We start from the raw sequence: 50,842 nt of genomic DNA on the forward strand, positions 1-50,842 counted from the left end.
CCCAACCAGTCCATGCCAAACTAAACTAGTCTCACCTGCCTGCTCCTGGCCCATATCCCTCCAAATCTTTCCTATTCATGAATTTATCCAAATATCTTTTAAATGCTGTAACTGTACCTGCATCCACCACTTCCTCAGGAAGTTTATTCCAGACAAGAACCACCCTCTGTGCAGAGGATTTGCCCCTCATGTCCTTTTTATTTTAGATCTTTCTCCTCTCTCTTTAAAAATGTGCCTCACAGTCTTGAAAATCCCCCACCCTAGGGAAAAGACCCCTACCATTAACTCTATCTTTACTGGATAAAACACACAAGAGAGAATGGGATTGAAGGATGCAGGATAGGGAGGGACATGTGTCAGGAGGCATGTGTGGAGGTGGAACACCAGCAGGGGGTGCGGGTGGGCCAAATGGCAGGAATGTGGAATCAAACCAGTGTAATTAAGGCAACATTGACACACCCATAAACTTCTGATAGTTTTCAATAAAGGGAGGTGTTTCAGAAATGAGTGCAGGAAATTGATAATGCCATCAGCAAGGGTGAGATTAGAGCCTGACTGAGTGTGTTAGCCGAAGCGATGGAGTCGAAGGTAAGCAATTTTTTTCTCAGGTTCTTCAGTAGAATTTAATATGTAGCCATTGAGAATAAGCTGAAATCCAACTTTCCAAACACTTCATCAACTCTGTTTATTTCTCACTTCCTGGCAAAAAGTTTATTTGTCAGTTGTGTGATTTATGACAGTACAGAGTCTTACTAAAGCTCACAAAGTGCTCTTTGAACAAAAGCCCCTTGCCATAAAGTGTCGGTGTGGTTGTAATAGCGTTGGGCTGGCAATTTGAGAACCACCGGGTAGTTATTTATTGGGAGATGGGTTTGAATCTCACCATTAACAGGTAGTTTGATGGTGACCCTCTAATGATATTTTAAAAATACACTTCTACACTGAAGGGGTAGAAAATCTGCTCTCCTTCCAGTCTGGTTGACACTTGACTCCAGTTGCCCCAGCAATGAGTTGATTCTTAACCAACAGATGCCAAGGCCACGAAAGCTCACCAGTTCAAGGGGATTTAGGGATGGCACTCACATGTCAGGGAACAATAAGGCCAGGCACAGCAAGATCCCATGAGCAATAATTATCACTCAATTAGTGATGCTGGCTAAGGGGTAAATCCTGGCAGCTGCACTTTTGGGGGTTCTTGTGGTAGTGCCCCTGCCTCTGAACCAGGTGACCCAGGTTCAAGTCCCACCTGCTCTGGGGCGTATAATCATATTTAAGTGCAATGATTGCGAAAATACCTCAAAGCGATGTCTGTGTTGAGCTTGCACATTCTCCCTGTGTCTGCGTGGGTTTCTTCTGGGTGCTCTGGTCTCCCCCCACAGTCCAAAGATGTGCAGGTCAGGGTGGATTGGCCGTGGGAAATTGCCCATAGTGTCCAGAGGTGTGTAGGTTAGGGTGGATTGGCCGTGGGAAAGTACCCATAGTTTTCAGGAGTGTGCAGGTTAGGATGGATTAGCCATGGGGAATTGCGCATAGTGTCCAGAGATGTGTCAGCTGGGTGGTTTGCCATGGGGAACGTAGGAGGGTGGGTCTGGATAGGATTCTCTTTGGAGGGTCTGTACCCACACTTAGGGATTCTATACTCTAATGCCTTCTTGTAAAACATTCAATACTTCAGCCCCAACCACTTTCAGTGGCAGAGACTTCCACAGGCTGTCCCACTCTCTGAGTGAAGACATTTCTCCTCAGCTCAGTCCCTAGCGGCCTACCCCATATCTTTCGACTGTCACCCCTGGTTCTGCCCTCTCCTGTGATCAGGAATGTCCTTACTGTATTTACCCTGTCTAGTCCTGTTAGAATTTTACAGGTTGCTATGAGACTCACCATCTCACCTCTTTCCCCATCCCCAAATTAATCTAAACTCCAGCAACTAAAATCACGAGATGAGACTAAAATGGTGTTTTCAGAACGGAGTTTGATTGCTACTCCCCATGAATTGGAACAGATTGGGACTGAAATCACCATGATTCCTGAGGTTATGACCTTTGGCCGGAAGAACAGAGGAAGCTGAATATTATTTAAATGAGGAAAGACTGCAAAGAAAAAGACCAAAGAACAGATGAATTTGGGATTCCCCATCCGTGAATCAGGGTTAGCATCCAAGTTCAGTGGGTTATAGGGAAGGCAGATGGAACGTTGGTCTTTATTTCAAACACCTGCAAATGTGTTGCTGGTCAAAGCACAGCAGGTTAGGCAGCATCTCAGGAATAGAGAATTCGACGTTTCGAGCATAAGCCCTTCATCAGGAATAAGAGATGAAGGGCTTATGCTCGAAACGTCGAATTCTCTATCCCTGAGATGCTGCCTAACCTGCTGTGCTTTGACCAGCAACACATTTGCAGCTGTGATCTCCAGCATCTGCAGACCTCATTTTTTACTCTTTATTTCAAACAGACTGGTGTACAATGGCAGAGAGCTATTGCGAAAACTGTAAGAGTCAGACCACCGCTAGAATACAGTGATTAGTTTTGGGGGACCTTTATTTAAAGAAAGACAGACTGTCATTGGTGGCAGTGCAGAGAAGGTTCACTCAGTGGATCCCTGGTACAGAGTCGTCTTAGGAGAGGTTGAGTAGGATGGATCTATACTTCGACTTGCACCTAGACCAGGTACAATGGGCTGCATCAGCTACTCCTGTTCAGCATTCTTATGTTTGCACCAGGGTTTAGAAGAATGAGAGAAGACTTTTTATTGAGATGTATAAGGACTAATACCACAGAGACCCAGGTAATGTTCTGGGACCCAAGTTTGAATCCTGCCTTGGCAGGTGGTGGAATTTGAATTCAAGGAATATCTGGTCAGATGAGTCTCATGATGACCATGAATTCAATGTTCCTTGTCAGGAAAATCCCACCTGCGTCTCTGATGTCCTTTAGAGAAACTGTCATCCTTACTTGGTGGACAAAGTTTAAAAATCGCACAACACCAGGTTATAGTCCAACAGGTGTATTTGGAAGCACTAGCTTTCGGAGCGACGCTCCTTCATCAGGTGGTTGTGCAGTAGCAGCGTTCCGAAAGCTAGTGCTTCCAAATAAACCTGTTGGACTATACCCTGGTCAAGATTAGTGGTGCTGGAAAAGCACAGCAGGTCAGGCAGTATTTGAGGAGCAGGAAAATCAACACTTCGGACCCAATATGTTGATTTTCCTGCTCTTCGGATGCTGCCTGACCTGCTGTGCTTTTCCAGCACCACTCTAATCTTGACTCTGATGTCCAGCATCTGCAGTCCTCCCTTTTGCCTAGTTGACTATAACCTGGTGTTCTGTGATTTTTAACTTTGTTCAATGCTGGCTCCTCCATCCTTATTTGATGTTATGGACCTTGGCCAGACCCTCAAAACATTTCAGGGTTAAAATGTTAGCCCAGACCCTAACATTTTAAACTTTATTTTAGGCAGTTGTACAGTGAATATTCCAGCAGTGATTCAGCTAGTCAAACCACTCCGCATTAAACAAAACTGAATTTATTTCAACACTATGGATGAAGCATATAAAAAAGAAAACAGAATTTAGAATAACTTAACTTATTTGATAACACAACCGACTCTCTCTCAATTTAGCGAAGGAACTGTTCCAATCCCGACAACATCCCATACACACACCCTTTGGCAAAAAGTAAATTCATACACAGGTTCTTCCACGCAGGACAGGTTCAGAGAGAAAGTCCAGGCAAGACCTCTGTTGAAGCATAGAAGCTCATTTTACTATAACTGCTTCTCTAGGGCACCAGAAGTTTTTATTTGACTGCTTGCTCAAACAGACCAAATTAGAAAAAAGCCACCTGAGCTGGGAAAACTGGCCGCTCCCCTCCCATTGTTCAAAGAAACCATTTCCAGACAATTCAGCACCTCTGCCTTTATGACCTCCCTTGGAAAAAATACCAAGGACAATATAACCTTGTTAAAGGGGCAGCGTTTTTTTTAGATTAGATTACTTACAGTGTGGAAACAGGCCCTTCGGCCCAACAAGTCCACACCGACCCGCCGAAACGAAACCCACCCATACCCCTACCCTTACATTTGCCCCTTACCATGGCCAATTCACCTGACCTGCACATCTTTGGATTGTGGGAGGAAACCGGAGTACCCGGAGGAAACCCACGCAGACACGGGGAGAATGTGCAAACTCCACACAGTCAGTTGCCTGAGGCGGGAATTGAACCCGGGTCTCTGGCGCTGTGAGGCAGCAGTGCTAACCACTGTGCCACCATGCCGCCACTGCCGGCCGCGTTGTCACACCTGTTCCGGCCTACATGTGACTCCAGACCCACAGTAATGTGGTTGACTCTTAATTGCCTTCTGGGCAGTTAGGGATGGGCGATGAATGTTGGCCTAGCCAGCAATGTTCTCCTCCAATGGATGAATAAAGAAAAATTAATTTAGGACATCAGGTCAGCACAGACAAGTTGGACCGAAGGGTCTGTTTCTGTGCTGTACAGATCAGTGATTGGTGTGGCAAAGCCAGAGACCATCAGGAGAACAGTGACTTTGCCAACCTGACTAAAGTTACGAGAGTCTCTCCACTCCCATTCCTGATGAAGGATTTTTTGCCCGGAATGTCGATTCTCCTGCTGCTCGGATGCTGCCTGACTGGCTGTGCTTTTCCAGCACCACTCTCTCGACTCTAATCTCCAGCATCTGCAATCCTCACTTTTTGCCTAAAATTACAAGAGACTTGAAGTATGATGGGAATGGGGCCGGATTAGGAACAGTACTGTTAGTGTTAAAGTATTTCTGTCATTTGTTTCTTAAAGTTGAGGCCAAGTTGTTTCCCTAGTGAATTGACGATTTCGGTATTGTGGGATATCTGCATGAATTCACTTCTAACCTATTGGTCAATGGGTCTGGTAGGATCTAAAGAGGTCAGACAACCACAGACAGGAGATGAATGAGAAACAGTCCTGGCACACACCATCAAAAACACTCTGTTATCAAACCTGATTATGTAATCCTCCCCTCTTTATCTTGGACAGAAACCAAAGATTGCTTCAAGAAATCTTCACATCGGATCTACAGCAGTGCCAAACTTTCAGAGGGAACTTTAATGACGTCGGCCAGATTCCTTGGAAAAGGAAGCTAGTCACATTTGGCTCTATTCCACCTGCCTTTGGTGTTAATAAAAATCCTTGACATGCTGCAAAGCCAGTCGGCATTCCTGCGGACGCAACGGAACGCTTTTGCCCAAAGAATACAGGGGACCCCCCAACATCCCAGGAGCTGTCCTTGCTATCGACACCACCCAGACGCATCAAGAAAGAAGACACGTTCAGCAAATGCAGGAAGCACTCCTGAGCTTGAGAGGAGACCGTACAAGGTAACTCCCAACCTGGGACTTGGTGACTCGCACTGAGGGATTTTCCTTTAGCAATCAGTTCAGGGATATTATCGTTGAAAATGTGCTGCTGGTTAAAGCACAGCAGGTCAGGCAGCATCCAAGGAATAGGAAATTCGACGTTTCGGGCGTAAGGGCTTAACCAGCAGCACATTTTCAACTGTGATCTCCAGCATCTGCAGACCTCATTTTTTACCCTCAGGGATATTACCACCCACCTCCCGGAACAGGTGGGACTTGAACCTGGTCTCCCAGGCTCTGAGGTAGGAGCACTGTCTCTGCACCACATGAGGCAGCCTTTGCTGCTTGTGGGTTTTTTTTTTACCAGAACAGTACTTCAAGTGTCAGGGCTCTTCATTAATCATGGAGAGGGGGTGGCCCACAACAGAGATTTTGAAATGGGGATCTGCTGACTTTAAATAAATTTAAACAGTAGATTCCAGAAGCCAGCAGTCTCTTTGCGGTGTAATATTTGATGTACGATGCAAGGAGCTTAACCCTGCCACACCCTCCTGGGGGTCACTTCGCGATGCCAGCAGCGTGGGTTCGAACCCCACACCACCTGAGGTTCTGCTGAAGAACTCCCCTTTCAAACTCTTCCCAGGGCACACTGACCCTCAGGTTAAACTCCCCACCGGCCGCCTCACTGTCTCTGATGACCGAGTGGGACTATTGCAGGGTTTTGCTTCGAACTGAGGTGGTAACCAGGGAGGCGTTAGGTGAACTTGATAAACCAATGGCCAGAGGCAGTATCAGCCTTTTCCCAGGGGCTAATGCTGTCACGTTTTGATTCAGAATTTCCGAGTTGGATTTCTCCACCCTGAGACTGAGTTGCCAGATTGTACACTGCGGGCCACATTCCACCACTTGGCTCAACCAAAGCCATAGAATCATAGGCTCTGTACAGTGTGGAAGCCAGCCATTCAGTCACACCAACTCTCTGAGGGACATCCCCACCGTGTCCCTTTAACCCTGCATTTCCCATGGCCAATCCATCCCAACCTGCATACCTTTGGACTGTGGGAGGAAACCCACACAGACACAGGGAGAATGTGCACAGACAGTTACCTGAGGCTGGAATCGAACCCAGGTCCCTGGTGCTGTGAGGCAGCAGTGCTAACCGCTGTGCCACCGTGCTGCCTGATCACACCGTGATCTGTTTAAAGAAGGAGAGAGAAATGTTTCCTTCATACACTGGTGGGCATTAACCCCTCAGAAAACGCACAAACCGATTCCCACCTGGCTACCACATTGCTGCTTGTGGGATCCTGCTGTGCACAAGTTGGCCACTGAGTTTCCCGCATGGCAACAGGGATGGCACTTTAGATGTGCGTCACTGGGATGTCCTGAGGTTGTGAAGGCACTATTTAAATGCACATGTCTGTTGTTGTCCTTTTTGGGAGATTGGTGCTGTTGGGAACAGAAGTTCTGCATCACTCTATCCACAAGCTCATTGTTAATTGGTTCAGGGCTCCATGCTGAGGTCACTTGTACAGAAATTGACAAAAGGGACTAGGTTGACAGGATGGATGTTTGTTTTAGTGGAATTAACAAGGCCAATCAGCCCAACTCTGGTGTACTAGCCCACATAATGATTTGGAGATGCCGGTGTTGGACTGGGGTGTACTAATTTAAAAATCACACAACAGCAAATTACAGTCCAACAGTTTTAATTGGAAGCACATTAGCTTTCGGAGCGACGTTCCTTCATCAGGTGGTTGTGTGGACTAATAAACCTGTTGGACTATAACCTGGTAGGAGAAAGTGAGGACTGCAGATCAGAGCTGAAAATGTGTTGCTGGAAAAGTGCAGCAGGTCAGGCAGCATCCACGGAGCAGGAGAATCGACGTTTTGGGCATGACCCCTTCTTCAGGAATGTTGGACTATAACCTGGTGTTGTGATTTTTAACTTCACCCATGTAAGAGTTGTATGTTTGTCCCATTTCTATTTTCAGATGCTCCAAATAGATTAGATTAGAATCCCTACAGTGTGGAAACAGGCCCTTCGGCCCATCAAGTCCACCAACACTCCAAACATTAACCCACCCAGACCCATTCCCCTACCCTATATTTACCCTGACTGATGCACCTAACCTACACATCCCTATGGATAATTTAGCATGGCCAATTCACCTAACCTGCACATCTTTTGACTGTGGGAGGAAACCGGAGCACCTGCAGGAAACCCACACAGACACGGGGAGAACGTGCAAACTCCACACAGTTGCCTGAGGCGGGAATTGAACCCGGGTCTCTGGTGCTGCTAACTACTGCTATTGTGCCACCCACTAATAGTTCAGCTCTTTCCTTTTTCAAGCTATTTGGGATTCTGATCCCAGTCTGACATTCTGCATCCAAAACAAAATTCTACTTATGCCTAAAAAGGAGTAACTTGTGCTTCCCCTCTCTTCAAAGTTTTGACAATTGGCTTCACTTCATGGGAACCACTCCTAAATTTCTGTGCAGTGGAAATTATCTTTCGCAATTGTTTTTTTTAATCAAAATATTTATTTAACTTTTGACAAATTTCCAACACTGGGAGGAATCATTTAAATTTACTTAGAAAAACAAATTCTGTTAACACAGCACCTTCACAGTAAGGCGATTTTCAAGGTCACGTGTAATGGAAATTTCATTTGACATCAAGTGCTATAGGGAGGCATTTGGAAAGATGATATTAGCTCAGCTTAGAAGTTCGGAATTAAGAAGGATATTAAAGAAGGAGAGATGGTCAGAGGGGTTTCTGGAGGGAATTCCAGAACTTGGGATCCATGCAGCTGAAGACATGGCTGCCATTGGTGGATCTGAGAATGCTCTTGAGGTCAGAATTGGATATTTATGGACCTGGAGGAGGTTAGAGATGAGGAGGGATGAGACTTGTGAATTTGAGGAATTTTTAAACCAGGAAGTGACTCCAATCAGTGTGTGCAGTGGGGTGATGGGCGAGTGCAGTTTAGCTACTAGTTCGGTTAAAAAGAGCAGAGCTTCCAATGAGCTGAGGTCAATGAAGGATGCAAGATGGAGGCCTTGAAATTGTCAAGCCTTGAGTCTAGAATGGTCTGTGTGGTGCTGGCTGATTTCAACTTGGGCACCTGATAGAGTTAGCTCTTACCAGGCATGTCGAGCAAATTAGGGGGATGACTGCAAAGTTTTTATTATTCATTCATGAGATGAGGGTGTCTCTGGTTAGGCCCAGGATTTATTACCCCATCCCTAATTGTCCAGGGGGCAGTTAAGGGTTGACCACATTGCTGTGGGTCTGGAGTCCTATGTAGGCCAGACCAGGTAAGGATGGCAGTTTCCTTCCCTAAAGGACATTAGTGACCCAGATGGGGTCTTTCAACAATCGATTCATGGTCATCATTAGACTTTTAATTCCTTATTTCTGTTGATTTCGAAATCTAGCCTTTGCTGTGGTGGGATTCTATACTCCACGGGACATTACCTGGGTCTCTAGATTAACAGTCCAGTGTCATGAGCATGAGGCCATCAGTCTCTCCATATAGTGGGAAGCCCCTTAGACTGTTGTTCATCACTGTCTAAACTTGTACCAACATAAGGGCTACAATGGGTTCTGAAGATATTGCTGATATACATGAAACTACTTCCTATGCAAGGGAAGGTTAGTTTAATAAGAATGTAACCATGGGTATGTTTGTGAAAATCTAGTCATAGGGCTGTCACTGGATAGTGATGATATCGGGTCAAATCCCATCACTGCAGCTGGTGAAACAGGAGTACAATTAACCAATCTGAAATCGAAGAGTTCATCTCCATAATGGTAACCACCAAATTGTTGGAATGTTTACGAATGTCTTTTAGGGATGGAAATCTGCCATCCTTACCCAGTCTGGCCTACATGTGTCTCCAGACCCACAGCAATGTGTTTAACTCTCAACTGCCCCCTGAAATAGACATTAGTAAACATTCCAGCAACTTGGTTACCATGATGGAGACTAACATTTCGATTTCAGGTTGGTTAATTTGTGTCATACAGCACAGAATTAGACCCTTCATCCAACTCGTCTGTGCTGTCCAGAGATCCCAATCTCCCCTCACCCCATTTGCCAGCATTCAGCCCATATCCCTCTAAATTCATCCTATTCATCACACCTCCCAGTTCCAGGACAACAGCACAGTGGTTAACACTGCTGCCTCGTAGACCAAGGACCTGGGTTTGATTCCAACTTTGGGTGACTGTCTGTGTGGAGTTTGCACATTCTCCCCATACCTGCGTGGGTTTCCTCCTACAGTTCAAAGATGTGCAGGTCAGGATGGATTGGCCATGCTAAATTCCCCATAATGTGCAGGCTAGGTGTGTTAGCCATGGTGAATGCAGGGGTTGGTGTGGGATGCTCTGTGGGATGCTCTGTGGAGAGTCAGAGCAGCCTTGGTGGGCTGAATGGCCTGTTTCTGCCCTTGCGGGATGGGTAATAAATGCTGACCTTGTCAGTGCCATCTGCTTATTGATGAAATAAATGCCCAGCGAATTCTCAGTATGGAATGTTAAAATTAAGAGGTGGGACTGTAGGTTTCCTGTGCTCTGTCTTTCAGAAGATGTTGACCATTGACCATATCAGACAGACATGCAGTGAGGAACATTCGGAGCCAACGTTTGTGTCGTCCACACTCACTGACCAATATCTCTGAAGGGAGCCCTGACATGAGTGTGTTTTACTGCTGCCTTGCATTGTGTGGCATGATGGGAGTGACCATTGGGAGTGGTAGCAATCTCTTTTTCATGGAGTTCGATGTGGATCTTTCAGCTTTGCAGCAGGCGATGGTAAGAACCAGAGCAATCGCTGATGGCCTGCATTTTGAGACAACGCTGAGTGATTTCATTCATTATTGACACAGTCATTCCCCTGGAAACTGCAAAGTTGACATCACTGGCCCTGATTTGAAGGGGGTTGGAGTATAAGAGTGGGGAAGTCTTACTGAAACTGTACAAGGTGCTGGTGAGATTACATCCAGAGCACCATGAGCAGTCTTGGCTTCCCAATATTTAAGGGGACTGGGCGGTAATACCACTGGATGGGTAAACTGAGGGTTCAAAGCCCACCCTGGCATCTGCTGGAAATTGAAATGTAGTTGTTTAAGTGCCTGGAATTATAAACCAGGCTGGGAGGGATGGTAATGGTATCATTGATGTAAAACCCAGGTAGGTCACTCATGTCCCTCAGGGAAGGGAATCTGCCATTATCATCCAGTCTGGCCCATAACTGACTCCATAAACTCATTTGAATATCTGAAGCCTCATTTCTGACCATGCTCCAGCTCCCACTTACCCATCATTTTCCCAGACGCCCCCCCCCCAGCCACATTGGCTCCTGATTCACCAATTCCCTGTTTATGGCATTTTCATTCCTCTGGTCAAAGCCTTGCATCACCCCACCCTTCCCTCTCTCTGTCACCCCCCTCCCTCTCTCTGTCACCCCCCTCCCTCTCTCTGTCACCCCCCTCTGGCCCCTACACCCAATAATGTCGGACCAACAGCATTTAAATGTTATAGGTCGAGCTGAGGCAGAAGTTTGATGCTAATCGAAAACCTTTGGATTCCAAATGCTCCAATGAGCTAGCCTTTTTGTTTTCCTCTGTTCAAAATGAACAGGAATGATATACAGGAACAGTTTCAGAATTCCTGACGGGGAGTTGAGATGAGCTCATTCTGGGATTAGAACAGTGATGTGATTGTTTTTGACTGGGGCAGTCTCGATGGGCTGATGGGTCTTTTTCTGTGTGATTGACCTTCCTTACACAGCATCTGCATTCACTTCCAGCTCAATGGAAAGAATGAAAGGCTGTTCCTGACTCTCTGCTGTGGCAATGATGGGGCGGACATCTCATAGAGGAATTAAAGAATTTCTTTCTTATAATAAGATTTAAAAGGTTGGATAGTAACATATCAAATATTAGCTGCTAAATAAAAAAACATTCAACATTCTATCTTCTAGGGGAATGAAGGTGACATGAAATTGTATTGTCCTGATTCCTACTATGTCAAAGTAAGTATTTGATGATCAGTTTTTATTTGTATCATTCCCCCTCCTTCTCTTGCCTGTTGTGTTTGTTAACTTCTCTACGTTATGAAGGTGAAGTGGAGGTCACCTTAGAACACACAACAGTACAGTAGGTGAACAGGCCCTTCAGCCAACCATGTTGTGCTGAGTGTGATACCAAGTTAAACTAACCCCTTCTGCCTGCCCTTGGTCCATATCCCTTCATTCCTTGCATAGCCATGTGCTCATCTTAAAGCCCCTGAAATGCCCCTATCATACCTGCCTCCACTACCACCCTAGGCAGCGTGTTCCATATTCCTACCACTCTGCGTAAAACACTTGCCCCTCACATCTCCTTTGAACTTGCCCCCTCTCACCTTAAATGCACACCCCTCTAGAATTAGACATTTCAACTCTGGGCAAAATGTTTCTGAGCATCAGCCCTCTCTTTGCATCTCATAATTTATATAAAGACTTCTGTCCAGTCTCCCCTCAGCCCCTGCCACTCCAGAGAAATCAATCTGAGTTTGTCTAGCCCGTCTTTGTAGCTCAGACCCTCTAATCCTGGAAAACCTCTAATGCACCCTCTCAAGTCTCCACCCACTTCCTGTAACATGGGCGACCAGAACTGAATGCCAAGGGAGGCCTAACCAAAGTCCTATGAAGGTTACAAAAGCTGCCTTTGTATCTACACATCCGAATCTGAACCACTGTCTTCTGCAAACCCCCTCTGCTCCCTATCCCATTCTAGACCAATACCTCCCAAATCCAACACAGACAGGCGTGAGGATGGTTGGACAAAATTCACCGAGTTTTTCACTAAGTGCAGAGCACGGATCATAATAAATAGTAACAGAAGGCAGTTTGACCCCTTGAGCCTGTTCTGGGTGAAACAGGGCACAGCGCTGTAACTACAGAGCCCAAGAGACACTTTCCAACAGGTTCTGAGAGGGAGACCGCCTGATAAATTTATCCTATTTTCCTGATTTACTCAGCACAGTTTTTAAAACTCATTTAGGGAACGTGGGTGTCTCCGGCTGGGCTCAGCGCGTGTTGCCCCGTTCCTAGTTGACCCTGGAGAAGGTGGGGGTGAGCTGCCATCTTGAACTGCTGCAGTCCACCTGCTGTGGGTTGGAGCACCAACAACAGCCAGTCAAAAGACCCTTGGATTTTGCTGAGGACGATGTCAGTCTTCATTGACTGGTGCATTCTCTATGGTAATACCCTGGGCGACCAGGATCCCATTGCCAACCAATCAGCACTTTCCTTTCATACCATCTAAATCTTGCTTTTCCCCTTTGAATTGCTATTCTTGTGAATGGTCCTGATAGGTGAACGATGAAAAGCTTCAACATGTCTTATTCTCAATAATACTCAAGATCTGTACCACTGAAGGGCTACACATTTTTCTATACATTTGTACCTTTTGAACTTTTCTCCTAACAACTTCAGTTTTGCTCAAATATGTATCTTTCCCTCCCATTTTTTTGTATCATGTTCTATCTAATCAATCTCATATTCATCATGTTCTGTTTTTTTTTAAAACCATTGTGTAAATATTAACACAATGTGTTTAGACCAAGGAGTCAGGTCAACTTGTTCATTTCAGTCATTTCCTGTTGTTTCACGTCTCCGCCTCCTTGTTTAAACAAAACATGGAATTTTCCTTAATCCTCTGCAAAGCTAAGAGAGCGTCCTGAAAATGTATCGCTGGAAAAGCGCAGCAGGTCAGGCAGCATCCAAGGCACAGGAGAATCGACGGTTCGGGCATAAGCTCTTTAGGAAGGTTCCTGAAGAAGGGCTTATGCCCGAAACATCGATTCTCCTGCTCCTTGGATGCTGTCTGACCTGCTGCGCTTTTCCAGCAACACATTTTCAGCTCTGATCTCCAGCATCTGCAGTCCTCACTTTCTCCTCTAAGAGAGCTTCCTCTCTGCCACAGGGATGTGGTGGGAATGTTGCTGTGCTAGTAATATTCCAGCTTCCCAAACTAATGCTCTGAGAGCATAGAGACAAAACACACCATCTCCGTTCAATGAGAGAATCTGGGATTAAAAGTTGATCTAACAAATAAGAGTTGGACTTGCATAATGAAAAGCAGGGCATTGGCTAGTGCTGATTTAGGTTAGAGCATGAGTAGGAAAGGTTTGGAGGGATATGGGCCAAGTGCAGGAAGGTGGGACTAGTTTAGTTCCGGATTATGGTCAGCATGGACTGGTTGGACCAAAAGGTCTGTTTCCGGGCTGGATGACTCTGAGGGCAGCACGGTGGCTCAGTGGTGAGCGCCAGGGACCCAGGTTCGATTCCAGCCTCGGGCAACTGTGTGTATGTGGAGTTTGCACATTCTCCCCATGACTGCGTGGGTTTCCTCCCACAGTCCAAACACGTGCTGGTTTGGGTAGAATGGCCCTGGGAAATTGTCCCATAGTGTTGGGGGATGTGTAGGTTGGTGGATGAGCTATGGGAAAGAGGGATAGGGTGAGTGGGATGCTCTTCAGAGGGTCAGTGTGGATTTGATTGGCTGAATGGCCTGTTACCGCACTGCATGATTCTATGACTCTCTATCCTTTAGGGAGAGAAATCTACCCATCCTTACCCTGTCAGGCCTACATGTGATTCCAGGCCTACATGTGATTCCAGGCCTACATGTGATTCCAGGCCTACATGTGATTCCAGACCTACAGCAGAGTGGCTGACTCTTAACTGCCTTATGAATTGGAGATGGGCAAAATTAACATCCTGCTCGCATTCCATGGTTTTAAAAAAAAAGCAGGAAGGCCCTCTGCTCACAGCGTTACCAGCTGTGTACTGCTGCTGCCCTTCATGTTGTCTGTCAGCTTATCTCAGACTTTATTCATGCAGCCACATAGAAACGGTGTGATGTTCATTTCACTGCAGACTTGCCAGAGAGAGGCAATAGAGTGTTTCAGAGAGGAACTAAACGTCTTGGATTTTGAATATGATGGAACTTTGAAGCAGGACGTCTCTGACATCATAGTCAGGTTAAAACGAGCTTTTGATTTCCAACTTTCCCATCTGGTAAGTTTGACCGTGAAGTCCTTCCTTGCTATACAGATGCTGAAACCTGCAGCCGACTGCGTGTTTATAAGTGATGATTGTGAACTATGGTAAAAATGAGTAATGTGTCATGACCCCCACTAGCAATCTAGTGTTGCCATCAAAGGCTTAGATTAGATTATGATTTGGAGATGCCGGTGTTGGACTGGGGTGTACAAAGTTTAAAAATCACACAACACCAGGTTATAGTCCAACAGGTTTAATTGGAAGCAATAGCTTTCAGAGCACCACTCCTTCATCAAGTGATTGTGGAGGACACAATTGTAAGGCACAGAATTTATCGCAAAAATATACAGTGTGATGTAACTGAAATTATACATTGCAAAATACCTCGGTTGTCTGTTGAGTCTCTTATCTGTTCGAATACCATGATAGTGTCACATTGTCTAGCTAACATCAATTGTTACCACTAACCTGAAAATGCAACTTTTAAAAAATGTTTTGTGATTTACACATGAAAGAACTATCATGGTATTCAAACAGATGAGAGACTCAACAAACAATCAAGATATTTTTCAATGTATAATTTCAGTTACATCACACTGTAAACTTTTGCTATTAATTCTGAGCCTTAGAACTGTGTCCTCCACTATCACCTGATGAAGGAGCGTCGCTCCGAAAGCTAGTGCTTCCAATTAAACCTGTTGGATTATAACCTGGTGTGGTGATTTTTAACTCTTAGATTAGATTCCCTGCAGTGTAGAAACAGGCTGTTCGGCCCAACTAAGTCCACACCAACCCTCTGAAGAGTAACCTGCCCAGACCTATTCCCCATATTTACCCCTGACTAATGCACCTAACTCAATGGGCAATTTAGCATGGCCAATTCACCTGACCTGCACATCTCTGAGAGGAAACTGGAGCACCCAGAGGAAACCCACACAGACTATGTGCAAACTCCACACAGATAGTCACCCGAGGCTGGAATCGACCCCAAGTCCCTGGTGCTGTGAGGCAGCAGTGCTAACCACTGAGTCAGCGTGTCGCGTCCTTTCTCTTTTGATGTCAATAAATCAACAGAGCACAGCTTTGTTTAGCCTTCTCAATGGCCCCCTTCGCACTGTAAAACCTACAAGCAATTTCCAAGGTGTTATCCCATTTATGAATGTTCCATTCTGTTTGACAGCCCTGAGTCCCCTCCTCATGATCCCAGTACAGATCTGATCAGAATCCATAAGCACGACTTAAAGAAATCTCTTGGCAAATCCCACCTCAGAGGCATAGAGTGATGTGGAGATGTTGGTGTTGGACTTGATGGAACAAAGTGGGAAGTCACACCATACCAAGTTATGGTTCAACAGATTTATTTGAAATCCAAGCTTTCGGAGTGTGTGGCTTCTGACTACATAGGGTCATAGAGATGTACAGCATGGAAACTGACCCTTTGGTCCAACTCATCCCATGCTAACCAGATATCCTAAATTAATCTAGTTCCGTTTGTCAACACCCGGTCCATATCCCTCTAAAGTCTAAACCCTTCCTATTCATATACCCACCCAGATGCCTTTTAAATGTTGTAATTGTACCAGCCTCCACCCCTTCCTCTAAGAGAAAGTGAGGACTGCAGATGCTGGAGATCAGAGCTGAAAATGTGTTGCTGGAAAAGTGCAGCAGGTCAGGCAGCATCCAAGGAGCAGGAGAATCGACGTTTCGGGCATAAGCCCTTCTTCAGGAATTCCTGAAGGGCTCATGCCCGAAATGTCGATTCTCCTCCTTGGATGCTGCCTGACCTGCTGCACTTTTCCAGCAACACATTTTCAGCTCTGCCACTTCCTCTGGCAGCTCATTCCATTCCATACCAAACCACCCACTGCATGGAAAAAGTTGCCCCTCAGGCCCTTTTTTTTTATATCTTTCCCCTTTCACCCTAAACCTTTGCCCTCTAGTTCTGGACTGCCCCCACCCCAAGGAAAAGACCTTGTCTGTTCATCCTATCGATGCCCCTCATGATTTTGAGGTCACCCCTCAGCCTCCGATGCTCCAGGGAAAACAGCCCCAGCCTGTTCAGCCTCTCCTGATAGCTCAAATCCTCTAACCCTGACAACATCATGGTAAATCTTTTCTGAAATATTTCAAGTTTAGTTATGTCCTTTGGAGAGGGAAATTTGACGTCCTTACTGATTCAGGTCCACACTTAGTTCCAGGGTAGTTAGGGATGGGCAATAAATGCTGACCTTGCCCAGTAATACCCCTTGTCCAGTGGAAAAACACAGGGTGTACTGAAAATGAGGAACTCAGATTGGTTAAGGTAAGCGATCGAGGGGGAAGGTCGGATGGTGTCTGGTGATGAGAAGCTGGGGATGGAGTATTCCCATTCATTGGGGTTGGTCTGTGATAACCCTAAGCACTTGATGTAACCTCCGACATGTCTGAATGAATATTCAGCATAATCTGAGTTGGACTGTCCTCTCGCAGAACGTTTCCAAAAGCTGCCAACACTGTGAGCAATTTGAAGAGAAACCTGTGACAGAGTTTCTAAAAGGTATGAAGAACCTTATGCAGTTTCACAACAAAAGATTATTGACGTCACCACAGTGAATGACATTCCGAAGATACCTCGCCAGCCGGAAAGGACTGTGGGATATGGTGAAAGGCACTGTGGAAATGGAACTCCTTTTTGCCCACGTTATCTCTGAATGGATTTATGGATGATGGGCTTCCTGAAGACAATGGAGGGAAAGAACATTCTGGAAAGGAGATGCTGTTGTTGCTGACAGCAGGTCTGGCATGTGAATATTGAGTAAGTGTGAACTTTCTTTGATTTTTGATCTATTGTTGTCATGTGGATCTGAGTACAGTGAGAAGTTTTGTTTAGTGAGCAGTTATAGAGATGTACAGCACAGAAACAGTCCCTTCAGTCCAACCTGTCCATGCTGACCTGATATCCCAACCCAATCTAGTCCCACCTGCTAGCACCCGGCCCATATCCCTCCAAACCCTTCCTATTCATATATCCATCCAGATGACTTTTAAATGTTGTAATTGTACGAGCCTCCAGCACATCCTCTGGCAGCTCATTCCATACACAAACCACCCTCTGAGTGAAAATGTTGCCCCTTAGGTCTCTTTTATATCTTTCCCCTCTCACTCTAAACCTATGCCCTCTAGTTCTGGACTCCCCACCTCAGAGAAAAGACTTTGCCTATTTATCCTATGCATGTCCCTCATGATTTTATAAACCTCCAGAAGGTCACCCCTCCACCTCCGCTCCAGGGAAAACAGCCCCAGCCTGTTCAGCCTCTCCCTACAGCTCAAACCCTCCAACCCTGGCAACATCCTGTAAATCTCTTCTGAACCCTTTCAAGTTTCACAACACCTTTCCAATAGGAAGAAGACCAGAATCGCACGCAATATTCCAACAGTGGCCTAATCAATGTCCTGTACGGCCACAACATGACCTCCCAACTCCTGTACTCAATACTCTGACCAATAAAGGAAAGCATACCAAATGCTGCCTTCACTATCCTATGTACCTGAGGAGGTATGAACTTGCATTTCAAGGTCTCTTTGTTCAACAACACTCCCTAGGACCTTACCATTAAGTATATAAGTTCTGCTAAGATTTGCTTTCCCAAAATGCAGCATCTAACATTTATCTAAATTAAACTCCATCCGCCACGTCTCAGTCCATTGGCCCATCTGATCATGATCCAATTGTAATCTGAGGTAACCTTCTTTGCTGTCCACTACTCCCCCAATTTTGGTGTCATCAGCAAACTTACTCACTTCTTATGCTTGCATCCAAATCATTTATATAAAAATGACAAAAAGTAGTGGACCCAGCACAGTTCCTTGTGGCACTCCATTGGTCACAGGCCTTCAGTCTGAAAAACAACCCTCCAGTACCACCTTCTGTCTTCTACCTTTGAGCCAGTTCTGTAGTCCAGGCAGATCAAACCATGCAAGAACATACAGATCACAGGATGTTTAGACAGAGTGAGGCATACAGGGTTACACAGGAGGTGCACAAAAGGAAGATGAACATCAGATTTGAGAGCTCCATTCAGCAGTCTAATAGCAGCAGGGAAGAAGCTGTTCTTGAATCTGTTGGTGTGTGTGTGTGTGTAGATGGGAGAGACTATAACAGGGGTGGGAGGGGGTCTTTAGTGTTGGCTGCCTTCCCGAGAGGCACTGGGAAGTGTAGATGGAGTCAGTTTGTGAGACTCCATGGGAGGTTGGTTTGTGTGATGGGTAGATTAGGTTAGGATATCTAGTCGGCATGGACGGGTTGGACTGAAGGGTCTGTTTCCATGTTGTACATCTCTGACTCTGACTGTATGGCTGGCTGTGTTCACTCTGTAGTTTCTTTATGGTCCTGGGCAGAGCAGTTGCCAAAGCACACTATGATGAACCTGGATGGAACACTTTCTTTGGTGCATGTGTAAAAGTTGGTTCTAATGTAAATTGGAGTTACTATTTCTTGTAGATCTATGCCCCACGTCCTGTGAATTGCATTTCATACTTTAGATGTAACGGTTACTAACACCTCCAGGACAAATCTTATTAAGAAGCCAAGCTCTGCACGGTGGCATGATAGTTGTATAACTGGACTAATGATCCCAAGTTCAAAACCCACCTTAGCAGCTGAGGACATTTTAAATTCATTTAATTAAATCCACCCGTGAAACAAAATAAGCTCAGGTTAGCAACAATTGGCCACAAAAATACTGAATGCTGACTTAAGACCCACCTGGTTCACTTTAGGGAGGGAAATCTCTCCACTTTGACTCTACATGTGACTCTAAACCCTGTTGACTCTGAGCTGTGCTCTGAATTCAATGAGAACACCTTCCCAGTTGTATTTGCAAAGGTGAGACAGCAGCAGGTTAGAATAGAATCCCTACAGTGTGGAAGCAGGCCATTCAGCCCATCAGGTGCACGCAGACCATCCAAAGAGCATCTTACCCACACCCATCCCCTACCCTTAACCTAGAACCCTGCATTTCCCATGGCCAATCCACCCTAACCTGCCCATCTCTTGGATTGAGGGATGGAAACTGGAGCACCCAGAGGAAACCCACACAGACACAGGGGAACGTGGAAACTCCACACAGACAGTAACCTGAGGCTGGAATCAAACCTGGGCCCTAGCGCTATGAGGCAGCAGTGCTAACCAATGAGCCACCCTGCCACCCCATGAGTAGCAGGGCTTGTTTTGTTGGTGCTGGGCTTGCCAAAACCCGGGACATCTGGAATATTGGGGGCGACGGGGGAGATACAGCGCAAGACGGGTCATCATTTTGAGAAGATGTGGTGGGGAGAGACTGGGTGGGGTCGCCATCTTGAGCAGGTCGGGTGGGGGAGGGGAGGCGACATGGTGGGGTCGCCATCTTGAGGAAGTTGGGTGGGGAGACATTGAGTGGGGTTGCCATTTACAGAAAGGTTTGGGGTGGTGAACCATAGTGGCTCTCTCCCATTTTTGTGCAGGTCACTAATATGGGGCCACCATCTCCTCACGTCGTCATCAGGTTCAGCACGGTCAATAAATGGTGGTCTTGCCAAAGAAGCTTAAAGCGCGTGAACAAATAGGAGGAAGAGGCAGGAGTCTGCTGGGCAGGCAGATCCATTGAGATCATGGTAGATTGTCTCCCTGAGCACACATTTCCACCTTCAGCCTTTGATTCCCTGAAGAGCTGCCCTGAATGTTGTTAACTGTCTAACCTCACTGCAAGCAGAATGCTAACCTGCTCTGGGAGTCAAAATCAAACCCTTTAACAACTGGCAGAAGGTGATGGGGAAGATAATTGCCTTCTGCATCAGTGAACACATCCTGTCATCCAACACCCTTCCTGCACATATTGTAAAGCTGAAGTCAGGTGGTGAAATATTTTTGATATATTTGACGTGGCTGCAGTTTGGGTTTTGGTACAGAGCTCCTGCGAAGTTAATACAAAGGTCATCGTCTTAAACAAGGTGACAATGGAGTTGGGGGGAAAGCCCTCCCTGAGTGTGCGAGCTGTGTGCATTCCGACAGTAGGGAATGTCAGCATCACAACTGGCAAGAGTTATGATAAAAAACGCAATTAAAATTTGTAGCCTCAGGAACGGTGGCTCAGTGGTTAGCACTGCTGCCTCACACCTTTGGGTGACTCTGTGTAGAGTCCCCCGTGTCTGCGTGGGTTTCCTCCAGGTGCTCCGGTTTCCTCCAACAGTCCAAAGATTTGCAGCTTAGGGTGGATTGGCCGTGGGAAATGCTGGGTTGCAGGGATAGTGTGGGGGCATGTGTCTGGTTGGGATGCTCCTCAGAGGGTGGGTGTGGGCTGAATGAGTCAAAAAGTGTGGTGCTGGAAAAACACAATCGGTCAGGCAGCATCCGAAGGGCAGGGATTTGAGGATTTGAACATAAGCTCTTCATCAGGAATATTACTTATGCCTGAAACATTGACTCTCCTACTCGGATGCTGCCTGACCGGCTGCGCTTTCCCAGCACACTCTAATATTGAATCCGATCTCCAGCATCTGCAGTACATTTTTTTTTCTCCCCTTTTGTTGGGACGAATGACCTATCCCCACACTGTAGGGGTTCTGTGGATGAGTCAAAGGAGTAAGGGAAGGCTATTGAGCACCAATCAATTTGTATTCTTTTATTAAATCACTTATCCCAGCTCCAAAATCTTTTCTCCCCCCATGACTTGCAAATATCTGTCCCGTGCAACGAATGTTTTCTGTGAGCGTTCCATGTTTCCAACATGTGTGAAGATTGTTTTTTTTCTCCTTGTGGGAACAAATTGCTGCAGATGTTGGAATCTGGGCTGAGAGGAGTAAATGCTGGAGATCACAGTGGGTCAGGCAGCGTCCGCGGAGAGAGAGCAAACTAACACCTGGAATCTAGAAGACTCTTCAGAGCTGAAGTGAAGTATGGAGGGGGCTGGATTAATCCCATACTGGTGGCGGTTGAGAAAGAGTGTTGATAGTTCAGATTAATTGATGGAATGTGAGAATGGCAGAACAATGGTGGCGAAAGTGAGGACTGCAGATGTTGGAGATCAGAGTTAGTGGTGCTGGAAAAGCACAGCAGGTCAGGCAGCATCCAGGGAGCAGGAAAATTGATGTTTCGGGCAAAAGCCCTTCAACAACAGTGTGTCTAACTGCCCAAGTGGAAAGAATAGTCAGTCCCGCTTGAGGGTGGAGGGGAGAGAGGATATGGTGACAGAGAATGTGACAAGTAAAGTTTTTTTGCCTTGGCTTTGATTTTATTTGTCCCCAAGCTGAATTTTCTTCACCAAACTTCTCCTCTGAATGGAGGAGCAATTATAAATCGCTCCTACTTTTTACAGAGAAGGAATTGCCTTTTGATATTCCCTCCTGAAGACTTTGACATGTCAGTAATAAAGTCAGTGTGTGTTCAGTGGGAACATGCCAGTATCTTGGAATACTGCCTGGTTTTATCCCAGTCTCGCTAGCTGGCTAATGATTTTATTTTCTCTGCTACGTTATCTGTGCAATAGAATCTTGGTGATCAGGATTCGGGGTAGCTCACCGTTTCACACTGCTGCCTCACAGCGCGAGGGACCCAAGTTCGATTCCAGCCTCTAGCGACTGTGTGTGTGGAGTTTCCCCATGTCGGTGTGGGTTTCCTCTGGATGCTCCGGTTTCCTCCCACAATCCACAGGTTGATTAGAATCCCTACAGTGTGGAAACAGGCCTTTCAGCCCAACAAGTCCATACCAACCCTCTGAAGAGTAACCCACCCTGACTAACGCACCTAACTCCACGGGCAATTGTGGGGAAACCCACCCAGACACTGTGCAAACTCCACACAGACAATTGCCCGAGGCTGGAATCGAACCTGAGTCCCTGGTGCTGTGAGGCAGCAGTGCTAACCACTGAGCCACCGTGCCACCCTCTTGTGTGGGTTAGTTGAATTGGCCATGCTAAATTGTCCCCTAGTGTTCAGGGATGCACAGGTTAGGTGCATTAGGTCAGCGGTAATATATAGGATAATAGGGTAGCAGAATGGGTCTGGGTGGATTTCGCTTTGGAGGGTCAGTGTGGACTTGTTGGGCCAAAGGGCCTGTTTCCACACTGTAGGGGTTCTATGAAACAGGCACAGCCTCAGAGTGAAAGGACAATCTGTTAGAGCTGACAATGAAGAGGAATTTCTTCAGCCAGAGGGTGGGGAGTCTGAGGAACTCATTACTGCAGAGGGTTATGGGGGCCAAGTCATCGAGTGTATTTAAGACTGAGAGAGATCGGTTCCTGATCGTTAAGGGGATCAAAGGGTTACAGGGAGAATGGGGTTGAGAAACATACAGCTGTGATCGAATGGTGGAGCAGAGTGGATGGGCTGAATGGCCTAATTCTGCTTATGGTCTTAGATTCAGATAACCAGTAAGCTGGTGCACAGTTTACTTGCTTCCAATTGAGGCCTACCAATCCAGGGTTCTGTGTCCTCCAAGACCACTTCACAACTAGCCCTTGACAAGTATTTTATCAATTTGTTTGTGGGATGTGGGTAACGATTGCAAAGCCAATGTCTGTTACTCATTCCTAATTGCCTTGAGAAGGTGCTAGTGAGCGTTTTAACTGATTTCTGGGTGAGAATCCTGGAATTCCCTCCCTAAGGGCATTGTGGGTTAACCCACAGCACACGGACTGCAGTGATTCAGGAAGGCAGCTCACCCCCACCTTCTCAATGGGGGCAACTAGGGATGGGCAATACATACTGAGCCCAGCCAGTGATGCCCACCTGCCACAGATGAATTATAAAACCTCACCCTCTGCCACCTGGCAGAGCCTTCTACACACCTACCCTTTCTCTTTGTTAACAAAAAAAATCCTGCCTCACTCATCTCCTCCTTTAAATATTCCCCCCTCCCTTTAAACCGATGCTCCCGAGCATTTGATATTTCCACCTGGGAAAGGCAGTCTGATTATCTATCCTATCAATGCCACTCAATTTTATATACCTTTTTTATTGGGTCACCCCCTGCCCTCATTCTGAGACTCTAAGGAAAACAATCCAAGTTTGACCAATTTCCCCTAATAGCTAATACATTCTATTCCAGGCAACATCCTGGGAACCCTCTTCTGCACCCTGTCCAATGCCTCCACATCCACCCCCCCATCCCCACCCCATAGTGTGGAGACTAGAGCTATGCACAATATTCCAAATGGGGCCTGACTAAATTTCCTGATGAAGGGCTTATGCCTGAAACATTGCCTGACCTGCTGTGCTTTTCCAGCACCACACTCTGATCTCCAGCATCTGCAGTCCTCACTTTCTCAGTGGCCTGAGCAAAGTTTTATACAGCTGCAGCATGACTTGCCAACTCCCCGACTCTGCCTTACTACTTTATCCACTTGTGTGGCCACTTTCAGGGAGCTATGAACTTGCATCCCAAGATCCCTCTGAATATCAATGCTCCTTAGGGTCCTGCCACTTACTATACACCTTCCTCTTGCATTTGACCTCCCACAATGCATCACCTCACACTTTTCCAACTAAAACTCCATCTGCCATTTCCCTGCCTCACTAATCACAATTCCACCAATTTTCCTGTTGTCTGCAAGCTTATGAATCAACATCTAAATTTTTCATCCAAATCATTTATCTACATCACAAGCAACAGCGGTCCCAGCAGAGCTTCCAGGATGCCACTGGTCACCAAGAAATTCACCAGAATCTTGGCTGAGTTTCCTCTTAATGCTTTTTAACTTTAAGGTCCTTCCCCCTCCCACCTACCACCAAGGATTAATGCTGCAAACAGTGATCCAATGATTTTCCCCTTACTGTCTTTTGATGTCTCTTTCTTTCTTTCTGCTGAATTTGGGATTAACCTCCACTTGGTTGGTGTATTGTCAAACATCCCTTCGTGATATATGCCTGTTTATAAACTTTCTTTAAAAAAATTACATAGAAATGAATCAACTCAATTGCGCTTGGCTAAGATCAGATGTTTTGAATGTACAATTTTATACTCGCTGTGGCCAAGAAACATAATTAAGCAAAACTCCAGAGTGCAATTATGGATGCAATCTGCAGATGTTTCTGGAAAGGATTAATGGAGAAAATTCATTCGCAAACATCATTATGTAAATACATGTCCCAACGCTCTTTGCAAAGAGACCAAGAGATGGGTATTTTCCCAACATGTGTTTTATAAACCAAAGAAAAACACTGCGGAAAGGAGATCTGATCATTGTAAGCGGTTTTGATTTTGCAAAATAGGAAAATGAACTTTGGACAGTTATTTGTTGATCCCTCTGGCACACGCCCTGAAAGGCAGCGAGAAACCGACACCGTTTCAACTTTCAAATGGAAAGGGGATAAATGCTTGACAGCTGTTAATTTTGAGTAAAAAGTGAGGTCTGCAGATGCTGGAGATCAGAGCTGAAAATATGTTGCTGGTTAAAGCACAGCAGGTTAGGCAGCATCCAAGGAACAGGAAATTCGACGTTTCGGGCCAGAGCCCCTCATCAGGATTCCTGATGAAGGGCTCTGGCCCGAAACATCAAATTTCCTGTTCCTTGGATGCTGCCTAACCTGCTGTGCTTTAATCAGCAACATATTTTCAGCTGTTTATTTTGAGACATGCAGGGTGTTGAGTTTGTTATAATGATCTTGTGTTTTATTGCTCATCAGAGTTGGATCAACTCTGTGGCTTGGTTTATTTAAAACAGTAAAACAGATGGTAAGTTATGAATCAGTCCGTGCAGCCAAACCATTGAGTTTTGTGCATGCAACATGAAAACTCAAAGCTGCAGGCTAGCATTGTATACACACTGCACATGGAGTCCTGAAAGGCGCACCCTTTTTAAAGGCAAGGTACATTTTTAAACATGGGGACAGAGCAAGGGAGTGGGATTACCTCAGCAGTGGAATGGAATTAACCCAATCAAGGGGCAGTGCTCTGAAAGCTTGTGGTTTCAGAGAGACTGTAACCTGGTGTCATGTGACTTCTGACTTTGTCCACCCCAGTCCTCCACATCAAGAATTTTGGCTCAGCGCTGCCGAGACAAATCAGAGTCAACGTTTTGGGTCCACTGACCCTTCCTCAGAATTGATTCTCTTTGTCTGCTCTGCCCAGACTCCTCCTGCGTGTTGAAAACGCCTCGGTTTCCTTCTCCCCAAGGGAACGCCCTCCAGTCCCATCCTCGTCGCTGAAGTTTCTCAAACATTGCAGCAAACTCGAACCCCACATTATAGGGATTCCATTCTATTCTAAACAACCGACAAAATTGAGAGAAATAGCAGTGATTCGGAAGATTGGGAGATTAAAGAATACAACACAAGGAGCAAGATATTGGAAAGGAAGGAGAATAGAATATGGATGCAATCTTGCAAAAAAAAAGCAAAATAGGGCTGTAAAAGCTTCTAGAGGTATGTAAAAAGGAAACACTTGGCTAAAATGTGTGGGCGGCATGGTGGCACACAGCGCCTGAGACCCGGGTTCAATTCCCGACTCAGGTGACTGACTGACTGTATGGGGTTTGCACGTTCTCCCCGTGTCTGCGTGGGTTTCCTCCGGGTGCTCCGGTTTCCTCCCACAGTCACAAAGATGTGCGGGTCAGGTGAATTGGCCATGCTAAATTGCCCGTAGTGTTAGGTGAAGGGGTAAATGTAGGGGTATGGGTGGGTTGCGCTTCGGCGGGTCGGTGTGGACTTGTTGGGCCGGAGGGCCTGTTTCCACACTGTAAGTAATCTAATCTAAAAAAAAGTGAGTATGGGTCCACTACAGGCAGAGTCACACAAATGTATAATGGGTAAGTCAAAGTGAGACCCCAGCAATGTCCCAGAACTGGGACATTGCTGGGGGGGGTTGTGTGTGGAAATGAGGAATTGAAGAAAATTGTACTGGAGAAAATAATGGAGCTGAAGGTGGATAAATCCCAAGCTTCAGCACTTGCACAGCTTTGTCACTCCCAAAACAGTTCATCTCGTGTGATTTCCCTCCTCTCTTATTACAGCCTTTTGTCTGGACAGCAATTAACAACATTGACAGAGACCCGCGCAGATTCTCACCAACCTGACTGCTGTGGAATGAGGTGAGCAGCCAATTCCTTCAAACAATTAAGAGCCTGTATTTGCAGTCACGTTCCTCCTTTCCCAGCCTGTTTCTCTGGACTGTCCGGTCTGATCTCTGTAGCTCCTCCCAGTGTGAGATGGAGCACTGCTCTACAATAGCCTTCTGGAAGCTCCGTGCCATCCAGGATAAAGACCATAAGACATGGGAGCAGATAACCACTCAGCCCATCAAGTCTGGTCCACCATTCGAGCATGGCTGATCTGTTTCTGAACTCCGTTCTGCTGCCTTTTCCCTGGAGTCTTTAAGCCCCTCACTAATCAAGACTGCCTTAAATACCCTCTGGGGGAGGTGTCCACAGCTCTCTGTAGCAATGGGTCCCAGAGATTCCCCACCCTCTGGCTGAAGAGGTTGCCTCCCCATCTCGGTGCTAAAGGGTCCTCCCTTCACTGTGAGGCCGTGCCCCCTGCTTCTGGTTGGCTATCTACCACCTTGAACCATTCATTCACTCCTTCCAACCTCCCTGTGGGGAGCAGCAGTGTACGCTCATCTACATTGCAGCTATTCGGTCCTTCAACAGGACCTTCCAAACCCCTGACCTCTAACCCTGGAAGGACAAAGAGACCTGTCTCGGTTTGATGTGGAGGAGTTGGTGTTGGACTGGGGTGGTCATAGGTAAAAATCTCAGCTTGAGCTTCAGCCCTCGGCTCATACGTTAAGTGTACCAGGCCTGGACTGACAGCGAAGAATTTAGTAAACTTCAAGAGGCCGGAACCTCAATCCAGGATTACCTCAATCCCCTCAGGAGAGCAGAACATTCCTGTCTCTCTCTGGCGGGCACCTACTCTAGAATCACAAGGCCAGTCGGAGGTCAGTTCAAACCTTTCAGAGGCTGAAACGCCTTTTATTAAAAAAAAGTCAATTTGTCTCTTGTTGTTCATTCCTGCAGCTTGTCCCTTCTCATGGAGAAATCAGAGTGCTGTTTTTTTTGCGAGAAACATCAGGCCTCCAGAAAACTAGCAGTTGACATCCTGCCACAGTGTCAAGGTGGAGTTCCTGCTGCAGCTTTCCAGAGATCGGGAATGGTGTCCCATTACCCTTCCCACCATGATCCAAGGTGATGGGAAGTGAGATGGGTTCAGCCAATGGAAAATCAGGAGGGTGCTCCAGGCAATGTCTCCATCGCGGGTCAGACCAAACCACATCTAGGATCAGCTGGAATCTTCCTGCCATCCCTAGAGGGTCAGCAGGAAGTCTCTTAGCCATTGTTGTACCTGGTTAGTGAGAATCCTGTTCTCTGATTGGATGATAGTTTTCAGCAGCTGGGCCTCTGAATGGCTGCCAGTTTATGACAGCTAGATCGATGATTGATTGGTTCATGTTCAATGGGTAGCTTTCTGATTTGCTGACAGTGTTTAGCAGGTGGATCTCTGATTTGGATGACAATTTTCATCAGGTAGATCTCTGGCCAACAGTTTTAGATGGGTGGATAGATCTCTGGCTGATAGCGTTTGGTGGGTAGTGTTCAGGTAGATCTCTGATTGGATGATAGTGTTTGGCAGCTGGCTTTCAGATTGGATGACAGTTTTCAGCAGGTGGGTATTCTGCCCTCTGTCTTTATGCTGAGGGTGCCCACCTCTGTCCAGTTAGACATCTGACTGGCACTTGATTGGCTGGTCTATCCCTGGAAGAGATGATATGGGCTGCCATTGGTTCTGGAGCCAATAGGCAAGGCTAGCCTTTACCTCCCCCATTTGAATTTATCCCAAAACCTCCTAAAAGGATAAACTCTTGTAGGTGGAAAGAAACTGGGAGTGGGACTTGCTGGAGGAATAGCACAGGTTCAATGGGTGAATGGACTCCGTCCTGCACTGTCAGGGAGAATCATACATTTTAATCTGTGTGAGAACTCAACCTCTCTCCTGAATGCTGCCTAAACTCTTCAATAGGGGGACCCATGTAGTGTGTCAAAGGTCACAGATGACACTGAAGTGAGTGGTAGAGCACAGTGTGTAGAAGACAGGAAGTCTGCAGAGGGATAGAAATGGGTTCAGTGAGTGGGCAGGGGTCTGGCAGATGACATACAATGTGGGTAAATGTGAGGTCGCCCTCTTGGTTGGAATAACAGCAAAATGGCTGATTTATTTGAATGGTGCAAGATGCTGGGCAGAGGGACCTGGGTGACCTTGTGCATGAATCACACAAGGTCGGTTTGCAGGTGCAGCAGATAATTAACAAGGCAACTGGAACATTCTCCTTCACTGCTAGAGGGGTGGAGTTTAAACGCAGGGAGGTTATGCTGCAGCTGTATAGGTGGAAGGGAGGACTCCAGATGCTGGACATTAGAGCCGAAGAGAGTGGTGCTGGAAAAGCACAGCAGGTCAGGCAGCATCCGAGAAGCAGGAAAATCGACATTTCAGGCAAAAGCCTTTCATCAGCTTCCGGCTCCTCCGGATGCTGCTGACCACACTCTCGACTCCAGCTGTACAGGGGGTTGGTGAGGCCACACCTGGAGTACTGTGTGCAGATTTGGTCTTCTTACTTGAGGAAGGATGTACCGCCCCTGGAGGGGCTGCAGAGGAGGTACACCAGGTTGGTCCTGGAGTTGAGGGGGTTGGCTTATGAGGAGAGACTGAGTAGACTGGGATTATGTTCATTGCAATTCAGAAGAATGAGGGGGAATCTTCTAGAAACATAATTATGCAGTGCGTTTCCACTGGCAGGGGCATTGCCTCAAAATAAGGGGGAGCGGGCTTCGGACGGAGCTGAGGAGGAACCTCTTCACCCAGAGGGTTGTGAATCTGTGGAATTCCCCGCCCAGGGAAGCAGCTGAGGCTCCTCGCTGAATATTTTTCTATTGAGTAGGGGTAGCAGGCTGAAGGGGATAGATGTCCTACTCCCATCCTAGTTCTTTATATCTCCTCAACTCCAAACAGTTAATAAATCGGTCTTGAAACAGTTTCCCTCTCTCTAGGTAAGAATAGAAAGTCAAACAGCAGGTTCCCTTCAGCTGCTCACAAGAGGCCAAGTGCTGACTGTACTCAGTGTTGTGTCCAGCGGTGTGTGGTTTCTGTGAACAATCCTGATTATACCAAGAGCTACGTTAACAACTCATTTATGATTGAGTGGATCTTGTAATGTGGCTCATTTTAACGGTTGCTGGAGGCCACTTAGATACATAGTCAGGGCCCAGTCCTCTGCAGGCAAAAGGAATTTGTCCAGGAAGTGTCTTTCCAATTTAACAAAAGCTTGGTGGACACTCTCTGCCCTGGCACATTCTCCTATGACATGTCTCAACCAATCACAGAATCCCTACGGTGTGGGAACGGGCTGTTTACACCAATGAATGCACACCAACCCTTTGAAGACTATCCCACACAGACACTCCCCATCCCTCTAACCCTACATTTCCCATGGCTAACCCACATAGCCTACACATCCTAGACACAATGGGCAATTTAGCATAGTCAGTCCCCCAAATCTCCACTTCTTTGAACTGTGGCAGGAAACTGGAACACACAGGGAGAATGTGTGGAGTTTGTACAATCAGTCCCCCCAATGTGAGGTAACGGTGATCAGTAATCAGTGATCAGTGATCAGTCTCCCGGTGTGAGGTAACGGTGATCAGTGATCAGTAATCGGTCCCCCGATGTGAGGTAACGGTGCTAAGCACTGAGCCACTAGGGTTGATCTGTCTTTTTACACAAAAGGGTTGGGCGACATTTTCCTGGTGCATTTTCGGCTGAGGCTTTGTCTTCAATCGGAAACCACTTGCCAACCGATGAGTACCCAGTTTCTCATGCAGTGTAACTTGTTATTCCCTTTGGGATTTGGAATTCTGCTGCATGTCCTGATGAAAACCATTGATAGTGTCTCTGTTTTTGAAGCAACACTTGTGAACCCAGGATACTGTTATTTCACAGCCGAGTGAGAGTTGCAACTCTGAATTGTTATGTTTTCTGATGTGGCTCAGGATGATTGGTTGAATCTGTGATTGGCCAAAGTCAGTTTATCAGTCTCTATGATCCAGGAAACTCTTGGGGAGTGTACCAGTTGCTGCCGAGTGCACCAAAGCCCACTTTCGAAGGTCATTGCATGAGCCACGTCCACAGGCTTCCTGTCACATGAGAGGAGATTCAATGTCAAGCTGTTTATAAAAGAAACAGAAAAACATTGAGGTCATCCAGATAATTGAAAACGAGGATAAATATTTTAAAGATTGAGGCCGTACCTAACGTGGACCTAGTCTGGATTGACAAACAAGAGGAGGGGGGGGTGAATTGGTACAGGTTAGGACATAGGAAATTGGGATTTGGACATCTGTAATGGGGAAGGCCATTCTGCCCTTCGAACCTCGTCAATAAGACCACGGTTGATCTTTCTGAAGATCACTTTTCAATCTCATCTCCGCATCCCTCGATATCTTTAGGATCTAGGGATCAACTGATTTGATGGAGCTCTGATAGAGAATTACTGAGATTCATTAGTCTCTGGGTGAAGACATTCCTACTCATTTAATAACCCTTTAATCCTGAGATCATTCATTCATGTGAACAATTTTGCACAAATTTGATATTCAGGAATCGGTTTAATTTGAACAATTTAAAATAGTTCTGTGGTCCCAATAAAGACATTTCAAAATCAGAGGCATGCTTTTATTTTTGTCTCCATCAGCCTACAAAAGTAACGCATCGTGTTGGCACAGTTTGAGGTGGTTTATGGTGGTTTTTCTAAGGCAAGAGTGCGTTGGACTGACAGAAACCATCACGGCAGTGATTGGCTCCAACAGATGCCGTGAATTCTCCCTGAAAGAAATGTTGAGGCCATGGAAGGGGCAGGATTTGATGGTTGACCGGAGCAATTAGAATGAAGAAATGGTTACCTGCCCTCACTCCAGTTCTGGGGGCGGTCTGGCCACTCCTGTTCCAGATGACTAAGCGAGTTCTTCCCACTTGGTGAAAATGTGGCTGAATGAGTTGGCTGTGGGTGACGGTGCACCGGAGCAGGAGGAAGCTCTAACAACCTTTCATGCAGCTGTTAGTCTAACACAAACTTTCACTCGCTCTCACTGATATTCATGCTCACTCACTCAGTTACATAGATTCACACTCACGTGCTCATTCATTCACACCCTCATACGCACCCACTCAGACACACACAGACTCTCACTCTCGCATGTACACACACACATTCTCACACAGACACACACACACTCTTGCACACACATATCCCATCTGACCCAAGGGATTTATGTAATGTTATGCTTTCCAAAATCTTCAGCACATCCTCCTTCCTAACATCAATCTGAGCAGATCAGTCTGTTTCACACTGTCCTCAGAAATGTCAAGGTCCCTCTCAGTAGTGAAGACTGAAACAAAGTACTCATTAAGGACCTCCCCTACTTCCTCTGATTCCAGGCACAAATTCCCACCAGTCTCTGTGATTGACCCTACCGTCACTAAGGTCATCCTCTTGTTCCTCACATAAGTGTTGAACGCCTTAGGGTTTTCCTTAATCTTCCTCCCTAAAAGCTTTTTCATGCCCCTTCTAGTTCTCCTAAGTCCATTCTTCAGTTCCTTCCTGGCTACCTTATAACCCTTTAAAGGCCTGTCTGATCCTTACTGCCTCAACCTTAAGTAAGCTTCCTCTTGACTAGATGTTCCACAGCCTTGTCACCCAAGATGCTTTCAACCTACCATCCCTTCCTTGCCTCAGTGGGACAAACCTGTCCAGCAGTATCAGCGAGTGCTCCCTAAACAACCTCCACATTTCTGACGTACATTTCCCTGAGAACATCTGTTCCGAATTTAGATTAGATTAGAGTACTTACAGTGTGGAAACAGGCCCTTCGGCCCAACAAGTCCACACCGAGCCGCTGAAGAGAAACCCACCCATACCCCTACATTTGCCCCTTACCTAACACTAGGGCAATTTAGCATGGCCAATTCACCTGACCTGCACATTTTTGGACTGTGGGAGGAAACCGGAGCACCCGGAGGAAACCCACGCAGACACGGGGAGAATGTGCAAACTCCACACAGACAGTTGCCTGAGTCAGGAATTGAACCCGGGTCTCTGGCGCTGTGAGGCAGCAGTGCTAACCACTGTGGCATCCCAGTTCCTGCTGAGTAGCATTGTAATTCCCCTTCCCCCAATTAAATACTTTCCCATACCATCTGCTCCTATCCTTCTCCATGGGTGTGGGAAAGGTGAGGCAGTTGTGGTCACTGTCACCGAAATGCTCTCCCACCGAGAGATCTGACACCTGGCCTGGTTCATGGCCAAGCACCGAATCCAATATGGCCTCCCCTCTAGTTGGCCTATTTACATATTGCGTCAGGAACCCTTCCTGGACACACCTAACAAAAACTGCTCCATCCAAACTATTTGAACTAATATTAGGGAAGTTAAAGTCCCCCATGACAACAACCCTGTTGTTTCTATACCTTTCCAAAACCTGCCTCCCAATCTGCCCCCCTGTGTCGATGTTGCTATGGGGTGGGGGGGGGTTGGGGGGGGTTGGGGGGGGGGGGGGGGGGGGGGGAGGGGGGAGGCCTGTAGAAAACTCCCAAGAAAGTGACTGCTCCTTTCCTGTTTCTGACTTGCCCCCATACCGACTCAGTCGACAAACCTTCCTCGACAACCTCCCTTTCTGCAGCTGTGATACTATCCCTGTCTAGCAATGCCACTCCTCCATCTCTTTTACCACCCCCATCCCTTTTGAAACATCTAAACCCTGGAAAATCCAACATTCCTATCCCTGTGATATCCAAGTCCCCACAATGGCCACAATCTCACAGTTCCAAGTACTGATCCATGCTCTAAGTTCACCAGCAAGTTCACCAGCCTTATTCCTGAAACTTCATGTGTTAAAATAGTCACACTTCAACCCATTACACTCCCTGCACCTTTGCCCAATCAACTGTCTATCCCTCCTCACGGACTATCTGCACGCTGTATCTGGCTGTTCACTACCTACTCCAGCATCTGATCCATAGCTCAGGTTCAAACCCTCCTGCCAATCTAGTTTAAACCCTCCCATATAGCTCTGGCAAACCTCCTGCCCAGGATATTGGTGCCCGTCCAGTTCAGGTCCAACCCATCTCCTTGTACAGTCCCACTTTCCCCAGAAGGAACCCCGATGATCCACATGGTGCAGTAGTTGTAGACTCGCCAACATTGGAGGCTTTTAAATGGTCATTGGATAGGCATATGGACAAGAGTGGAATAGTTTTGAGTAGATGGATGTCAGATCGGTCCCACAGGTCGGTGCAACATCGAGGGCATGTACTGCATTGTAATGTTCTATGTTCCAAACCTGAATCTCTCCCTCCTACACCAGCTCTGTAGCCACGTGTTCACCAGCATTCGCGCTCTGTTCCTAGTCTCACTATCCCGTGGCACCGGAAGCAATCCTGCTCTGCTCGTTCTGCCTTTTAACTTGCAACCTAACTCCCTACATTCACTTTTCATCCCTTTTCCTAGCTATGTCATTGGTACCGATGTGTACCACGACTTCTGGCTGCTCACCCTTCCCATAAGGCATATTTCCAATTCAATCTGAGACATCCCTGACCCTGGCACCTGGCAGGCAACATACCATCCAGAAGTCTTGTTCACAACCACAGAATCTGCTGTCTGTTCCTTTCCCCATTGAATCCCCTATCGCTGTCACTCTCCTGTTGTCCCCCCTTCCCTTCTGAGTCACAAAGCCAGGCTCAGTACAAGAAACCTGACCACTGTGTCTTTTGCAATCGGTCATCCCCCCAACAGTGTTCAAAGTGGTATATTTATTATTGAGGGGAACAGCAACAGGGGAGACTGTACTGCCTGCCTATTCCCTTTCCCTGCACTGTCTGCCTATTCCCTTTCCCTCTCCTGACTGTTACCCAGCTACCTTTACCCTGTAACTTAAGTGTAACCACCTCCCGACAACTCCTCTCTGTCACCTCCTCATCCTCCTGAATGATCTGAAGTTCATCCAGCTCCAGTTCCCTAACGAGGTCTGTGAGGAGCTGGAGTTGGGTGTATGTCTCACAGGGGAGGTCAGCAGGGACACCAGTGGTGACCCTTACCTCCCAGATCCTGCAAGAGGAGCATGCACCTCTCCATCAACACGGCTTTGTGCATGGGAAATCATGTCTCACAAACTTGATTGAGTTTTTTGAAGAAGTCACAAAGAAGATTGATGAGGGCAGAGCAGTAGATGTGATCTATATGGACTTCAGTAAGGCGCTCGACAAGATTCCCCATGGGAGACTGATTAGCAAGGTTAGATCTCATGGAATACAGGGAGAACTAGCCATTTGGATACAGAACTGGCTCAAAGATCGAAGACAGAGGTTGGTGGTGGTGGATTGTTTTTCAGACTGGAGGCCTGTGACCAGTGGAGTGCCACAAGGATCGGTGCTGGCTCCTCTACTTTTTGTCATTTACATAAATGATTTGGATGCGAGCAAAAGAGGTACAGTTAGTAAGTTTGCAGATGACACCAAAATTGGAGGTGTAGTGGACAGTGAAGAGGGTGACCTCAGATTACAACAGGATCTGGACCAGATGGGCCAATGGGCTGAGAAGTGGCAGATGCAGTTTAATTCAGATAAATGCGAGGTGCTGTATTTTGGGAAAGCAAATCTTAGCAGGACTTATACACTTAATGGTAAGGTCCTGGGGAGTGTTGCTGAACAAAGAGACCTTGGAGTGCAGATTCATAGCTCCTTGAAAGTGGAGTCACAGGTAGATAGGATAGTGAAGAAGATGTTTGGTATGTTTTCCTTTATTGATCAGAGTATTGAGTATAGGAGTTGGGAGGTCATGTTATGGCTGTACAGGACATTGGTTAGGCCACTGTTGGAAAATTGCGTGCAATTCTGGTCTCCTTCCTATCGGAAAGATGTTGTTAAACTTGAAAGGGTTCAGAAAAGATTTACAAGGATGTTGCCAGGGTTGGAGGATCTGAGCTACAGGGAGAGGCTGAACAGGCTGGTGCTGTTTTCCCTGGAGTGTCGGAGGCTGAGGGGGTGACCTTATAGAAATTTACAAAATTATGAGGGGCACGGATAGGATAAATAGACAAAGTCTTTTCCCTGAGGTCGGGGAGTCCAGAACTAGAGGGCATAGGTTTAGGGTTAGAGGGGAAAGATATAAAAGGGGCAACTTTTTCATGCAGAGGATGGTTTGTGTATGGAACGAGCTGCCAAAGAATGTTGTGGTGGCTGGTATAATTGCAACATTTAAGAGACATTTGGGTGGGTAAATGAATAGGAAGGGTTTGGAGGGATATGGGCTGGGTGCTGGCAGGTGGGACTAGATCGAGTTGGAATATCTGGTCGGCATGGACGGGTTGGATCGAAGGGTCTGTTTCCATGTTGTACATCTCTATGACTCTATGATAAATTTTTTAAAAAGCCTGACTTTACTAACCCACCACACAAGGCCTTTGTTATGGTGAGAGGAGGATGGCGGGTGGGAGACACTACCGTGAATATATCAGTGCACGTGCCCAGCAATCCCCGTGTCCGTGTCCATTCCTGCTGAACCTTTGCTCCACCTATTCACTATAGAACATAGAACATAGAACATTGAACATTGAACATAGAACATAGAACATTGAACATTGAACATTGAACATTGAACATAGAACATAGAACATAGAACATTGAACATTGAACATTGAACATTGAACATAGAACATAGAACATAGAACAGAGAATATTGAACATTGAACATTGAACATAGAACGTTGAACATAGAACATAGAACATAGAACATAAAACATAGAACAGAGAATATTGAACATTGAACATTGAACATTGAACATAGAAAAGTACAGCACAGAACAGGCCCTTCGGCCCACAATGTTGTGCTGAGGATTAATCCTAACATAAAATAAAATAACCCTTACCTACGGTCCCCTCAATTCACTGTTGTCCATGTGCATATCCAGCAGTCGCATAAGTGTCCCTAATGACTCTGCTTCCGCCACCACTGCTGACGACGCATTCCTCTGCATGAAGAACCTTCCTCTGATGGCTCCTCTATACCTTCCTCTGACCACCTTAAAACTATGACCCCTTGTGCCAGTCAATCCTGCCCTGGGGAAAAGTCTCTGGTTATTGACCCTCTCTAAGCCTCATTACCTTGTACACCTCGATCAGGTCACCTCTCTTCCTCCTTCTCTCCACAGAGAAAAGTCCGAGCTCAGTCAACCTCTCTTTGTAAGATAAGCCCTCCGGTCCAGGCAGCATCCTGGTAAACCTTCTTTGTCCCCTCTCCAAACCAGAACTGGACACAATATTCCAAGTGTGGTCTTACCAGGATTTTGTAGAGCTGCAGCAAAACCTCGTGGCTCTTAAACCTGACCTTCTGTGAATGAAAGCCAAAACACTATATGCTTTCTTAACAACCCTATCCACTTGGGTGACAACTTTGAGGGATCTGTGCACTTGAACACCCAGATCCCTCTGTTCCTCCACACTGCCAAGAATCCTGTCTTTAACCCTATATTCAGTATTCAAGTTCGACCTTCCAAAAACATCACTTTGCATTTATCCAGGCTGAACTCCATCTGCCATTTCTCAGCCCAGCTCTGCATCCTGTCAATGTCCTGGTGCAGCCTGCAGTAGCCCTCGATACTATCAATGGCACCTCCAACCTTTGTGTAATTGGCAAACTCACTAACCCGCTCCTCATCCACCTCATCCAAGTCATTTATAAAAACCACAAAGAGCACAGCCCTGTGGGACACACTCACCACTGACCTCCAGGCAGAATGCTTTCCATCTACAACCACTCTCTGCCTTCTGTCAGCCAGCCCATTCTGAATCCAGATAGCCAAATCTCCCTGTATCCCATACCTCCTGACTTTATGAATGAGCCTACCGTGGGGAACCTTATCAAATGCCTTGCTGATATCCATGTACACCGCATCCACTGATTGACCTTTATCAGCCTGTCTCGTCACCTCCTCAAAGAGCTCAATAAGATTTGTGAGGCATGACCTGCCCCTCACAAAGCCATGCTGACTGCCTTTAATCACGCTTTAACAGGAAAGGCCCCCTGGTCCTTGCTCCCACCATTGCCACTACTTCAAGGGTGGCCGTTTGATGGGTGAACAAAGAGGAGTGTTATTTGGGCCGGAGGCCCCTGACCAGTTCTGAATCCACTGCTGTTTGACATTTATATAAATGATTTGGATGAGAATATAAGAGGTATGGTTAGTAAGTTTGTGGATGATGCCAAATTTCGTGGTATAGTGGACAGTGAACAAGTTTATCTAAACACACAGTGGGACCTTGCTCGGGTGGGCCCATGGGCAGGTGAAGGTTAATGCAAATAAATGTGAGGTGTTGCACTTTGATAAGGCAAAGCAGATCAGGACTGATACAGTTAATGGTGGGGCCCTGGGGAGTGTTGTTGAACTGAGAGACCTAGGGGTCCAGGTGTAAGTGGCGTCCCAGGTAGACAGGATGAGGAAGAAGGTGAGGAGAAAGTGACGTCTGCAGATGCTGGAGATCAGAGCTGAAAATGTGTTGCTGGAAAAACGCAGCAGGTCAGGCAGCATCCAAGGAACAGGAGATTCGACGTTTCGGGCATAAGCCCTGAAGAAGGGCTTATGCCCGAAACGTCGAATCTCCTGTTCCCTGGATGAGGAAGAAGGTGTTTGGCACACTTACCTTCATTGGTCAGAGCACTGAATCCAGAAGCTGGGAGGTGATGTAGTGGGACATTGGTGAGGCCACTTCAGGAGTACTGCTTAAATTCTGGTTGGCCTGCTTTGGATTTTGTCAAACTAGAAAGAGTCTGGAAAAGACTGACAAGGATGTTGCCGGGACTGGAGGGGTTGAGTGAAAGGGAGGGACTGGAAAGACTGGAACATAGGGGGTTGAAGGGTGAGGTTTACAAAATCATGAGGGGCATGGATAGAATAAATAGCCAAGGTCTTTTCCATGGGGTGGAGGAGTTCAGAACTAGAGGGCAGAGGCTTAAGGTGAGAGGAGAAAGATTTAAAGGGGACCCAAGGGACAACATTTTCACACAGAGGTTGGGGTACGTATTGAACAAGCTGCCAGAGGAAGTGGTGGAGGCTGGTACAATAACAACATTGAAAGAGCATCTGGATGGGGACATGAATAGGAAGGGTTTGGAGGGATATGGGCCAAGTCCAGAACTGGACAGCGTAGATTTAGGGTGAGAGGGGAAAGATATAAAAGAGACCTAAGGGGCACCTTTTTTACACAGAGGGTGGTGTGTGTGTGGAATGGGCAGCCAGAGAAAGTGGTGGAGGCTGGTACAATTACAACATTTAAAAGGCATTTGGATGGGTATATGAATAGGAAGGGTTTGGAGGGATATGGGCCCTCCGGGTGCTGGCAGGTGGGACTAGATTAGGTTGGGATATCAGGTCAGTTTGGAAGGGTTGGACCAAAGGGTCTGTTTCCACAGGGAGTCCCTGTGTTTGCAGATCTCACAGCTGACAGCACACTCACCAATGGTGTAGGTAAAATTCAGCACTTACATCAGAGGAGAATTGGAGTCATCTACATATCCTGGAGGGTTGAGGGGTTGGAGAAGGAGGGTAAGACCCTCTTACAGCGAGATATCCAAAAAGAATGGTAGAATTTTTAAAAATTGAGGCACTGTCTAACCAGGAGCCAGTGTAGGTCAGTGAGCACAGGGCTGGTGAGTGGGATGGGGCTTGGTTCAAAGTGAGGGATTCAGGAGATGAGTTACTCCCTTCAGGGATTCACAGTAGCTGACCTGTCCTGCTAGCCACTGTGTTTATATGGTGAGTCCAGTTCAGTTTCTGGCCAATAGTAAACCCCAGGATGTTAATTGGTAATGACAGTGTATAGCTGTGTTGGGAGTCAGTCAGATGGATGGCTGCTTTGTCATGGCAAATAAACATTCAGAATCATTGCACTGTGAAAGCAGGCCATTTGGCCCATCGAGTCCATGCAATCTCTCTAAAGAGCATCCCACCCCATCCCTGAAACCCTACATTTCCCACAGCTAACCCACCTCAACTGCACCCTAACCTGTGCATCTTTAGATTGTGGGATGAAACTCACACAGACATGGGGAGAATGTGCAAACTCCACACAGACAGTCGCCCAAGGCTGGAATCGATCCCAGGTCCCTGGCGCTGTGAGGCAGCAGTGCTAACCACTGGACCACCGTGACACCTGTTAAGGCACATCTGAGTGAACACTTTAAATGCCAAGTATTGCACACTATGGAGAAAGTGAGGTCTGCAGATGCTGGAGATCAGAGGTGAAAATGTGTTGCTGGAAAAGCGCAGCAGGTCAGGCAGCATCCAAGGAGCAGGAGAATCGACGTTTCGGGCAGGAGCCCTTCTTCAGGCACTGTGTACAGTATGGACCAAGGGTGGGTAAATGGGTTCAGGCTGAAAGGTCTGTTTCGATGCTGTATGACTCTACAACACCAACAGCATGGGTTCAAATTCCTGCACCAGCTGAGGTTATTATGAAGATCCCACCTTCTCAATCTCACTAGAGGAATGGTGACCCTCAGGTTAAATCATCACCAGCCATCTCTCTCTCTCTCTAATGAGAGAGTGGGATGACAATAATTTTTAATGCTTTGCGTCTGAATTTCTGGAGAAGGATTTATCAAAGGGTTTGTATGTGTCATCAATGAGGCAAACAAATAAATTGTTCTAAGAAATCATTTTGTATGTTCAGGAAATGTGAGAATTCACCCCTAATCAATGGCCCGCCGTGGGATTAAATGAAGCTTCTGGGTCATCTCTTGACTTCATCAGTGTCCTAACCTCCCCCACCCCACCCACAGCATTCCTTCTGGTCCTATTAAAGCAGCTATCTGATTACCCAGCAGATGGAGAGCAATTTAACACCAGAAACCTGAATTCCTAGAACCAATTTAATCAATCGGGGCAGGCAAGTCTCATTGTTCAAGACGACTTAACCCTGTTCTGTAGACTTCACCAACTGTTGTAAGATACCCGATGTTTGAGGAAGCATTTTATTGCAGGGATTTCCTGCATTTATATGGCACCTTTTTCATCTTCAGGATGTTCCAAAGCACTTTACAGCCAATGAAGTGCTTCTGAAGCCTGGTTACTGTTGTAATGTGGGGGAAATGGCAGCCATTTTGGACACAGTAAGATCCCGCTAACCACACCCTGGAAAAGGAAATGGCCCAGTCGTGTTAATTGAGTGATAAACATATTTGAGCTGTAGGGAGAGGCTAGATAGGCTGGGGTTGTTTTCCCTGGAGCATCGGAGGCTGAGGGGTGACCTTTGAGAGGTTTATAAAATCATGAGGGGCATGGATAGAATAAATAGACAAGGTATTTTCCCTGGGGTGGGGGAGTCCAGAACTAGAGGAGCATAGGGTTTAAGGTGAGAGGGAAAAGATTTAAGAGACCTGAGGGGCAATGTTTTCACACAGAGGGTGGTGCGTGTATGGAATGAGCTGCCAGAGGAAGTGGTGGAGGCTGGTACAATTACAACATTTAAAAGGCATCTGGATGGGAATATGAATAGGAAGGGTTTGGAGGGATATGGGCCGGGTGCTGGCAAATGGGACTAGATTAATTTAGGATATTTGGTCGGCATGGACGGGTTGGACCGAAGGGTCTGTTTCTGTGCTGTACATTCTATCTGGATGCAGAACGGTGTGCTACAACACCTGCCCTGCCCTGGACCATAACAAACCACAGAAGGTTGTGTGCACAACCTAGACCATCACAGAAGCCAATCTTCCAATCATGGACTCCGTTTACATTTTGCCTTAACAGTGGAAAGGCTGCCAAGATTATCAAAGATCCCATCTCACCCTAGTAATGGTGTCTTACGATCTCTTCTGTCAGGCAGAAAATACAGAACCTTGAATATGCATCTACAGATTTGAGAACAGCTTTTTTCCTGCTATTATTAGACTAATGGATGGACCTCTCTAACTTCAGATAATGTTGGCCTTGCTTTCTGCACCCACTGTGCAGTGTAATCTATATGCTTTACTCTGTCTCAGAACCCTGTGCTCTGTATGTTCTTACAATCTTCTGTCTGTACTGTTTGAAAACAAAACTTTTCACTGTAGTTAGATACACTTGACCGCAATAAACCAAATCAAGTCAAGTATATGACTCCATATTTATAGGGCTGGACACTAGGTCAATCCGTTCAGAGGATACTGGATATGTTTTGGTTTCAACAATGCTCACATTCTGAGCCACTCCGTGACCGGTTAGGAACAGTTTACCTTCTTGTTGCCACCTTCATAGTCTTTGTAACACTTCAGAAGGACCGGCTGCGAAGCCATCCAAGGTCACAATGGGTGCTACAGAAATGCAAACCTATTCCGGAACGTTCCGTGCACCTGATTTTCACAGTTTGCAAACATTATTAAAACCCAACAGTAGCTGATTTAGCAAGTACAAATCAATGGGACATGATGACCGTGGGGGCTGGTTAGCTCAGTTGGCCGGACAACTGGTTTGTGATACCAACAGCTGGATTCAATTCCCTCCCAGCTGAGGTCATGATGAAGGGTTGGACTTCTCAACCTCTCTTCTTTTATTTCAAAAGTCTACTTCATCATAAAAAAACTCTTTGAATATATACATTGTCACAAAAGCAGTTCAGTTTGTACAGCTGTATATCATAAGCCTATTCGACATAGGAGCAGAAATTAAGCCATTCAGCCCATTGAGTCTGCTCCACCATTCAGTCCAGGCTGTTAAGTTTCTCAATCCCATCCTCCCACTTTCTCTCCATAACCCTTGATCCCCTTGGCAATCAAGCACCTATCTATTTCAATCTTAAATATATTCCATGACCTGCCCTCCACAGCCTTCTGTGGCAGTGAATTCCAGGGATTCACTAAATAAACAAAACTTTGGACTTTGACTCTATCCAAAACAACCAAAGGCCTCTCTGACACATACAGTACCAATATTTATACATATATATACACATACAGTACCAATATTTATACATATCTGAGGCAGTAGGAGGGTCCAATACCTGAACAGACTCAACCTCTCCCCTCGCCTGAGGTGTAGCGTCTCTCAGGTTAAACAATCACCTGCCCTCTCTCTGTCTGTCTGTCTCTCTCTCTCTCTCTCTGCCTTTCTCTCTGTCTCTCTCTCTCTCTCTGTCTCTCTCTGTCTGTCTGTCTGTCTGTCTCTCTCTGTCTCTCTGTCTCTCTCTCTCTCTGTCTCTGCCTCTCTCTCTCTCTCTCTCTGCCTCTCTCTCTCTCTCACTCTCCCTCTATAATGAGAGCAGTCACATGGTCTGGTACAACAATGGTAACTTTATCTTCAGTGATTATGTTGCGTTTGCTAAACAAATGCAGTAAATGAAGTTATACACACACACTATCCCCTGGGAAGCTGTCTCAGAGAGAGAAGTTAAAACTTTGGTCTTATTTTTAATGTTCTATTTCTGCATAACGTTCAGAGGAAGGGTCACTGGACTTGAGGCATTAGTTCTGCTTTCTCTCCAATCAGGCCTGCTGAGTTTCTCCAACAGTTTTGGTTTCAATCAACATTCTGGTTACGTTTACCGTGCCTGCAAATGATTTGCCAGTGGTCTGCATATTCTGTGGATGCAATAAATGGAGGTCAAACTATAAACTGCAGACTCTGGTAAAGACAGCAGGGCTGAGTGACAGTCCCTAACTGTGTGAGATGTTGCAAGGTATGGAGGATTCTGGAGTGCACTCACCCCTGTGACTGATCCTAATGTTAATCTCTGTCTCATTGTGTTTTCCCAGGATTCCAGGGAGTGCTAACTACAGAAGGAGTCAAACAGATGTTCACCAGCTTCATTCCTGGGATCACAGTTTAGATCAGAGTGGTGCTGGAAAAGCACAGCGGTCAGGCATCACTCGAGGAGCAGGAAAATCGACGTTTCAGGCAAAAGCCCTTCATCAGCCCTTTTCCTGACCAAACCATCGATTCTCCTGCTCCGCGGATGCTACCTGTCCTGCTGTGCTTTTCCAGCACCACTCTGATCTAAACTCTGGTTTCCAGCGAGTGCAGTCCTCACTTTTGCCTCCTGGGATCAGAGCGCTGACAGGTGAAGAGAGACTGGATCAGTTAGGGCTACGTGGAGTGGAGTCGTGTGGTTTGATTCCAGCCTCAGGTGACTATCTGCGTGGAATTTGCACATTCTCCCTGTGTCTGTGTGGGTTTGTTCTGGTTTCCTCCCAGGGTCCAAAAGATTTGTAGGCTATGGGAAATTGCCTGTGATATGCAGGCTGGCTGGCGCCTCATCTTCCGCCTAGGAACCCTCCAACCACAAGGGATGAACTCAGATTTCTCCAGTTTCCTCATTTCCCCTCCCCCCACCTTGTCTCTGTCGAATCCCTCGAACTCAGCACCGCCTTCCTAACCTGTAATCTTCTTCCTGACCTCTCCGCCCCCCCACCCCACTCCGGCCTATCACCCTCACCTTGACCTCCTTCCACCTATCGCATCTCCATCGCCCCTCCCCCAAGTCCCTCCTCCCTACCTTTTATCTTAGCCTGCTGGACACACTTTCCTCATTCCTGAAGAAGGGCTCATGCCCGAAACGTTGATTCTCCTGCTCCTTGGATGCTGCCTGACCTGCTGCGCTTTTCCAGCAACACATTTTCAGCTCTGATCTCCAGCATCTGCAGACCTCACTTTCTCCTCCTAGCCATTGAAAATGCCAGGGTCTGGGTGGGGTGCTGTTTGGAGGGTCCGTATGGGCCAAATAGCCTGCTTCCACACCGTAGGGATTCTATGATGTTTCCTGAAGTTTAGAATAATGATTGGAGGATCACATAGAAACCAATGAAAGTCTAACAGGACTAGACAGGTAAATACAGGAAGGATATTCCCAAAGTGCAGAGTGGTCACAGTCTAAGGATACGGGATCAGCCACTTGGGACTGAGCTGAGGAGAAATATCTTCACCCAGAGAGTGGGGAGCCTGGGAATTCTCCCAGAGAATGGGGAACCTGGGGAATTCCCCTAGAGAGTGGGGAGCCTGGGGAATTCTCCCAGAGAGGGTGGAGCCTGGGGAATTCTCTTTCCCTGAAAGCGATTAAGGCCAAAACATTGAATGTTTTCAGGGAGGAGTTAGATGCAGTCTGCCTGCAAGTTAACTGGAGGGGGCTCGGAAGAGATTTACCAGGATGTTGCCAGAAGTGGAGGGTTTGAGTTACACAGATCACCTGGATAGGCTGGGATTTTCTTTCACTGGATCATAGGAGGTTAAGGGGTTGATCTTACAGAGGTTTATAAAATCATGAGGGGTACAGATAGGGTGAATAGCAAAGGTCATACCCTCAGGGCACAAGAGTTCAAGACTAGCGGGGAAAATTTTAAGGTGATAGGGAAAAGAATTAAAATGGACACGAGGGGCAACTATTTTTACACAGAGTTTGTGTGTGGAATTAACTTCCAGAGGATGTGGTGGATGCAGGTACAGTTGCAATGTTTAAAAGACATTTAGGTAAGTATATGAATAGGAAAGGTTTGGATGGGTATGGGCTAGAGGCAAGCAGGTGGGACTAGTTTAGTTTAGGAACATGGTTGGTGTGGACTGGCTGAACCAAAGGGTCTATTTCCATGCTGTATGACATTAGGTTCCCCTCCAAGCCCCTCACCATCCTGACTTGGAAATATATAGCCGTTCCTTCAGTATCGCTGGGTCAGAATCCTGGAATTCCCTCCCTAAGGGCATTGTGGGTTAACCCACAGCACATGGACTGCAACGGGTCAAGAAGGCAGCTCACCCCCACCTTCTCAAGGGGCAACTAGGGATGGGACAATAAATGCTGGGACCAATGAGCAACACCTTTGAGCCACAGGAGGGGAAAAAGATGATCCTTGAGCTAAAAAGGGTTAAAGAATATGGAGAGAAAGTGGGGGCAGGGTCCAGATGATGACCCACTCTTATTTTGACTGACAGAGCAGGGTCAAAAGGCTGCATGGCCTACTCCTAGGATTCCATGTGAGGGCAGCAGAGAAAGATGCTAAGTGAATAGCTCACAGAGAGAGCAGGCACTATCACAATGGGCCGAATGGCCTTCTGCTGTGACATGCTTCTAGGAGTCTGACAGGAATCGGAATGCAGGGACACTTCAACTGCGGAAGTTGTGCATCTTAAAAATTACAATCAAGTTAATATTTTTCTGATGGTGGGTGGGGCCCTCTGGTGGACTGCAGATTTAGTTCAATCACGTGCATTTACAGAATCATTCCAGCACAGGCAAGGGCATTCAGCCCATCAAGTCTTTAGATTAGATTAGATTAGACTTACAGTGTGGAAACAGGCCCTTCGGCCCAACAAGTCCACACCGACCCGCCGAAGCGCAACGCACCCATACCCCTACATTTACCCCTTACCTAACACTACGGGCAATTTAGCTTGGCCAATTCACCTGACCCGCACATCTTTGGACTGTGGGAGGAAACCGGAGCACCCGGAGGAAACCCACGCAGACACGGGGAGAATGTGCAAACTCCACACAGTCAGTCGCCTGAGTCGGGAATTGAACCCGGGTCTACCGGCGCTGTGAGGCAGCAGTGCTAACCTCCTCTGCAGCATTCCATATCCTGCCCCTCACCCTCTTCCCTGCCCACATCCCTCACATTTCTCCTCAGACATTTAAGCTGTTTCAAAAACGTCAATAAATTCACAACATAGTCTGAGGCCACTTGGCCCATCCTGCCTGCATTAGCTGAGAAACAGGCCAACCATCCTATCCCTTTTTCCAACACTTGATCCCATTTTCCTGCAGGCTATAGAAATTCAGATACAGGTCCAGACACCCCTATTTTATGAGTTGAGGGTCTCTACCTTAAGACCATAAGACCATAAGACATAGGAGTGGAAGTAAGGCCATTCGGCCCATCGAGTCCACTCCACCATTTAATCATGGCTGATGGGCATTTCAACTCCACTTACCCGCATTCTCCCCGTAGCCCTTAATTCCTTGTGACATCAAGAATCTATCAATCTCTGCCTTGAAGTCATTTAGCGTCCCGGCCTCCACTGCACTCTGCGGCAATGAATTCCACAGGCCCACCACTCTCTGGCTGAAGAAATGTCTCCGCATTTCTGTTCTGAATTGACCCCCTCTAATTTTAAGGCTGTGTCCACTGGTCCTAGTCTCCTCGCCTAACGGAAAACATTTCCTAGCGTCCACCCTTTCCAAGCCATGCATTATCTTGTAAGTTTCTATTAAGTCTCCCCTTAATCTTCTAAACTCCAATGAATACAATCCCAGGATCCTTAGCCGTTCCTCGTATGTTAGACCTGCCATTCCAGGGATCATCCATGTGAATCTCCGCTGGACACGTTCCAGTGCCAGTATGTCCTTCCTGAGGTGTGGGGACCATAACTGGACACAGTACTCCAAACGGGGTCTAACCAGAGCTTTATAAAGTCTCAGTGGCACAACGGTGCTTTTATATTCCAACCCTCTTGAGATAAATGACAACATTGCATTTGCTTTCTTAATCACGGATTCAACCTGCATGTTTACCTTTAGAGAATCCTCGACTAGCACTCCCAGATCCCTATGTACTTTGGCTCTACAAATTTTCTCACCATTTAGAAAGTAGTCTATGCTTTTATTCTTTTTGCCAAAATGCAAGACCTCGCATTTGCTCACGTTGAATTCTATCAGCCATTTCCTGGACCACTCTCCCAAACTGTCTAGATCCTTCTTCAGCCTCCCCACTTCCTCACTACAACCTGCCTGTCCACCTAACTTCGTATCATCTGCAAACTTCGCTAGAATGCCCCCAGTTTCCTGCACCTCTCCTACCCCCTCAGGTAGTGAAAAGGTTTCCCGCACCTCCTCTCGAACCCTTCCGCCAATGGCTTTACATTTATGCCCCTGAGAGTCACGGACCTCCACCGAGTGCCCCAGCCCCTGCCAGTGCCCCCGCGACTGAACTATCTCCGCAAGGCAAGTAAAAACAAAACACAAAAACTGAAATAAAAAGAAGGAAATGGGGACAAAATGGACGAGACCAGGTTAACGAGCCAACACATTGCCTTTCCTCCTGGTGATTCCGAGTGGGACTTTGTCTGGGGCAGGTGAATGCGTGATCCCCATAATGAAAGCCCAGCCCAGAGCAACTTAACAAAGGGTCACAATGTTCAACATCTAACTTTATTTTTCTGCTTTATACTAAGAACTGTAGTGATGGACTTTTTACTTTATTTTTCTACCTCTGTACCTAAGATGGCATTGTATGTGGTGAACGACATTGTACACTTTTCACTGTACTCCTGTACTTGAGTCCACATGACAATCAGCCCTAAATGGGTGGCACGGTGGTTCAGTGGTGAGCACTGCTGTCTCACAGCACCAGGTATCTAGGTTCAACTCCAGCCTTGGGTTTGCACATTCTCCCTGTGTCTGTGTGGGTTTCCTCTGGTTTCCTCCCACAGCCCAAAGATGAATTAGCCATGATAAATTGCATATAGTGTTAGGTGCATTAGTCAGAGGGAAATGGGTCTGGGTGGGTTACTCTTCAGAGGGTCAGTGTGGACTTGTTGGGCCGAAGGGTCTATTTCCACACTGTATGGAATCTAATCTAAATCTCTAGTTAGGTAAATAAGTCCCTCTCATTGGAATAACTCCACAGAGGCTGGTGTCCCAACACTAAATCACCCTTTACTGATACATGAACGGTGCCTGACTGTAGACATTCAGAGTCAGGTACCAGATGGTCAGAGTCTCTGACACGCAACCCTTATTTATCTCCCCACCCCGTCTCAACATTCCTGATGAAGGGCCTTTGCCTGATACGTCGATTCTCCTGCCCCATGGATGCTGCCTGACCTGCTGTGCTTTTCCGTCACTGTCCTTTCAGACTCTGACTCTCCAGCATCTGCAGTCCTCACTTTCTCCTGTTTTTTCAGAACCTCTGACCCTCCTGTTTATCTCCCCCCCCACACACACACTCCCGCCTAACTGCGGTAGTGCTTATTTTTCCCCCGTACCTATGTTTGTGTGTGTGTGCAGGTGTGAGACACAGTGAAAAGACACAAGGTGCACGAATCTTTATTCAGTTTCCACCACCAGGAAGAAAGGAAACACCTGAGTGGCCTGTGACAAGCAGTGCTCTTCACATCAAAGGGCAATGCTGTGTGATCAAACAGTGGAGGGGAGGGCAGGGACTAAATCAAAATAGAGTTGGAGGGGGAAAATGATGCACTCCACTCCCTGTGGCGCCCACCTCTCCCTGAACAACTCCAGGGTGTTGGTGGGCACCGCGAGCTCCCTCTCCAAAGACACCCGGGCTCTGACGTAACCGCGGAAGAGGGGCAGGCAGTCGGCCCTAACAACCCCCTCCACGGCCCGCTGCCTGGACCTGTTTATGGCCAGTTTCTCCTTGATTGGACCAGATTAATGGCCCCAGGCAGGGAGCTCATATAAGGTCCAGCTGGCTGACCAAGTTACACTCATCCATTCTATTCCAGGCATCTTGTGATCTAGTCTACCTCCGCAAAGTCGCCCCTCAGCCCTCTCTGCTCCAAGGACAACAGCCCTAGCTTCTCTAACCTTTCCTCATAGCTACACTTTGACAGTGCTGCCAATATCCTGCTGAATCTCCTGTCTTTGTATGAATCATTTGTTTGAAAATGTTGGTGGTCTGATTAGTAAGGTTGCAGACAACATGAAAATTGGTGGAGTTGTGGATGTTGAGGAAGTTTGTCAAAGGATACAGCAGGATGCAGATCAGTTGAAAAGTTGGGCAGAGAAATGGCAAATGAAGTTTAATCCAGACAACTGGCAACTTAGATATACACAGAGAGATCTTGGGGTGCAAGTCCACAATTCCCTGAAAGTAGCAACCCAAGTGGATAAGCTGAGAACCCTGCATGTTTGCCTTCATCGGTCAGGGCACTGAGTATAAACGTTGGCAAGTCATGTTGCAGCTAAAACTTTAGTGAGGCTGCATTTGGGGTATTGTGTGTAGTTCTGGTCATCACATTACAGGAAGGATGTAGAGGCTTTGGAGACGGAGTAAAAGATGTTTACCAGGATTAGACTGTATTCGCTATGATTTTCCTGACAATGGATTTATGGTCATCATTAGACTCTTAATTCCAGATTTTTATTGCATTCAAATTCCACCATCTGCCGTGGTAGGATTTGAACCTCAGTCCCTAGAAACATTAGTTTGTTCTCTGGATTAATAGTCCAGTGAAAATACCACAAGACTGTCAGTTCCCCACCTTGACTGAGAAAGACAAGTGTCTCATAGACCTTCTCAACCACCCTCCTAACCTGACAAATACTCTTAAGATCCCTCTGTTCCTCTGAGGTTCCGAGTGTTTGACCATTCATTGAGTACTGCCTTGTTTTGTTCCTTCTTCCAATGTGTATCGCCTCACATAAATTCCATCTGCTGCTGATCTGCCCATCTGATCCACTCCTATCCTCCTGGAATCTAACACCTTCCACCTCACTGTCCACCACCATGCTAATCTTTGTGTCATCCAAATCTTACTTATCATTTTGTCATTTACATAAATGATTTGGATGCGAGCATAAGAGGTACAGTTAGTAAGTTTGCAGATGACACCAAAATTGGAGGTGTAGTGGACAGCGAAGAGGGTTACCTCAGATTACAACAGGATCTGGACCAGATGGACCAATTGGCTGAGAAATGGCAGATGGAGATTAATTCAGATAAAAGTGAGGCGCAGCATTTTGGGAAAGCAAATCTTAGCAGGACTTATACACTTAATGGTAAGGTCCTAGGGAGTGTTGCTGAACAAAGAGACCTTGGAGTGCAGGTTCATAGCTCCTTGAAAGTACAGTTGCAGGTAGGTAGGATAGTGAAGATGGCGTTTGGTATGCTTTCCTTTATTGGTCAGAGTATTGAGTACAGGAGTTGGGAGGTCATGTTGCGGCTGTACAGGACATTGGTTAGGCACTATTGGAGTATTTGGCCTCCTTCCTATTAGAAAGATGTTGTGAAACTTGAAAGGGTTCAGAAAAGATTTACAAGGATGTTGCCAGGGTTGGAGGATTTGAGCTATAGAAAGAGGCTGAACAGGCTGGTGCTGTTTTCCCTGGAGCGTCAGAGGCCGAGGGGTGACCTTAAAGAGGTTTATAAAATCATGAGGGTCATGGATAGGATAAATAGACAAAGTCTTTTCCCTGGGGTTGGGGAGTCCAGAACTAGAGAGCATAGGTTTAGGGTAATAGGGGAAAGATATAAAAAGAGAGCTATGGGGCAATTTTTTCACACAGAGAGTGGTACAAGTATGGAATGAGCTGCCAGAGGATGTGGTGGAGACTGGTACAACTGGTAAATTTAAGAGGCATCTGGATGGGTATATGAATAAGAAGGTTTTGGAGGGATATGGGCCGGGTGCTGGCAGGTGGGACGAGATTGGGTTGTAATATCTGGTCAGCATGGA

General features: G+C 46.6%; 1 long non-coding RNA gene across 1 annotated transcript; it reads left to right on the forward strand.

Annotated features, from left to right (window-relative positions):
* Positions 1 to 559: 559 nt before the first annotated feature.
* Positions 560 to 31,074, forward strand: LOC132836676 (uncharacterized). The gene is made up of 8 exons (XR_009647386.1): positions 560 to 588; positions 5,029 to 5,369; positions 9,942 to 10,170; positions 11,342 to 11,392; positions 14,285 to 14,425; positions 16,880 to 17,204; positions 26,375 to 26,452; positions 27,380 to 31,074. It is a non-coding gene; the product is annotated as an uncharacterized LOC132836676 (long non-coding RNA).
* The last annotated feature ends 19,768 nt before the right edge of the window (positions 31,075 to 50,842 follow it).

This window comes from Hemiscyllium ocellatum, chromosome 47 (genome assembly GCF_020745735.1).
Source record: "Hemiscyllium ocellatum isolate sHemOce1 chromosome 47, sHemOce1.pat.X.cur, whole genome shotgun sequence".
NCBI lineage: Eukaryota > Metazoa > Chordata > Chondrichthyes > Orectolobiformes > Hemiscylliidae > Hemiscyllium > Hemiscyllium ocellatum.